Here is a 67,164-nt window from a genome sequence, read left to right on the forward strand (position 1 = left end):
GCCTCCCTCACGTGCCCCTGGCCCTAATTAAGGTATTTTCCTAAACAAGCCCAGATGTGTCTCTCAAATGAATTCTGGTGCCAGCTGGTAAAATTAATTTTTTTCTCATCCTCTACAATGCGAGAATGAATGACACACGGTTGCTCGTCCGCAGGAGGCCGGCGTCCTGCGGAAGGACAAGCGTGTAGACCAGTAATTACGTTCCAGTGTGAAAAGTGTCCCACATGAGTGCAGCGGAGCGAGGTAGCACTGAAACGAGGGGCATCCCCACGGCGCAGCTACTAGACACAGCTAAGGTTGATTTCACACTCACCCTTGCTGGACCATGTTGGATAGTGTCAGCCCAAAGTATTCATCTCCCCAGAACCTGAGAATGTGACCTTCCTTGGAAGTAGGGTCTCCACAGACATAATTAGTTAAGACGAGGCTGTGGCCGGGCTCAGTGGCTCACGCCTGTAATCCCAGCACTTTGGGAGGCGGAGGCAGGCGGATCACCTGAGATCAGGAGTTCGAGACCAGCCTGGCCAACATGGTGAAACCCCGTCTCTACTAAAAATACAAAAAAATTAGCCGGGCATGGTGCCACGTGCCTGTAGTTCCAGCTACTCAGGAGGCTGAGGCAGGAGAATCTCTTGAACCTGGGAGGTGAAGGTTGCAGTGAGCCGAGATCTCGCCACTGGACTCCGGCCTGGGCAAAAGAGAGAGACTGTCTCAAAAAAAATAAAATAAAATAAATAAATAAATAAATAAATAAATAAATAAATATAAAAGATGAGGTTGTATTGGAGAAGGGTGTGCTCCAATCTAACGAGGCGTCCTTATAAGAGGAAGAGGCATGGACCGTGCACTTTGGGAGGTCAAAGGTGGGGGATCACTTGAGGCCAGAAGTTCCAGACCAGCCTGGGCAACATAGCAAGACCATGTCTCTACAGAAAATTTCTTCGTTTCTAGGCCGGGCGCGGTGGCTCAAGCCTGTAATCCCAGCACTTTGGGAGGCCAAGACGGGCGGATCACGAGGTCAGGAGATCGAGACCATCCTGGCTAACCCGGTGAAACCCCGTCTCTACTAAAAAATACAAAAAACTAGCCGGGCGAGGTGGCGGGCGCCTGTAGTCCCAGCTACTCAGGAGGCTGAGGCAGGAGAATGGCGTAAACCCAGGAGGCGGAGCTTGCAGTGAGCTGAGATCCGGCCACTGCACTCCAGCCTGGGCGACAGAGCAAGACTCCATCTCAAAAAAAAAAAAAAAGGAAAATTTCTTTTTTTCTTTCTTTTTCTTTTATTTTTCTTTTTTTTGTGAGACGGAGTCTCGCTCTTGTCACTCAGGTTGGACTGCAGTGGCGCGATCTCACCTCACCACCACCTCTGCCTCCCGGATGCAAGCGATTCTCCTGCCTCAGCCTCCCAAGTAGCTGGGATTACAGGCACACAGCACCACCACGCCTGGCTAATTTTTTTGTGTTTTTAGTAGAAACAGGGGTTTTACCATGTTAGGCTGGTCTCAAACTCCTGACCTCAGGTGATCCACCACCTCAGCCTCCCAAAGTGCTGGGATTACAGATGTGAGCCACTGCACCTGGCCACTTTTCTTTACTTCTTTCTTTTTTGAGTTGGGGTCTCACTCTGCTGCCCAGGCTGGAGTACAGTGGTGCTATCCTAGGTCACTGTAGCCTTGATCTCCTGGGCTCAAGTGATCCTTCTGCCTCAGTCTCCCAAGTAGCTGGGACTGCTGGTGTGTGCCACCACACCCCAATCTTTTTTTTTTTTTTTTTTTTTGTAGAGACAGGGGTCTTGCTACATTGCCCAGGCTGGCCTCGAACTCCTGGTTCACTAAAGCAATCTCCTGCCTCAGCCTCCCAAAGTGTTGGGATTACAGTTATGAGCCACTGTGCCCGGGCTGGAATTTTCCAGTTAAGATTTCCTGACTGTAGGCCGGGCACAGTGGCTCACGCCTGTAATCCCAGCACTTTGGGAGGCCGAGGCAGGTGGATCATGAGGTCAGGAGATCGAGACCATCCTGGCTAACACGGTGTAACCCTGTCTCTACTAAAAATACAAAAATTGGCCGGGCGCGGTGGCTCACGCCTGTAATCCCAGCACTTTGGGAGGCCGAGGCGGGCGGATCACAAGGTCAGGAGATCGAGACCACGGTGAAACCCCGTCTCTATTAAAAATACAAAAAATTAGCCGGGCGTGGTGGCGGGCACCTGTAGTCCCATGTACTCAGGAGGCTGAGGCAGGAGAATGGTGTGAACCCGGGAGGCGGAGCTTGCAGTGAGCCGAGATTGCGCCACTGCACTCCAGCCTGGGGCACAGAGCCAGACTCTGTCTCAAAAAAAAAAAAAAAAATACAAAAAATTAGCTGGGCGTGGTGGCATGCACCTGTAGTCCCAGCTACTCGGGAGGCTGAGGCAGGAGAATCGCTGGAACCTGGGAGGCAGAGCTTGCAGTGAGCCGAGATCACGCCAATGCACTCCAGCCTGGGCAAGAGTGAGACTCCGTCTCAAAAAAAAAAAAAATTCCTGACTACAGCTAACTGGAACTGTATAAAGCGAACCCTCGCATAAGGGAGGACTGCGGTAACCCATTTGTCCTATAGCCCAGAGAGAGGGTACCTGTGTCAGCGCCTGAGACATGGCGGGCTTCGGGGCTGCATGACCTGGGCCTTCACGCAGGTCTCATGCTGTGGAAAGCGTCTGCTTGCCGTTTGGACAAGGAGTCTGTTTTCGTTTTAGTCTCTTCCAAATTCCGAGAACCTGTGAAGGAGTCTGTTGTTTTGTTTTTATTTTTATGTATGTATATAGGTATGTTATGTATGTATGTATGTATTTTGAGACACAGTCTGGCTCCGTTTCCCAGGCCGGAGTGCAGTGGCACCATCTCAGTTCACTGCAATCTCCACCTCCTGGATTCAAGCAATTCTCCTGCCTCAGCCTCCCACGTTCCTAGGATTACAGGCATCTGCCACCACGCCCGGCTAATTTTTGTATTTTTAGCAGAGATAGGTTTCACCATGTTGGCCAGGCTGGTCTTGAACTCCTGACCTTGGGATCCGCCCGCCTCGGCCTCCCAAAGTGCTGGGATTACAGGCGTGAGCCACTGTACCTGGCCGGCCTTGTTTTTTTTGGGTAGGAACAGGGTCTCCCGCTGTTCCTGGTTGCCCATGCCTGAGTGCAGTGGAGCGATGTCGGCTCACCACTGCAGCCTTGACCTTCTGGGCTCAAGCCATCCTGGTCTCCCCAAGATATTCCTGACTTCCGTGGAGCCCCTGGGTCTCCAGAAACACCAGTCACAGCCCTCTCTCTTGTGTTCTGAATTTCCTGTGTAAACCTCGCTTGTGTGAAGGGGGCTGGTAATTGGACATCTGTAAAGCTCCTTGGCGGTGGGGCCCCGTCGAAGCTGGCGGTCGTAGCTCCGTGTTAACAAGGTCAAGGTCTGGTCAAGGTTTCCAGTGTGGTCCCCTTATGGCCTAATTAGGGACTTGAATGGGTTGGAACACTGGTTGAGTTTCAGTTCAGAGGCTATTTTGATGTTACAGTTCAATCACTTTAGAAAATATAGATTCAGTTCTGGTTCAGGCTGGCACACTAGGTGTGTGTCTGTGTGTTTTAATCTTTGATTTAGTTCATGGTTCAGTAACAAACTTAATACATTTTTCACCCATCATCAAATTAACAAAGATGAGAGAAATCATCGCGCCCGGCCCTTGTGCAGGGTGTTAGATGGGCCGTGGTAACGCGGGGCGGCTGCTGACGTGAATTGGTACCTTTCTGAAAAGCAACTTGATGTTATCTGTCAAATGCCTTGAGGATGTCCAGACCCTCAGACCCAGCAATTTCTGCCTCCAGGGATTTATCATAAGGATATAATCAGATATGCACCAAGATTTACATACGCGAGTTGCTTTCTGTGGCCTTATTTTTTTTTTGAGGCGGAGTCTGGCTCAGTCGCCGAGGCTGGAGTGCAGTGGCCGGATCTCAGCTCACTGCAAGCTCCGCCTCCCGGGTTCACGCCATTCTCCTGCCTCAGCCTCCCGAGTAGCTGGGACTACAGGCGCCCGCCACCTCGCCCGGCTAGATTTCTGTATTTTTTTAGTAGAGATGGGGTTTCACCGTGTTAGCCAGGATGGTCTTGATCTCCTGACCTCGTGATCCGCCCGTCTCAGCCTCCCAAAGTGCTGGGATTACAGGCTTGAGCCACCGCGCCCGGCCTCTGTGGCCTTATTTAAATCATGAAAAAATCAAGAATCGCTGAGATGTCCCACAATAGCGGTCTGGTTAACACAAATACGATAGCCACCGTTTTTTTACAACGTCTTGAGTAACGAGAGGGAATTGTGTATGAGACATTTCCAGCAGAAGGGGAAACGTTTTAATTAAAGCCGTAACTGAGGTGCCAGCCGGAAGGAGCCTATGAAAGGACGTTCTTGCAGCGACCTGCCAGGCCTTTGTGCTGCCTTAGAAGCAGACCCTTTATTGCAACTGCGAATCTCTATGGTTTAGGATAGAAATTCATTCTTTAAACAAAATTTGAGTGAGTGCTCGGTGACAGGGACTGGGCATACAATGGTGAAGAAAATAGGACTCAGGGAACTCACAGACGAATGGCGAAGACATTCAATAAAATAAGACCTAACATTTCACCGCTGGCACAAGTACTTTAAAAGCATTAATTTATTTAATACCAGAGCCAGAGGCTGGGCACGGTGGCTCACGCCTGTAGTCCCAGCACTTTGGGAGGTCGAGGTGGGTGGATCACAAGGTCAGGAGTTCGAGACTACCCAGGTGGGAGTGGTGGTGTGTGCCTAGAATCCCAGCTACTCGGGAGGCTGAGGCAAGAGAATCACTTAACCTGGGAGGTAGAGGTTGCAGTGAGCCGGGATTGCGCCACTGCACTCCAGCCTGGGCTACTGAGAAAGACTGTCTCTAAAACAAACAAAACAGCTCATTTGAGCTCATAGCAGCTTTGAACTCCTGGGCTCAAGCGATCCTCCCACTGTGGCCTCCGAAAGTGCTTGGATTCCAGGCGTGAGCTGTTGCCACGCTCAGTGTTTTGTTTTTGAGATAGGGTCTTGCTTTCTCGCCTGGACTGGAGTGCAGTGGTGCAATCACGGTTCACTGCGGCCTCGATCTCCCAGACTCAAGCAATCCTCCTGCCTCAGCCTCCTGGGTAGCTGGGACTGCAGGTGTGCATCACCATGCCCGGCTAATTCTTTTTTGTTTTTGTACAGGCGGGGTCTCACCATGTTGCCCCAGCTGGTCTCGAACTCCTGGGCTCATGTGATCCTCCCGCCTCAGCCTCCCAAAGCACTGGGGTGACAGGTGGGAGCCACCACACTGGGCCCCGCTCCTCCTGAGGCAGAGGCTTGGATCTGGCACATCGTCCCTTCTGCTGTATTCCCCGGGCTGAAGCAGGTCACAGGCCAGCTCAGAATTTTTTTTTCTTCTTTTTGAGCCAGAGTCAGTCTTGCTCTGTCACCCGCACTGCAGTGCACTGGCGCGATCTTGGCTCACTGCCACCTCCACCTCCAGGGTTCAAGTGATCTTCCTGCCTCAGCCTCCCAAATAGCTGGGATTACAGGTGCACACCACCACCACGCCCAGCTAAGTTTTGTATTTTTAGTAGAGATGGGGTTTCTCCATACTGGCCAGGCTGGTCTCGAACACCTGACCTCAGGCGGTATGTCTGCCTCGACCTCCCAAAGTGCTGGGATTACAGGCGTCAGAAAACACCAGCTCAGATTTAAGGTAAGAGGATGGTATCAGAGACATGGTTTTTGCCAACCACCCACAGACCACCACCCCCATGTTATAGACAAACTGAGACTCGGCTGGGCAAGGTGGATCCTGCCTGTGATTCCAGCACTTTGGGGGGCCAAGGTGGGAGGATCACTTGAGCCCAAAGGGTCGAGACCTGCCTGGCCAGCATAGCAAGACCCTGTCTCTACAAAAAATAAAAATTTTAGCCAGGCATGGTGGTATGCACCTGTGGTCCCAGCTACTCTGGAGGCTAAGGTGGAAAGATCATTTGAGCCTGGGAGGTTGAGGCTGCAGTGAGCTATGATTGCGCCACTGCACTCCACCCTGGGCCACAGAGCCAGACTTCGACTCAAAAATGTAAATAAAAAACAAGTTAAAGGTGAAAATTCTCAACTTAATAAAGGAAAAAAAATCAGTTGCTGAGGTTCCTAGGATTGACGGAAGACATGAACCTTCTATTCCTACAAGCATGCGAAGGAAAAAGAAATTTGAGCCGGCTTTGCTGCTGCCCCTTCCCCTTGAAAAGTCGGGGCCAGTGCGTGGCGAATGCGGCTACGAGTCTTTTTTTTTTTTCCTTTTTTGAGACAAAGTCCCACTCTGTTACCCAGGCTGGAGTGCAACGGTGCGATCTCGGATCACCACAACCTCCGCCTCCCGGGTTCAAGCGATTCTTCTGCCTCAGCCTCCTGAGTAGCTGGGATTACAGGAGCGTGCCACCACGCCCGGCTAATTTGTGTATTTGTAGTAGAGACGAGGGTTTCACCATGTTGGCGAGGCTGGTCTCAATCTCCTGACCTCATGTGATCTGCCGGCCTCCACCTCCTGCTAGGATTACAGGTGTGCGCCTATACCTTTTTTATAGAGATGGGGTCTCGCTATGTTGCCCAGGCTGGTCTCGAATCTTTGGGCTTAAGGGATCCGCCAACTCGGCCTCCTTGTGCTTTTAAACACCTGTGGGAGCCGGCGAGGTGGCTCAGGCCTGTAACCCCAGCACTTTGGGAGGCCGAGGCAGGCGGATCACCTGAGAGCAGGAGCTCCAGACCAGCCTGATCAACATTTAGTATTCTCTACTAAAAATACAAAAATTAGGCCGGGCGCGGTGGCTCAAGCCTGTAATCCCAGCACTTTGGGAGGCCGAGACGGGCGGATCACGAGGTCAGGAGATCGAGACCATCCTGGCTGACACGGTGAAACCCCGTCTCTACTAAAAAAATACAAAAAACTAGCCGGGCGAAGTGGCTGGCGCCTGTGGTCCCAGCTACTCGGGAAGCTGAGGCAGGAGAATGGCGTGAACCCGGGAGGCGGAGCTTGTAGTGAGCTGAGATCCCGCCACTGCACTCCAGCCTGGGCGACAGAGCGAGACTCCGTCTCAAAAAAAAAAAAAACAAAAAACAAAAAAAAAAAACAAAAATTAGCCGGGCGGGGTGGCGCACACCTGTAATCCCAGCAGGAGGAGGCTGCAGTGAGCTGAGATCCCGCCACTGCAGTCCAGCCTGGGTGACAGAGCGAGACTCCTCAAAAAAAAACAAAAAAACAAAAACAAAAAAACAAAAACAGCTCAGGGAGAGGCCTGACACTGACGCAGCGACTGCTCCGGGGCTCCCGCCACCCGCGGCTGTTTCTGGCGCCCCCCCCCCCCCCCCGGGTCTTGGGACCCTCCGGAGGCAGGGCCTGCTCCAGTTCAGAAGCTTATGACGCCTTTGTTGGGACGCTGCGCCGCCCCGGCTTTGGCATCGGTGGACATCGGTAGGAATCGGGTCCGTAACGCGCAGCTCCCAGGCTGGGAGGTGCCTCAGGACCTGGAAGATTCTCGAAAGTTCTGGAAGGTTCTCTCAGGGGTCGTCGCGGGCGGGGTCGTCGCGGGCGGGGTAGCCTCTTTTCCCACCGAGACCCGCGAGGGCGGCGTCCGGGGTCTGACTGGAGGACAAAGGGCCGGGAGCGCGGGAGGGCGGCGCCCGGGAGCGGCCACACGTGCCCCCCCAACCGCTTTCCTCAGGCACAACTCGAGGGAAAACGGAGGCGACGCGCGGCGGAAGGGGCGGGGCAGCGCGCGGCCGTGACGCAGGAGAGGGCGGGGCCTGCGCTGCTTGGGAGTTCGCGCGTCCCATTGGGCGGCGGGCAGAAGAGGGCGGAGCTTGGCGCCGCCGCGAGGCAAACCCCGCCCCCGGCCCCGCGGGGAGCGGCGGCGGCGGCGGCGGAGGCGGTGAGCGCGGGCGGCGCGGACGGCGGCGGTTGGCGGGCGGGTCCTCCGCCGTTAGGGCCGCTGCGGCCTCCTTGCCCGGGCTCGGGGCTCCGCGCTGGGGAACGCCGGGGGCCCGGTGAGCCCGCGGGATGCGTTCCTCGCTTCCGTCGGGCGGGAGCTGAGGCGAGGAGGCCTGGCCTGGGGGGAGGGGCGGCCCCGGCCTAGAGACTCCTCTGGGACGCTCGGTCCCCGCCGCCATGGGCCCCCCACTCTGCCCGGGCCTTCTTTCCCGCCCCTGGCTCCACGGACCCACCACTCTGCCCGGACCCCCTTTCCTGTCCCTGCCTCCGTGGGCCCCTCCACTCCTGCCTGGACCCCCTCCCCCATCCTTGCTGCCTGGATCCCCATCTCCTTACTTGGATCCCCCTCACGTCTGCCGTGAACCCCATCTCTTGCTTGGACCCCTATCTCCTTCCTGGATTCCCCCCCAACCTTGAAATTCTCCATCCTTGCCACCTGGACCCTCCGCTCCACCTCCTCCGTGAGCCGTCATCCTTGCTCCCTGAGCCCTCCCACTTCTACTGTGACCCCCTCTTCTGTTGTCCGAATCCCCCGTTCCTGAAAGCCACAACCCTCCCTCCGCCGTGAAATCCCTGTCCCTGCTGCCTGGACCCCAACTTCTGCTGCTGTGATCCCCTCCTCTGTTGCTGGAAATGCCACCCCCACCTCTGCAGGGAACCCCCTCTTCCCTGCTGCGGGGACGCCCCCCTCCGTTGCTGCTGAATTCCACCCCCACCCCAAGCCTCCTTTTCATTTCTGTCAACAACCGAGCCAGCCCTTCCCATTGATGCTGTGAACGGTCTGCAGCTGTCCCTGTCCTTTCAGGGACATGGCAGCCAAAAGAGCAGTCGTTTTTCCGCTCTTAATTTTTTTTGTGCTGTCGTCAACTCTTAACTCCCCAAATTGGGGAGGCTTGTGAGCTTTGGTTGTGTGAAATGCCTTTCCTGCCGAGGTCGGAGGCCGGTCTTCTACACGGAGATGATTTATTCAGGAGCCTTTTAAAAATAATCTAGACAGAACCTTTGGGAGGGACTGTGCTGTATTTTATTTGTGAAAAAAATGCAGGCGCCTCCCTGGGTACCGAGCCCCGTCGTTTCTGTTTGTCAGTCTGCTTTTTGGCATTGAGCATCTCAATGCAAGATTGTGGAATTGAACCATCTACTTGAGGCTCAGCCGAGCTAACCTTTGCCCCCGAGGGCTGTGTCTGCGTTAACATCGCAAGCAAACAGTTGTATAAACCACCGTGCAAATTTTGTTGCAGGGCACATCGGCGTCAGACCTGGGAGTACTTTGTGCCAAATCATTGCCACTTGCTACATGAGTGTAAATGATGGCGGATGCCAAGTATGTCCTCTGCCGATGGGAAAAGCGGTTATGGCCTGCAAAGGTGACAGCCATTATTCTGTAATTTCAGGAATTAGAAATGACTTTCGGGTGACAAGTAAAATCTTTATCAGGAGATACCTAGGATTTGCTTCAGCAAAATAATTGAGCCAGAACGGTTGGCACTGATTCTCGTTCCCCATTTAATGGGGTTTTGGTCTAGTGCTTCCAAGGTTACTCTTCCAGAAATGTCTTTTTTTTTCACACTTAAAAAAAAAAAAAAGAATCAGCTATAAAAAGGCATGTAAGGCTGTAACTCAAGGAAAGATCTGGCAAGCAGCCCTGTGATAGTAAATTATCGTCGTGCCCAGGGATGCTTTCCAGCAATTCAGTAGACAATGCTCAGCTGCAGTGCAAAAGCCCGGGTTCTTGTCTTTGTCTGCCACTGGCTTCTCATGCCTCAGTTTCCCCATCTGTGAAACAATGGGGATTGGACGAAATATCTGAAATCCCGTGGTTATAGGCCTTCAGGATTACTTGTTAAATTTGTAGTAAATGTTGCCACTGTTTCTCACTATGTCAACTGTTTTAATAACAAGGATCTTTTTTTTTTTTAAAATAGGTTTTGTCCCGAACTGAGACTTCAACAAAAAATAAGAGAAAAAAGGAATATTTTCTAGATGTTCAAATCCTCTCCCTAGAGGAAAAGTTAAGTGTCATGTTTTTTTAATACTGTTTTTTCCTGTGTAGATTTCTGATACTTCAATCCGTTACCACCCTAAAACAGTTGAAGCTCATTCTTAATGGGCTTATTCATCATTTATGTAATTCATTAATGCTCATAAAAACCTCACGAGAAAGCAACTAGTTTGATTTAATGTCAGTTTGGAAGCTGAAGATCTAAACGAGGCATTCTGTGAGATCTACGGAGAGATTGGTACAAACATTGAATACATGTAAATTATACTCAGGGTAGACCCTATTTGTGGTTAAAATAGGGATATTTCCTTTTTTTTTTTTTTTTTTTTTGACTACCATGCCAGAAAAATAGGGATGTTTCCTTCCCAGAGATCTGTGTGTCTTTTTTCAGAAACCTCTGTGACAGGCCCATCAATTTGGAAATATTTGGTTTTTGAGCCTGTCACTCTAAATTAGTCTTTAACATTCAAAAGGCAAATAACTGATTACCAGGCGGCACATTGTTCTGCTCCGTGAGTGTCAGGCACTGGGAAGGTGTAGATTGTCTAAAATGACGGGGATTCCGACGCCCCAGTCCTATGTGATTGTGGCGAGGGCACGTCTGCCGTGAAAATTCCGCGTTCTGAAGAGAGCAAGGAGACTGACCCTGCGTAGTCCGAGCCACTGGCTCCGCTGTTGGTCTTGTGGAGCTCCCCCTGCCCCGCTCCTTCCTGCCTGCGTCTTCAGGACGCACGCTTGGTCCCCAGCTCACACTTTCCCTGCGGCTGGGAAGGTAATTGAATACTCGAGTTTAAAAGGAAAGCACATCCTTTTAAACTAAAACGCACCTGCTGGGCTGTAAACAGCTTTTAGTGACATTACCATCTACTCTGAAAATCTAACAAAGGAGTTATTTGTGCAGTTGAAAGTAGGATTTGCCTCATAAAAGTCACAATTTGAATTCATTTTTTCTTTTAAATCCAGCCAACCTTTTCTGTCTTAAAAGGGGGATCAAAAAAAAAAAAAAATACACCAAACCATTCGCCAGGGTTCTTGCTGCCTCTAACCTCAGGCAGATGAATTCCTAGTTGGCTGTGACTTTTGGTTTAAGTAGAAGGTTGAGGAGGAAAATGAAATTAATTCTTTTGTTATCTAAAGGAAAACATGTTTGAAAATATCTTGGCGGCGTTGGCTGGTGGTGTATAACGCCAGTTCTGTCTCTGCAGAATTAAGGTGAAAAGCACCGAAGTTGAGATCCTAGAGAAGTCTCAAATTGAAGCCATTGCCTCCTCGTTAGGTAAGAGCGGATTTCTAAGCGGCCATTAGGTTTTCATAAAATAAGAGGTCGTTTGGGAGAATGTGAAGGCTCAGGTTTCTGGGTAAAAATTCACCCTGTTCACCATGTTTTTCTTCATACAAGGGAACGCGAATCCCCTGAGCTGAAGGAGAAGGAAAAATGGATCTGCTTTCTTAAACCTTTCCAGAATTTGCCCCTAGAACCACTCCTATTCTTGACGCCCAGAATGGTCAGTGGTGAGCATCAAGGTCATCTCATTATCTCCGTGGCCTCCAGTACACAAGACGAGGAAGGACTTTGCTGCCTTGAGGGGGGAGGTTCTCCTTTTTCCTTTCCTCTTCCTCTAGTAAGACTTCCCGTGGTTCTGTCGCTGCCTGGCCAGTCTGGTCTCAGCCCAAGGTTTGAGAAGCAGTGGGTTGTGTGTTTAAAATTCCAGAGCGGAGCCCAGGGGAGAGAACCGGTGGCCTGGCACTGAGGTTGGTGGCACCCATTGTTTGAGGCACTGTCTTGGTGGGCACGAGGCAGGTCGGAAGTGGAGCTCTCGGCTTCCTGTCCATCCAGGTGTGCGTTCTCCCAGGTCAACACCCACCTCCTTTGCACGCTGTGGGTGAGAAAGGGTTTGCCTGAGCCCAGCCAGGGACTCATGCACACACGCAAGTGAGGAGCATTGGTGACTGCCTGCCCCCCAGCCACAGTTCCGCAAACCCAACGTGCCAGCCTGCCTTCTCCTCTTCTCAAAGTGGGACTGTTTATCCCATTTGCAAATAATTGTTTCTCTTGTGAAAAGATGGACCGGAATTCCTTCAATGATGTTTATAAAATCAACTCTGTTTTCCTGTGTTTTCCGAAAAACAGCTCTTGTTTAAACCAGGCTCCATCTCTGCATCACTTAGGCAGGGCTGACCGTCATCTCGGATGGCGTCGTCCTTGTTGGCGCAGATTGTGTTGGGGGGCTGGTTGTCTGTGGGTGCCTTTAATATTCAACGGGGAAAATACTGTTTTGATTGAGGCATTACGCCCGCTGAGTTGTGATATTACATCTATCATCTTGTTCAAATAAATAGCGCTGTATCTGTATGTCGGAATGAATAAATAAAAGTACTGCAGCAGGGAGGTTGGGTTGGAAACCAGAGGCCCACGATGCTCTTTGCTGGCTTTGAAATGCCCTTGCAAAGAAGTATTGAAAATTTACCAGCCCACAATGAGCCTTTTAAATCTCCTGTTCCTTGCTACCACCAACCCTCGCACCAACCAAGAATATGTTGCCAGCAGAGTTCTTTATTTAGTTGGCATTGGTTTTTATTGACCCTGATTGAATTTGAAATTGTAAGGCTGAGAGAGGATTTGCACAACGTTTGAATACATTTTGCTCACAGTATTGTTTTGTAACTTGGAGGAATTTATCTTTTTAGCCAATCAGGTTAAGGTCAGTAAATTTGGTTTTTAAAAAAATGAAGCCTCGAATCCTGGAATGAATAGCTGTTGTTCTGTAGCCTCATCCCCTTTTTGGGAAAATGTAGGTGAGAAATGTTAGTCCTCCCCTTCAGTGATTTAGGTATGAAACTAGCCGTCAGAATGAGACAAGCGGGCTTTTAAAGTGATGGCGTGACCGCAGTGCCTGCCCAGTGAACGTAACCAGCATTGTGTATGTTCGGTCCTTGCAGCCTCGCAGAGTGAGGTTCCTGCGGCACCCCTGGAAGAACTGGCCTACAGACGGTCACTTCGCGTGGCTCTGGATGTTCTGAGTGAGGGGCCCATTTGGAGTCAAGAAAGCTCCGCAGGGACAGGCAGAGCCGACCAGTCTCTGCGAGAGAAGCCCACGGAACACGTTTCCTCGCCCTGTGATTCCAACTTCTCATCTCTTCCCCGTGGAGATGTGTTGGGCAGTTCCGGACCTCACAGGAGGAGGCAATGCGTGCAACAAAGCCTGTCAGGTTCGTTCACTTGTGAAAAGGACCCCGAGTACAAAGCGGACCACAAGAAGGGGCTCAGGAAAAGTGAAAACCCAAGAGGCCTGTCGGTCCTCTCAGCTGGAGGTGGTGCTCAGGATGAGAGCGGGTCCAGAATCCACCGCAAAAATTGGACTCTTGCAAGTAAGAGGGGAAGAAACTCAGTGCAGAAGTCTAGCTTGTGCCGGAATGGATCTTCCCTTTCAGAGGGCGATGCGGAGAGAGACATGGGGAGCAAGGGAGGCAGCTGGGCAGCCCCGTCCTCGCCCTCCGGGGTCAGGGAGGACGATCCCTGTGCCAACGCTGAGGGACGCGACCCCGGTCTGCCTTTGGGCAGCCTCACTGTGCCCCCAGCCCCTGAGCCCTCTGCCTGCTCAGAGCCCAGAGAACGCCCTGCGAAGAAGAGGCTGCGCCTGGATGGCAGCCAGAGGCCGCCTGCCGCACAGCTGGAGCCCAGGGCAGCAGGAGACGCACCAGCCCCTGGGCCGGGGCCCAGAGAGTCTATGACCCTGCGCAGCACCACCAGGCTCGGCCCGCCTCCCTCCCACGCCTCTGTGGATGAAACCAGACGTCCTCCTTGCCCGGATTCCCAGAAGCTGGAGGAAGGTAAAAGTTTGTCGTGGAGGAGGAGAGTGTGGAGGGTGGAGTCCTGCCCCTCTGTAGCTAGACGGAGCCAGGCTCGTGGGTGTTTTTGACCAGATCTTAATGAGATCGTTTCCAAAATAGACTTAGAGCAGAGACTTCCTCATTCCTTTTTGTCTCCCCACTGGGCTATAATTGCTTCAACTTCTAAATATTTGTCTTCTTATTTTTGTTTAGAAGGGAAGCGAGTTGAGTGAGTGGGGAGCCCATGGAGGGGCGGTAGGCCACGATTGTCTGCGACAGGGCTGGGAGCATTGTGGCTGTGCTGAGTCTGCAGCTCCGGCTGCACCCCCGAGGATTAACTCTTTTACAGAAGCAATAATGTGTTCCCATTAAATTGGGCAGGAATCTCAAAAGTGATTCACTCACTCAAGACTCCTGACTTTTTAAGAATTCTTGTGCAGATATATTTTTGTGTGGTTGCAGGCAAGCACTGTGACTTTTTTCCCTTTAACATTGTAGCATCCCTTATTTTTAAAATGCTAGTTCAGAAATCTTAATTAGGGCATGATCAAATGTCTGGAAATCTACTCGCTACAAACTTACTGCGGAGATATTTCAGTCTTTACTCTGAACTTCTTTCCTGAGGCCGTCATCTCCTTAGCATGTTGAGGTTGCCACGCTCTGAAGACAAAGTGACCGCACCCCTGCCCTGCTCCATAGTCAGCTCGTGTCCTGGCCCCTTCCTGCGTCTCCGCAGCCCTACCCTGTTCCATAGTCAGCTCCTGTCCTGGCCCCCTCCCTGCGTATCCACTGAGCGCTTCAGATGTGAAGGGGCAGCGGCGCCGGGACAAAAGGGATTCCCACCCAGAGTGCTCACAGCTTCTGTGGCCGGGGAGGCTGCTGCTTAAGGCCCGCCTTCCCTTCACCGCAGGCCTCTCTCCCTCCCTCCCTCCCTCTTGCGTTTTTCTTTAAAATGTAGTTTAGTAGAAGCACACTGTATTTGAGTTTGGCAGTGTGGGGTTGTGTATAGCACAGAACCTTTTCTTTATGCATCAGTGGTCATGTGTCATGAAATGTTTTCTTGGGATGAGTCATCAAGATAATACAATGACAATGAAAGTCTAATATCACGTTATTGGCAGACTGCCAGTCTTCCGAAGCGTCCATGGGGCCTAATTCCGTGCGTTCTGTCCTGGAGGAAGACGAGGAAGACGAGGAGCCACCAAGAGTCCTTTTATACCATGGTAAGAAATGACCACGGGGTGCGCCTACAGTCCTCACGGTGCACTCAAAGGCAGTGGCGGCGGGGCTCTGAGATCGGACCCCACATCCTCCACGAAAGGTCCCCTGCGAGTTCATTTCTCTCCCACTGAACTGAGGCCTGGAAGGGACCTTCAGAAGTGCCACATTTTCAGTCCTCTATCTGAAGACTAACCTACACAAAGGGAAGAGGGACTCCTGGGAAGAGACGGCCCAGCCCTCCCTGTTAGAGCGTTACTCCTGTCACCTCAAGCCCTTGTCCTCCTGTCCCCTCGCTGAGAATGAGGGATGGCCCAGTGAGCTGAGGGGCTGTGTCGCCATCGCTTGGGTGTGGCCACGTACTGTCTGGCGGCTTCCATGATGGCCTTTTGGGGGCCGTCCTGGGAGGCAGGGTCTTCAGCCCAAGGGGGAACTGCTCCCGCACCCCTCCTGTAAGTAGCTGCTGCACGAAAGGAAAACCTGCCTTAGGTGCTGCTGAGCATCTGCGTGGAAGGGACTAGAAGCGAGAGACCCGAAGGTCTGAGCCAGCCGTGGACAGAAAGTCAGCCTTGCGAACCGAGTCATGAGAACCAGCCCCACTTCAGACTCGCCATGAACGTTCCTCTGAGCGGAGTCTTGTTTTTCTTTTCTTTAACCTTATAGTTTCAAAATAATTACAGATTCACAGGATGTTGCAAAAATAGTACAGGGAGGTGAGGGGGCTTCTTACCTGGGCTTCCCCACTGGCAGCATCCGTAAGATGCAGGATGCCCCCTGGCCAGGAAGCTGGTGCCTGTGCAGCCCTAGGAGCGCCATTCTGTGTACACTGGTGTGCCTGTGGCCTTGTTACGTTGTTTGTCCGCACTGTTTGAGTGCTTTTCCCTCATTGAAAGGGCTTCATTGCAGTTTCACATTTTCCCTTTTTTTGTCTAATGCTAATGGTCAGACTTTTTAACAGTTTTCCACATGCTCTTCTGACCCTTTTCCTCTGGAGTGAGCAGTCACCACTCACCAAACCCTGCCCATCCATTGGGTGCCTGTCTGAGTGGTCCCAGGACCGCAGGTGCCATGGGGCACCCGTTGGGACTTCCAGGAAATCATTTCTGCAGGATCAGTTCGCACACAGAAAGAACACAGTGCCCTTGGGAAGGGCCCCTTCCGACCACGCTGCCCCACTGGGGTCGGCTCACCGGGACGTCGTCGAGCCTGGTGCTGCCTGCCTTCTGCCTGCAGTGGGAACTGGGTGTTGCTCCCGTTTGGTTTTGTTTCCTACCTGTCAGGCTGGGCATCTTTCTGAGGGTTCCCTGACTGGCCTTTGAATTGGTTGCTTGTCCATGTGGGCCTGGAAGTTTCTCTTAAAGATGAAATGCCCCTCACCGGGGAAACGAGCTGTGCACGTTCACGGCAGGCACTCACCCCTGTGAGCCTCCCTTCTCCTCTGGTCATGTAACGGCTACTTTACAGGCCTTTGGATTTTGGTCTGTGTTCGTGTACCACGGCACTTCCTTCCACCCTCCACAGTGCGGTCAGACACAGGCTGTGTGTCTAACGACAGACTGTTTCCTGTAGTTTTTCTGATATTTTAGTTTTAAAATTTTAAATAATTCACCCTTTTTTGGCATTGAAAATAATTCATTCTTTTTTTTTTTTTTTTTTTTTTTTTGAGACGGAGTCTCGCTCTGCCGCACGGTCTGGAGTGCAGTGGCCGGATCTCAGCTCACTGCAAGCTCCGCCTCCCGGGTTTACGCCATTCTCCTGCCTCAGCCTCCCAAGTAACTGGGACTACAGGCGCCCACCATCTCGCCCGGCTAGTTTTTTGTATTTTTTAGTAGAGACGGGGTTTCACCGTGTTCGCCAGGATGGTCTCGATCTTCTGACCTCGTGATCCACCCGTCTCGGCCTCCCAAAGTGCTGGGATTACAGGCTTGAGCCACCGCGCCCGGCCAATTCATTCTTACATAGTTTTCTGGTTATGATTTAAATAATTTTCCCATTTTTGACCGTAGTTTCTCAGAATCCTCTTTAGAATCTCAGTCCTTGTGTTTGGGTCTTCTTCGCGTACCATTATCTCACTTCTGTTTTGTGCCACACTCTCTTTAAAAGTGCCTCCCTGTGGAGTTATTTTAGACTTATGGAAGTTGTGCACACGTAGGACAGAGCCCCTGCCGCCCGTCATGCGCCGCTCCCGTCCCGAGGGTGCGTTTGTCACAGCTGAGAACCTGGTGCAGCCCCACACTCAGCTGCTGTGGTTTTACTGTCTCATCGACGCTGGTTAGACTCCAGTAGTGTGGGGAATGTGAATCTGCCTTTCAGATTCTCCTCATCTTTTAAGCGAATGACATAAAGTCAGGTTTCAATAGTATTGCGCTAACTGTGTTTTCTCAGGCTGTTACATCCCGTGCTTGATATGGATTTGACTTGTCTATTCTTTTTTTTGTTTTTCTTTTTTCTTTAATTCTAGAACCACGTTCGTTTGAAGTAGGAATGCTAGTCTGGCTTAAATATAAAAAATACCCCTTCTGGCCAGCAGTGGTAAGAACAGCTTACTCCGTCTTCTAAGATGTAGTTATTTAAATTTCATGAATTTTTATTCCACCCATCTTCAGTTCTTGATAATTTGACCTGGATAAATGTTTTCATTATTTTGTTTTTCTTGGGAAAAGTTGGTGGGTTTATACAAAAGACTTCAGGAGATGCCTGTACCTAAATTAAGAAATGGTGTTAAGTTTATAGGGCAGATTTTCACCAAGCAGGCTTAGAAAGACCTGCTCGAAAAAAATATTTGTGGCCGGGTGCAGTGGTTCACGCCTGTCATCCCAGCACTTTGAGAGGCCAAGATGGGTGGATCACCTGAGGTCAGGAGTTTGAGACCAGCCTGGCCAACATGGTGAAACCCTGTCTCTGCTAAAAATACAAAAAAATTAGCCTGGCGTGGTGGTGTGCGCCTGTAATCCCAGCTACTTGGGAGGCTGAGGCAGGAAAATCGCTTGAACCCGGGAGTTGGAGGTTGCAGTGAGCCAAGATCGTGCCACTGCACTCCAGCCTGGGCGACAGAGCGAGACTCCATCTCAGGGGGGAAGAAAAAGGAAAAAAAAAATTGTGATTTGCTCGTTTTAATTGTGCATTTTACCCCGTTTTCCCCCATTAGAGCTCATTAATTTGGATTTTGTGGTGGGGTTGGTTGCATGCATACAAACAGGAGTTTGAAATCCTGTCCAAGTTCCCGGTGTGGGTGATGCGTTCAAGCCGGGGCAGATTCTCTGCTTCCGTCTCTGCAGGCCTGGAAGTTGCAGGTCATTAGTTGATTGTTGTCCTGGGCACAGGTGCTGTCCTGGTCTTCACCTCTTCTTCATATTTTATCCCTTTTTTCCCTTTATCCTCCTAAGAGACAATGATGTTTAAATCCAAAAGGTGCTTGCTTTGCAGTAATCCGGAGATGCTTTTGTTTCTGTAATGACTGACCTCACCCGAGTCACCCAGGCTCCTTGCATGTGACTGATTATGGTTCCGGGAAACCTGGGATTGACTCTGTGTGCTGTTTGCTGGGGAGGTTCAACACATTTATGGCCTAGTTGGGCTCCTCTTATCGCCTGCTGGTCTGCAGTGATGGAGGCCGGGCTTCTGGGCCCTCCGCCCTCCCTTGGCACCGGCTTCCCCTCCCGCACCTTGCTAGTCTTCTCTTGTTTTCATCAGTTTCTGGGGTCCCTGCTGGGTTAACAGGTCACTGATGTGACAGGTTCCTGGGGCATAAGAACAGGCAGCCTCCCTGAGAGTGCAGGGTGGAAGGGCCACCGGAGGCGCTGGTCGCTGGCGCTCGTCGCTGCCTTCTCACGGTGACCCCGGGAGGCCAGGACTGGGGAGGCTGGGGGGAGGTGGCAGCGCGGGCGCAGTCCCTGCCCCTCCCCATGTGGCCCGGGCTTGTTCCCGAGCCTTTCTGCACTTCCTCCACTCCCCCAGAGCGTGAGGAGGACAAACCTGCCCCCCGAGCCGCTGGAGAATCTCAGGACACTTATTTAAAGAGGCAGCTGGCAGCGGTAGCTGTGGCTCTTTTTATTCAAAAACCCAAACAAAACTGGCTGATTCTGCTCTGCTGGGAAAGCGTTGAAGTGACGCGTGTGGCAGAGCATGGGGCCGTTTCTTAACGCCTCCTTACGGGAGACTTTGCTGGGGTGCCCCAGAGCTGGGGCAACGCCTGTTAGATGTATCATGTGATGTCAGCCACAGTCTCTCTTTTGACGTTTTATTTTCTTGGATTTGCGAACAGGTCAAAAGCGTCAGGCAGAGAGATAAGAAAGCAAGTGTGGTCTACATCGAAGGACACATGAACCCGAAAAGGAAAGGGTAACCCGCTGTTCTTGGTTTCTGTGAGTGGGCCCGGGTGGCAGGCTGGCCGCTCTCATTGCAGGCGTGGGGACAGGGGCAGAGGGGAGACGCCAGCACGAGTCCAGGCCTGGGCAGGGCTGGCGGGGTCTCATTGGAGGCATGTCCTTCTCGTGACCTCTCCCTCGCTGGGAAGGGTGAGTCACACAAAGGCTGTGTGTGAAGGATCTGGTCAAACACTGCAGTTTTCACAACCTGATTTGCTGGCTTTGAAAGGCAGCCCAACCAGACACTCCCTGTGGCCCTGTTTCCCACAAACTAGCAAAATGTCCACGCAGGTGTGCAGACAGCGTCCTGCATCCACCTGAGATTGCCCCTGGGTTACGTGATTGTTCCTTAGTCATGGGACGAAAACACACGTGGATGGATCAGCCGACCGAAAGCAGCCTTTAAAACCGTCGCACTGCACATCCCCAAGTCAGACGTGCAGAACCGGTGTCATCTGGTGCTTCTGTGCTGCTCCTGAGAGGTGGGAGGTGTGGAGTGGAGACCCAGGCCCCAGAGTCGGCCTGGCCTGGCAGGGCCCAGTCAGTGCTGCTGAAGTCACTGGGCCCACCACGGTGCGTTGGGGGCTTCTTGGCAGCTGGGGAAACGGTCACCTTCCGTAAATAAGCTGGGGCTGGCGGGGCCTCCAGCGGCCTCCACTGATCTTAATCAGGCAGGGAAAGGTTTTTAGCTTATTAGAGGAAGTTCATTCTTGTTAACTTTTCCCTCTCTCTGCTTCAAGTTTCACAGTGTCTCTTAAAAGTTTAAAGCACTTTGATTGTAAAGAGAAACAGACACTTCTGGTAGGTGGATTATGCTTTGTGCTTGCTTTGAATGGTTTACTTTGTGATTAGTAAATGTGTCCTCTGTGTGTAGCTCTTGAAATCCTGGCTGCGGTGCATGCGTGTGAATGATTGTGGGAAGTAACAGAGCCAGGCTGCACTCTGGCCGTTAGAGTTAGATCACGGGCTCAGTCACTGCACTGAATTCTCACGACTGTCCTGGGAAGTTGTGGCCCCATTTACCCGCTTTACAGGTAAGGAAGCTGGGACTCTGGCGAGGACAGTTTGCCCAGGGCCACCAGGCAAGGCTGCAGCAGAGAGCCCCTGCGCAAGGCCACCGCCTTCCCCGGCCGACTGTCTCAGTCCACCCCACAGCACGGGGGCCTCGGTAGCCAGCCCCTTGCAGCCGGGGGCGTCCCTAGCTCAGCGTCGGGAGCCCTGTGGGCCCTCGAGTGCCACCTGTGAGCCTGGGTGATACCACGTGGCAGACAGCTTGCTGCGGAGCGGCTTCCCGCTCCCTGGATCTGCAGCCAGCTTTCATCACGTGCTGTCGATGAACTGCAAGGGGTTTGTCTAACTCAGAAATGTCTATTTTCCCTCTAGAAATACTCATTTTGTTGTAGCGACTTTCAGGACCAACACGTCAACTCAGTGCAGTTATTTTTACTCCTCTGGAAAAAAAGAAAATGTGGTGGGTCTTTTCCACTCTCAGGGATCTGAGTTACTTTCTTTTCTTTCTTTCTTTTTTTTTTTTTGAGACAGAGTCTCATTCTGTCGCCTAGGCTGGAGTGCAGTGGTGTGATCTTGGCTCACTGCAACCTCTGCCTCCTGGGTTCAAGCAATTCTGCTGCCTCAGCCTTACGAGTAGCTGGGACTACAGGCATGCACCACCACACCCCGCTAATTTTTGTATTTTTAGTAGAGACGGGGTTTCATCATACTGGCCAGGCTGGTCTTGAACTCCTGACCTCATGATCTGCCTGCCTCGGCCTCTCAAAGTGCTGGGATTACAGGCGTGAGCCACTGTGCTCGGCCGGATCTGAGTTCCTTTCTCAAAATGGATGAAGGTGTGGGGTGAGGAGGACAGCAGGAAGCTCCGTGCCTTAAATGTAGAAGGGCTGCTGTTTATATAAAACACCCTGGGTCCTGAGAGTGCACTTGCGTCTGCTCGTGAGTCAGGTGTGTGGGGCTCCCGAAGCCCACTGGATTCAGTGGCAGTCACTGTGGCCTCCGAGGGATGATGTTGGGGAGGCCGTGCTTTAGGAAAGTGCAGGGGCTGCTGGGCCGGCAGAGAGCGGCGTCCACCCGACCCTGGGGTGTTCTGATGGGTGTCCCCAGTGGCCCTCGGCTCCAGAGCCTTCCCTGGGTCGTTGTGTGATGGTCGTGGCTTTGTGGCATCTTTGGGGCTGCTGTGTCCTTTTCTGAGGACCCACCCTGCTGCCAGCCCAGGTGCTGTTAGCGCAGCCCAGGTGGTGGCCTAGCCTGGCTGCAGTCAACAGCTCCCAACAAAAACGGCTGTTAGAGCAGCTTATTTCCAGGACATCACGTCCTGTCATGTGGCACAGTGGCCACATGGGAGGTGTTTCCACCATTGATGCGTTCAGATTGGCCCAAGCCATCGGGTCCCCTGTGCCCACCATTTGAGCAGCTCAGGGCCCAGACCTGTGCCTGGTGGATTTCCCGTTTCCCAGGGGATCCCTGCCTGAGGTGTCTGCCCCTTTGTCAGGGAGGATCAGAGGTGTGGGCTGGAGGGTGGGGAGCCTGGACACCTGGCTGGTCCCTGGGCTCTGTGTGGCTTCTGAACCCGGGGTGCTTGGCACTGCTTCCCACTGATGCCTGTCGCCCGGGTCTCGTTGTAGAACCAAGCCAGGGTGGACTACGACCAGGCCATTGGTTGGTGCGTCTCCCTCATCACTGACTACAGGGTCCGGTTAGGTATGCAGGGTGCTGGGGAGGGGTGGAGCCGGGCGGCAGACATCCAGCCTCCTCTGAAGACTCCCTGGAGGGGTTGGGCTGGAGCTGCCTGGAGGCAGAGCGTATTTTCATGGCCCTGGGACATTCCCTGTGGGTGGGCTGGGGTTCTGGCCTGGCCTGATTATTTCCTAAACAGAGATACTGGGCCGGCTCCTGGCACACACTTCCCGGGACTCCTCTTAGGTCTACAGAGTGCTCTCTCCCCTCCACCCCCTGCAGGCTGCGGGTCTTTTGCTGGCTCTTTCCTGGAATATTACGCGGCTGATATAAGTAAGTCTACAGGCACATCTTGGAAAGTGTAGTCTGCCTTTTAGTCCTTTAGAAAAAGCAATCTTCTATGTCTAGAGCTGTGGAAGGGGACGTTGGGGTCAAGGCACTGTCCATAGCCACACAGCATTGTGCAACCCCTGTGAGGTTTTGACCCCTGAGGCTCCCTGGGACCTCCGGCTGCTGGTGTCCACTGGCACAGCTTCCCCAGCCTGCCCTGGGGCCCTCGTCCCATGGGCCACACCCACCCTGTCCCCGCTGTGGCTGGTGGCTGCACACATCAGCTATTGTTAGGAATGTAGGCCAGGTATGGAGGCTCACACCTGTAACCTCAGCACTTTGGGAGGCTGAAGCAAGAGGATTGCTTGAGGCCAGGAATTCAAGACTAGCCTGGGCAACAGAGCAAGACCCTGTCTCCACAAAAAAAATAGAAAAAAATGAGCTAGGCATGTGGCATGCGCACCTGCAGCCCCAGCTACTTTGGAGGCAGAGGCGGGAGAATGGCTTCAGCCTGAGAGTTCAAGGCGGTGGTGACCTGTGTGTCTGCCCTGCTGCACTCCTGCCTGAGTGACAGAGCAAGACCTTGTCTCAAAAAAGAACGTGTCGTCGGCCGGGTGCGGTGGCTCAAGCCTGTAATCCCAGCACTTTGGGAGGCCGAGACGGGCGGATCACGAGGTCAGGAGATCGAGACCATCCTGGCTAACCTGGTGAAACCCCGTCTCTACTAAAAAGAATACAGAAAAACTAGCCGGGCGAGGTGGCGGGCGCCTGTAGTCCCAGCTACTCGGGAGGCTGAGGCAGGAGAACGGCGTGAACCCGGGAGGCAGAGCTTGCAGTGAGCTGAGATCGGCCACTGCACTCCAGCCTGGGTGACAGAGCGAGACTCCGTATCAAAAAAAAAAAAAAAAACGTGTCACGGACACCAGGATGTTTGGCCACCACTTCATTGTCGATCCAGCATTTTCCGTTATCGACAGTAGTGGGGTTTTCCATGCCTCCCAGTTGGTAGAGGAGCGGACGTGGCTGAATTGATTCTTCTTGGGCAGTGCTACACGGGTAGCCACTTTGCTCTGCTCTAAGGGTTAAACCTGGTTGCAGGGCCCAGTGAGGGGAGAAAGGCCAGGGGTCCCAGCAGAGGAAGTGTCTTTAGGAGCATGAACACTCCACTCCTATGCTGACACGGAGCTCGAGCGCTAGGGTCTGCCCTCACCCCTGCCGTGTCCCAACCTTCATCGGCCCTGACCCATTTCGCCCGAGGAAGGCAGCCCACGCACTGGTCCCGTGACAGGCGCTTCCTTTGCAGGCTGTCCTGTCCGAAAATCCATCCAGCAGGACCTCCTGGGGACCAGGTTTCCTCAACTGAGCAGGGGGAGCCCTGAGGAGCCTGTGGTGGGGAGCCCCCTGGGGCAGAGGCAGCCCTGCCGGAAAGTGCTCCCCGACCGCTCGCGGGCCGCCCGGGACCGGGCCAACCAGAAGCTGGTGGAGTACATCGTGAAGGCCAAGGGCGCGGAGAGCCACCTGCGGGCCATCCTGAAGAGCAGGAAGCCGTCTCGCTGGCTGCAGACCTTCCTGAGCTCCAGCCAGTACGTGACCTGCGTGGAGACCTACCTGGAGGACGAGGGGCAGCTGGACCTGGTGGTGAAGTACTTGCAGGGCGTCTACCAGGAGGTGGGCGCCAAGGTGCTCCGGCGCACCAACGGTGACCGGATCCGGTTCATTCTGGACGTGCTTCTGCCCGAGGTGAGCCGCAGACTGGTGTGTCGTGTGGGCAGGGAGGAGCCTATGCTGGGATTTTCCAACACTCTGCACGAGGAGGCCGCGGAGGCCTCGTGTGTTTACATCCCATCAGTGCTGGGAAATGTGAGCGCGTGCACTTGACCCCTGTGCAGAGACAGAGCCGCTTGGAAGCTGTCCTAAGCTGTCAGCACCAGGGGGTGCGAACTCCCTCCCCACCGTGGGCACACAGATGCTCCCCGGCCTCGGTGGGTCAGTCCTAGGAAACCCACGGTGAGTTGGAAATTCCCAAGTCAGAATCGCATTTAGTACCCAGGTAAACCCATTGTAAGTTGAAAAATTGTGAGTCGGTTATGCATCTGATACTCTGATAAACCCATGGTAAGTTAAATAAAACAGAAATTAGACTGTCTGTGATTTTGAACTTCAGCTGCGGATTTGGTGCTTGGTGAGGAGCAAATACAGATTATTTTGAAGTTTGTATCTGAAATTTCAGAGAGGACATTGCTGGGCATATGTGTACATCTGTGGGAGAAAAACGTACTCAAAACTATTCATAACTATGGGAATTTTCAAATAGACCCCAAAAGAAAATAACATAATGAACTCTTTTTTTTTTTTTTTTTTTTTTTTTTTTTTTTGAGACTGAGTCTGGCTCTGTCGCCCAGGCTGGAGTGCGGTGGCCGGATCTCAGCTCACTGCAAGCTCCGCCTCCCGGGTTCACGCCATTCTCCTGCCTCAGCCTCCCAAGCAGCTGGGACCACAGGCGCCCGCCACTTCGCCCGGCTAGTTTTTTTGTATTTTTTCGTAGAGACGGGGTTTCACCGTGTTAGCCAGGATGGTCTCGATCTTCTGACCTCGTGATCCGCCCGTCTCGGCCTCCCAAAGTGCTGGGATTACAGGCTTGAGCCACCGCGCCCGGCCAACATAATGAACTCTTAATGTGCCCATAACCTGCCTGGAATTATTTTGGAGCATAAAAACCCTCAAGCATTTTTTTTTTTTTTTTTTTTTTTTTTAGAGAAGGAGTCTTGCTCTGTCACCCAGGCTGGAGTGCAGTGGGGCGATCTTGGCTCACTGCAAGCTCCACCTCCTGGGTTCACGCCATTCTCCTGCCTCAGCCTCCCGAGTAGCTGAGACTACAGTACAGGCGCCTACCACCACGCCTGGCTAATTTTTGTATTTTTTTTTTGAGGCGGAGTCTCGCTCTGTCACCCAGGCTGGAGTGCAGTGGCCGGATCTCAGCTCACTGCAAGCTCCGCCTCCCGGGTTCACGCCATTCTCCGGCCTCAGCCTCCCGAGTAGCTGGGACTACAGGCGCCCGCCACCTCGCCCGGCTAGTTTTTTTTTTGTATTTCTTAATAGAGACGGGGTTTCACCGTGTTAGCCAGGATGGTCTCGATCTCCTGACCTCGTGATCCGCCCGTCTCGGCCTCCCAAAGTGCTGGGATTACAGGCTTGAGCCACCGCGCCCGGCCAATTTTTGTATTTTTAGTAGAGACGGGGTTTCACCGTGTTAACCGGGATGGTCTCGATCTCCTGACCTCATGATTCACCCGCCTTGGCCTGCCAAAGTGCTGGGATTACAGGCATGAGCCACCGCGCCCGGCCACATTTTTTTTTTTTTAACCCATGAATACTTTAGTGTGTATCTCTAAAAGGAGGGTGATTCTGCCCCCTGGGGGACACTGGCAGTGTCTGGGGACATTTGTGCTTGTCACAGCTAGGAGTGCTTCTGGCATGGAGTGGGTTGGGGCAGGGCTGCTGCTCAGCACCCTGCAGTGCCCAGGACGGCCCCACCCCAGAGAACAGTCTGGCCCCAATGTCCACAGGGCCGAGTGGGAGAGACTCTGCTCTGAACCAAATGGACTCTGTTAAAAATGTGTTTACCATAATCATAATACTAAAACATAGGGATGATTCCTTAGTGTCAGGTATGTATTGTGTATTCAGGATATTCCTTTTTTTTTTTTTTTTTGACAATAAACTTAAGGCCGGGCGTGGTGGCTCATGTCTGTAATTCCAGCACTTTGGGAGGCCGAGGCAGGCGGATCATGAGGCCAGGAGCTTGAGACCAGCCTGGCCAATATGGTGAAACCCCGTTTCTACTAAAAGTACAAAAATTAGCCGGGTGTGGTGGCACGTGCCTATAATCCCAGCTACTCGGGAGGCTGAGGCAGGAGAATCACTTGAACCTGGGAGGCGGAGGTTGCAGTGAGCTGAGATTGTGCCACTGCACTCCAACCTGGGTGACAGGGCAAGACTGTCCCAGAAAAAACAACAACAACAACAAAAACTTAAAATTTTTCAGAAATGCACTTGTGAGTTTGGGTCTTGCCTTTTATTCTGTGCTTTTAGTGATCTCAGCTATTGTTTCTAGTCCAAAAAATAACACTGATTTAATTAAGAAACATCATTACAAGCAGGGGTTCATGGACTAGGTTCATACCTTCTCAACCATGAGCTAGACCTTGTCTGGAGGGCGGAACCTGGTGACTCGGGCTTCCTGAGGCCTTCTCAGCTGCGGGCCACATGGGGCCGGTTGGGCAGTGCCGGCTGCTGCTGAGCCTCGTGCCCTCTCACAGGCTATCATCTGTGCGATCTCTGCAGTGGACGAGGTGGACTACAAGACAGCCGAGGAGAAGTACATCAAGGGGCCTTCGCTGAGCTACCGGTAGGCTGCTCCCGGCCTTCTCTCCAGCCACTAGCATCTCTGCCTTGCAGGTTGTGTTTCTACAGGCAGTTTGACTCCAGGTGCCACAGCCCCTCCCCCTCACGAGGTGGTCCAGGTGCTGGGCGGTGAGCTGATTACACATGCTGAACCCGCCCTGCGGATCACGCCTGCCCTCCAGGAAGGCTGGGCCCGGGTCTCCCAGCTGGTCGCTGTGGGCAGCACGGTGCCACGGGCGCGTGCCTGGGCCATGTCTGTTCTTAATCTCTTTTTGCAAGGGTTGATGTTTGCTTTTTGAACTTTCCTCCCCTCTTTCCGCAGCCCCATGGCTGTGTGAGAAGTACAGCGAGATTAAGCAGCAGCAGGGCCCGGTGCTTTCCAGCAGCCAGAAGAATGCTGTGATCAAGATGTTTCTCTCACATCCGTGTGCTTAGCCGCCCTTGGATGTTTGGCCCCCAGAGCGCCTAATCCTGTCTCTGGGCATGCGGCCAGGCCTTGCTGGGAGCCAGGCGGGGCCCATGGGGCAGTGACAGGCTGAAGACTCAACTAGAGTCAAGGACAGGGTCTCTGGCCAGGGCGACTTGCGCAGCCACCGACGTCTCCTGGTCCCACAGTCACAGGAGACTCGTGGTGAAGGCGCTGAACTCCCTCACCAGCCCCATGTCCTCCCTGGGCAGGGCAGGAGGAGCTGCTGGAGAGGCCAGGGAGGAGGAGGTGTGGGGCCTCGGTGGCTTTGGCAGGCCAGCCCCGCAGAGCTGCCCAGAGGTGGAATTTGGCCTTGTTTAGGGAGTGTTGGTCCAGCTGGCTTACCAAAACAGGAAAGGTCTTTGGATGCAGACACTGGGTGTTTTCCTGCTGGATCTTCATGGTCCCCTCGTCATGCTTGCTGTAAGAATAAGTGAGGTCCGGGGAAGTAAGGTCAGAGCCAGCACACCTGGACTCAGCCTCCTGGTTTGTCCTCTCCCTCCGTCTCAGAAGCCTCTTCACCGCTCCACTCCCATCTGTGGAAATCTTCCATCCTCCTGATTTTTTTTTTCCGAGTCTGGGTTGCCGACATCAGTACCCATTAGGAGTTCATCACAGCTTCTAGTTACCATCAAAACCTCCAGCCAACTGTGAGAAATGGTGCAGGTGCTGTGATGGCGAAGTTGGTTGGGTTGAATACACAGGCCGTGATTTTATCATGCCGGGGACGTGGTCAAAGTAAGGCCAGTGAGCAGCATCGCATATGACCTTTGGCCTCAGTGGAGGCTTGGGTCACACACTGGGTGTCCTGGGACCCAGTCCCTGCCCCCTGCACGGCGTTTCCCAGGCCCTCTTGTCCTTTTAGAGTTGCACCATGAGCCGCTCTGCACTCTTCCCAAGGCTGTCCTTCTCACGCCTGCCTTTCTCGGCACTGCCGCTGGCGTGCTCTCCCGTTTCCAGGTCTGCTGGGGCGCACATCACAGCCAGCAGCCCTTGTTGATCTCTTTTGATCCGAGGCAGCCCTGTTCCTGGGAGGGGTTGCTCGCTAAGCAATTGTTATAATTTTCCTTTACAGGGAGGTCATTTAGTAAGGACAATTTGACATCTCATACTCTTTCGTAAAAAATTATTTTTAGCCAGTCACAGTGGCTCATGTCTGTAGTCCCAGCACTTTGAGAGGCTAAGGTGGGAGGATCCCTTGAGCCCAGGAGTTTGAGGCTGCAGCGAGCCGTCATGCCACTGCATCCTAGCCTGGGTGACAGCAACACCCTGTCTCTAAAAATAAATATTATTTTAAAACATTGTTAAGGCCAGGTGTGGTTGCTCATGCCCATAATCCCAGCACTCTGGGAGGCTGAGGCGGGTGGATCATGAGGTCAGGAGTCCGAGACCATACTGGCCAACATGGTGAATCCCTGTCTCTACTGAAAAAAAAAAAAAAAGCCAGGCATGGTGGTGCGGCACATGTAGTCAGTCCCAGCTACTCGGGATGCTGAGGCAGGGGAATCGCTTGAACCAGGGAGGTGGAGGTTGCAGTGAGCCAAGATTGTGCTGCCGCATTCCAGCCTGGCAATAGAGCGAGACTCCGTCTCAAAAAAATTACACATAGCATAAAAGTTACTGTCCTTCCCTTTTTCAGTGTCCGGTTCGATGGCGGTGAGCACATTCATACTGCTGTGTAGCCGGCAGCACTGCTCATCTCAGAACTTCATTCTTCCAAACTGCAGCTCTGTCCCCATCAAACAACTGCCGTCTCGTGTGTATATACATACAGACACCCACACACACACACATATATATTTCTTTTTTTTTTTTTGAGACGAAGTCTTGCTTTGTCACCCAGGCTGGAGTGCAGTGGCGTGATCTCAGCTCACTGCAACCTCTGCAATCCCCAACCCCTGGGTTCAAGTGGTTATCCTGACACAGCCTCCGGAGTGGCTGGGATTACAGGTGCCTGCCACCACGACCGGCTAATTTTTGTATTTTATTTTATTTATTTATTTTTTTGAGACGGAGTCTCGCTCTGTCGCCCAGGCTGGAGTGCAGTGGCGCAATCTCGGCTCCCTGCAAGCTCCGCCTCCCGGGTTCACGCCATTCTCCTGCCTCAGCCTCCCGAGTAGCTGGGACTACAGGCGCCCGCCACTGCGCCCGGCTAATTTTTTCTATTTTTAGTAGAGACGGGGTTTCACCATGGTCTCGATCTCCTGACCTTGTGATCTGCCCGCCTCGGCCTCCCAAAGTGCTGGGATTACAGGCGTGAGCCACCGCGCCCGGCCAATTTTTGTATTTTTAGTAGAGGCAGCATTTCACCATCTAGGCCAGGCTGGTCTTGAACTCCTGACCTTGTGATCCACCCGCCTTGGCCTCCCAAAGTGCTGGGATTACAGGCATGAGCCACTGCGCCCGGCCTCTCTGTCATGTTCTTTTTTTTTTTTCTCTTTTTTTGAGACGGAGTCTTGCTCTGTCACCCAGGCTGGAGTACAATGGTGTGATCTTGGCTCACTGCAACCTCCGCCTCCCGGGTTCAAGCGACTCTCCTGCCTCAGCCTCCTAAGTAGCTGGGATTACAGACATGCGCCACCACGCCCGGTTTTTTGTTTTGTTTTGTTTTGTTTTTGGTATTTTTAGTAGAGACGGGGTTTCACAGTGTTAGCCAGAATGGTCTCGAACTCCTGACCTCGTGATCCACCCGCCTCGGCCTCCCAAAGTGCTGAAATAACAGGAGAGTGACCACACCCAGCCCTCTCATATTCTTTAACACACAATGATGAATTACTAAAATGAAGACTCTTGTTTTCTGAAGGGAAAAAGAAATATTTGACAACCAGCTCCTTGAAGAGCGGAAACGGCGCCGTTGGTGATGGAGCAGCCAGCTGTGCTGTCAGCGGGGCCTGGAGGTGGGAGCGCCTCCAGTATGCATGAGCGTGTCTGAAGATGGGGGGCTCAGGGGCACATTTGCGTTTGGGCCTGTCTGTGCATTCTGCATGGCTGTCCTGATTTCCATACTTCTGGAGAACCCATTTTGTTAACATTGAAAGCCAGTTCTCTTTCCCTGGCAATTTTTTTTTCATTTTATTTTTGGCATTTTTTTCAAGACACCGTTCCGGAAAGGCTTTTGAAAGGACAGAAGCGTGTTCGCTGTGCGTCAGTACTCGTGGCTGTGCTATGGTTTCTCCCGACGTACACATTGATCTTGTCTGTGGCATCTGATATTAAACGGGAGGTTTTAAGCATCTGCCGTGATGATGGAGCTTCGGAAGCGGGAATAGTTCTTCCGGGTTTGTCGTTTTGTCTGTTTCCCCCTCGTGTGGTTTCTGCCTGCGACGGTTCCAGAATTTGCTCTGCCACTCAGTGTGCTCTGCAGCTGTGAGGAAACAGCCTTCGTTAGAGGCAGGAGCTGAGACGAGCCGCTGCTCTGTGTCGTGTTTGCTGTGGCTGCAGGGAGAGGAGCGGGACACGCACTTTTCCAGGGGCCTCTGTGCTCCGCACTGTGGGTGAGTGGACCACAGCGCACAGCCGCATGCCCTGGCTGCTGTGGGCTGGACCACCTCCACCTCCCCCGCCCGTCCGCCTGGCCTGAGTGAGTTTTCCTGCGTTGTGTCGTCACTGCATGACCAGTCACCGTGGTCATCGGCCTGGATGGCTGTGCTGGCCGCAGCAGTCAGGGTCACTGCGGGAGCCCTGGGGTCGAGTGAGAAGAAGGCCTTGTCCTGTGGCCCACCATCGCGGAAGTGCAGCCTTTGTATGGAAGCCCAACTGCGCTCCCGTCTGGAGAAACGGCTTCCAGGCTGTGGCTGCTAGGTTGGCTCTGGTCCACAGCATGGTGCCGGGCGGTGCCGGGTCTGCAGGTTGTTGAAGGCTGTGACTCGGTGGGGCTCAGCCAGGCTCCAGCAGGGTCACATGTGCTGTTAAGAGCAAAGCCACAGACGATGAAGTATCCATTCTCAGCCGATGCTCTCCAGGCTGCGCCTGGACAGCAGTGCTGGTGAACTTCCCAGGGTTCCAGGGCCGGGTGGCCTGGGAGCTGCTTTCTCCCCACTAGGTGGGCTGCATCTGGCCCTGGCTGGAGGCCTTACTTTGAGGGGCCATGACCCTCTTCCCACAGGCCCTCCCCAGCTGACCACAGCCACCGGAGAGGAGATCAGAACACGATTGTCTCGGGGTGCAGGGCGCTGAGCAGGACGAAGCCTCAAGGACACTCGTATTGGGTCCTTGGGACTCGGGAAGTGCCAGAGGGGGCGGCTGCTCTGGGACTTTGTGTTCACTGGCTTTTGTTTCACCTGATTCTGCTCAAATCCGAGAGCAGGAAATCCGGCCCTGGCCTAGCAGCTCTGCCTCCTATGCCCGCACGCTGGGGTCTGTCTTGTCGGGAGCAGACCCCTGACGAGGCGGGGGTCAGGGGCGTCAGCCCTGGCCCCCTGCTGGTTGCTCTTTCAGGGACAAGAAGCAGCCAGTACCACCGCCTGAGGAGGGGCTCAGCAGCATTGCGTGTATGGGCCTCGTGCTGCCTCGTGGAAAATCCCCCCAGCCGCCCTCCATGGTGGGTTCCTGAGGGTAGGACATGTCACCACGGTTTTGTGGGAACCACGCCTCCCCTGCTGGAATTTTTCTGCTGTTGTGAAGTAGTTTTATCCATTTGTTTCTCTGCTGACCTTGCCAAGTTGTTTGAGGTGGAATTAAACACCTCCCAGACCTCTGGCTTGTCTTTTCTGAACCCCCAAACACGTCCCACTGTGTGGGTTGTCCAAGCTTGGAAATGGGGGAGTGACTCTGCCATCCTCAGGGACACGGCCTGGCCCCAGGGTGGATTCCCACCTCACTGGTGGGCCTAGAGTGCTGTTTAAACAGCAGCCAGAGGCCAGGCGCAGTGGCTCACGCCTGCAATCCCAGCACTTTGGGATGCCGAGGCAGGCGGATTGCCTGAGGTCAGAAGTTCGAGACCAGCCTAGCCAACATGGTAAAACCTCATCTCTACTAAAAATACAAAAATTAGTCGGGCATGGTGGCGGGCGCCTGTAGTCCTAGTTACTCGGGAGGCTGAGGCAGGAGAATTGTTTGAACCCGGGAGGCAGAGGTTGTAGTGATCCAAGATTGTGCCACTGCACTCCAGCCTGGCAACAGAGTGAGACTCCGTCTCAAAAAAATCAGCAGCAGCAGCAGCAGCCAGGGGCCTCACTGGGGTTCGTGCCAGTGGCCCCAGCTGCTGGGGAGGCTTAGGTGGGAAGATCACTTGTTTGGAGGTCAAGGCTTCAGTGAGCCGAGATCACACCACTGCACTCCAGCCTGAATGACAGTGAGCACTTGTCTTGGCAGCGAAGCCCTGCCCAGCAGGTGGAACCAGAACATGCCAGCGGCCCCCGAGTGCATCCCACCCCGCCAGCACCCTCTGCCCTTACTGTCCTGTGGGCTCTGGGGCTGTCAAGGCCGCTGGGGCAGGCTCTGCCTGGGCGCTTCCCTCGGTAATGGGGGGTCGTGGGTGCTCTGGGTTGTCAGCTGGGCAGTTGGGTGGGAGTCGGGGGTGCTGACCTGACAAGCACGGCCAGGGAGGAGCATTCCAGGGCTCCGAGGATGCCAGCATGGGTGGTCCTGGGCTCGCCCTCCCCGCAGCATGGCTGGCGCGCCTCTACTTCCTCCAGAGCCCCAGGAAGACAGGCTTGACCACATGCCCACACGCAGGGAGACTCCAGGAGCTCTGCCCTCAGGAGCACGCTCTGCTCCTCTCCTGGCAGCTAGCCGACACTGCGACCCCACCTGGGCCTGTCCCTGGCACTGAGGACATTGGACCTGGGTCCCTGGGGTGGGGCGTCCTGGGTCCTGCTAGGTGCTCAGCGGTTCCATGCCAGGGGCTCCCGCCTCTACCATCGTGCTGACCACAGATGTCCCCAGACATGGCCAGGTGCCCCATGGAAAACTGCTGGCCACAAACCACGGCGTCCTTCCCCTGACCCCTGACCCCTGCCCCTTCCCTCTGACTTGGCCCAGCTGGTGTCTCAGAGCCTGGGTGCGTGCTTCTGCCAGCCCCCCAGCCGCCTGGCCCACACTCCCCAACCCCCTTCACTGAGCTGCAGAGACCCCCATGTCCCTGCCAATGCTTTTTCCAAAGCTGGTCTCAGTGGTTCCCAGCAGTGCAAGGGGAATTGGGGTCCCCCTCACTGGGGCAGCCGCACCTGTCTGATCACCTCCAACAAGGAGACCTTGGTGGCCGCACAGCGCACTTTGTCCATCTTAAAAGGGGCAACACAGGCACGCAGCAAGAATTCCAAACCACAGAAACCTCACTCTCATGGACCCCACTGCCTGAGGCATTTTCTGTTTTGCTTTTTGTTTGTTTGAGACGGTCTGGCTCTGTTGCCCAGGCTGGAGTGCAGTGGTGTGAACGTGGCTCACTGCAGCCTTGACCTCCCCGGCTCAAGCGATCTTCCCACTTAAGCCTCCCAAGAAGCTGGCACCACAGGCGTGTACCACCACGCCTGGCTAATTTTTGTGCTTTTTGTAGAAATGGGGCTTGCTGTGTTTCCCAGGCTAAGTAATCCTCCCTCATCGGCCTCCAAGGTGCTGGGATTATAGACGAGAGCCACCGCAGCTGGCCTGCCTGGGTTCTCGTGCCTCTCTGCCTCCCTCCCTGTGCCAGCCTCATGCCCCCTTCTCACCTTCCCCAGTTGCCACTCTGACCCCGCCCTGGGTCCTTCCCCTCTCGCTGGCCCAAGCTGTTCCTGGAACTGCTGTCTGCCCTCTGCTCACATCCTGCCTCAGCCCCATGAAGCCAGCTCGTCCATGTTCCCTGTCTCAGGGGTGTCCTCCAGGGCCCGGAGTTCCTGGACCAGATTCCTCTCTTCCCCACCTACCTCGCCCTTCCATCCAGTCAGCCTATCAATCAGCCCACTTTGCAGCAGAATGCCCCCCCAAAACCCAGCGGCTGGAACGTTCTCCACACGGTTTCCGTGGGACAAGCATCTAAGAGCAGCCTGGCCAGGGGTTGTTGGGGTGGCTTGTGGGGCTGCAGTCTAGATGCTGGCTGGGGCCACATCAACTGAAGGCTCCAACGGGGCTGGGGGTCCAAGGAGCCTCGCGCGGGGCAAGGCATGGGAAGGAGGCTGCGGTTTTCCTCCACGTGGGTCAAGCTTCCTGAGCGCCCGCCCTCTGTAATGGCCAGCTCGCCTCTGAGTCAGCGGCCCAGGGTCCCCAGCAGCTGCACACGAGTATCGTCGCCATTCTGTTGGTCACACGGAGCAGCCCCGGCTGAACATGAAGACCCTGTAGGGGCTGGGCTTGGTGGCTCACGCCTGTAATCCCAGCACTCTGGGAGGCCGGGGTGGGCGGATCACCTGAGGTCAGGAGTTTGAGACCAGCCTGGCCAACATGGTGAAAACCCATCTCTACGAAAAATACAAAAATTAGCTGGGTGTGGTGGTGGATGCCTGTAATCTCAGCTACTCAGGAGGCTGAAGCAGGAAAATCGCTTGAACCCAGGAGGCAGAGGTTGCAGTGAGCTGAGATTGTGCCACTGCCCTCCAGCCTGGGGGACAGAGCGAGACTCAGTCTCAAAAAAAAAGACCCTGTAGGAAGGCAAGAGTCTGAACAGCACACACAAGCCCAGGGGCCCTGTCATCCCAGCGGCCCGAGGACCATCCCCCGGGCCCCCACTAGGCTCAGCTGTAGGCTCCACCCCATCCCCCACCACCAGCACTAGGACTAAGAGCCGCCAGAAACCCTTGAGCTGGCTTCACTGTTCCTCCCGGGAGGAGTCCAGGGCAGCGGACACATGACCCCGACATGGCACGCCGGGGACAGGGGAGGCACTCTGCTGTCCCTGACCCTGTAAAAAAGGCCCACAAGCAAAATCTCTAATGAGCAATGTTCCGCAGTATTAAGTCCTGCCTCAGACCTGCAGGGCGTCAGAAACGGGAACGCCTGAGAAACGGCCACGGTCCCAGGAGCTGAGGAAACACCACACCTGATGCCACGTGGGGTCCTGGAGGGAGCCCTGGGCCAGTAAAGGGCATTAGAGGAAACCCAGGAAACTTGGATGGAGTGTAGATTTTGGTCAGTAATAATGTATCATGTGACAGATGTGTCACACTCATGAACTGGGCATGGGGTACTCAGAACTCTAAATTATTCTAAAAATATGTATATAAATTTAAAACCAAAACCATGGCTGGGCGCGGTGCCTCACTCCTGTAATCCCAGCACTCTGGGAGGTCGAGATGGGCGGATCACCTGGGGTCAGGAGATCCAGACCAGCCTGGCCAACATGGTGAAAACCTATCTCTATTAACAATACAGAAATTGGCCGGGCGCGGTGGCTCAAGCCTGTAATCCCAGCACTTTGGGAGGCCGAGACGGGCAGATCACGAGGTCAGGAGATCGAGACCATCCTGGCTAACACGGTGAAACCCCGTCTCTACTAAAAATACAAAAAAAAAAAAAAATTAGCCAGGCACGGTGGCGGGCACCTGTAGTCCCAGCTGCACAGGAGGCTGAGGCAGGAGAATGGTGTGAACCCGGGAGGCAGAGCTTGCAGTGAGTGGAGATCGCGCCACTGCACCCCAGCCTGGGCGACAGAGCAAGACTCCGTCTCAAAAAAACAAAACAAAACAGAAATTAGCCGGGCGTGGTGGTGTGTGTGTGTGTAATCCCAGCTACTCAGGAGGCTGAGGCAGGAGAATCACTTGAACCGGGGAGGCGGAGGCTGCAGTGAGCTGAGATGTTGTCACTGCACTCCAGCCTGGGTGACAGAGCAAGACTCCATCTCAAAAAAGTAAATAAAAATAAAACCAAAACCCTACAGCATGGGCAGCTATGAGAACTATAGAAGGAAGACAGTTTTGTGCAACTGCCAACCTCTTAGATTCCTGTCAGCTTTTCTCCAAGTCTTTATTATTTGTAGAGATGGGGTCTTGCTATGTTGCCCAGGCTGGTCTTAAGCTCCTGGCTTCAAGTGATCCTCCTGCCTTGGCCTCCTAAAGCACTGGGATTACAAGTGTGAGCCACTATGCTGGACCCCTCCAATCCTTTTGAGCTGCTCAAGAAGAGAGACCAGGTCTGGCTTTGTTCAGCAGTGCACCCCCAGCCCATGGCATGAATTCAGTAAACACCTGCCGTGGTCCTCGAGGGTCCCTCAGCTTTGCTTCTCAGCCGTGTTCACCTAATTTGCGCCTCTGTTTTCTTTTCTTTTTCCTTTTTTTTTTTTTTTTTTTTTTGAGACGGAGTCTCGCTCTGTTGCGGCCCAGGCTGGAGTGCAGTGGCCGGATCTCAGCTCACTGCAAGCTCCGCCTCCCGGGTTCACGCCATTCTCCTGCCTCAGCCTCCCGAGTAGCTGGGACTACAGGCACCCGCCACCTCGCCCGGCTAGTTTTTTGTTTTTTTTTTAGTAGAGACGGGGTTTCACTGTGTTAGCCAGGATGGTCTCGATCTCTTGACCTCGTGATCCGCCCGTCTCGGCCTCCCAAAGTGCTGAGATTACAGGCTTGAGCCACCATGCCCGGTCTTCGTTTTTTTTGTTTTGTTTTTTTTTTTTTTGAGATGGAGTCTCGCTCTGTCGCCTAGGCTGGAGTATGGTGGCATGATCTCAGTTTACTGCAACCTCCGCCTCCCGAGTAGCTGGGATTTAGATATGGGGTTTCACCATATGGGCCAGGTTGGTCTCGAACTCCTGACCTCAGGTGATTTGCCTGCCTCGGCCTTCTAAAGTGCTGGGATTACAGGGGTGAACCACCGCGCTGGCCTTCGCCTCTGTTTTCGTAATCAGAAAACCGGCAGAAAAAAACCTCCAGTGGAATTATGAAAATTTGATGATATGCATGCAGAAAGCGTTCTGCAAACTCTGTTTTGCTAGTTTGGGCATTTAGTGTTAGTTTTTATGTAATTAGTACGGGCTGTAAACTTAGCAATTTAAGCAAGATGGAAAAATCGAGGGTTTGTCAGGGAAGGGGGAAGTTTGGGCTGAAATCATGACCTCTTGGGGGTGGGAAGAGGTGGCTTTGGGGTTGTTAGGTCTGAGCCCTTCTACCTTGGGATGAGTCCACGTCCTGACTCCTCCTCTGCAGAATAGGATGATGTTCTGAGGAGGGGTCCGGGATAGCTGCGAGGCAGCCGGACCAATCCTCTCAGGGGCCCTAAAATTTTTGCCGAAACCCGGGATCGAACCAGGGACCTTTAGATCTTCAGTCTAACGCTCTCCCAACTGAGCTATTTCGGCTGAGCGGCAGGGGTCGCTCTCGCCGCGACTCCGGCCCGCGCAGCGCCTTCCCAGCGCAGGCGTAGCTCGTTTCGCGTCAGCAGGCCGCACATCCTTTATAAGGTCTCCCCGGGCGCGGGGCGGCATCGGTGTCTCTGTGGCGCAATCGGTTAGCGCGTTCGGCTGTTAACCGAAAGGTTGGTGGTTCGAGCCCACCCAGGGACGCGCGGGGACTTTTGCCCTCCTGTAATAACTAGAGTGTCACATCTGTTTTTGTCGGGCTGCCGCAGACCCGCGGCCACCACGCGCGCACTCCAATGACCTTTCCGTCTCGGGTGATCCGGGGCTGCACGGCGCAGGCACGACTACGGAGGCCAAAAGCGCAGCGGAACCTCCTGGCTCTGGGTTCCGGTTTCCGCACGCGCTCCGAGCCTCTTTGGGCGACGGCCCCGGGGACCCGGAGCGCTAAGGAGGACGGACCTCAGAGGTTGTCTGAAGGCCGAGGCCAAGATGGCGGCGCTGTCAGGTGAGCCCGGCGCCGGCGGCGGCTGTGGGGCCGCGCGGGTCTGGGGCCGTGGGAGCCTCGGGTGCTGTGGTGGCGTCGTGGGTCGGTGCCAGCATCGTGGCCGCCGTCCTCTCCGGGCTTCTCCGAGCCGGCCGCTCCTTGGGCTCCCGCCCGGCTTGCGATGAACGGTCTCCGTTATTGCGTCCAGGGTACAGTCGGGGAAACCGAGACCCGGCAGGTCATGACGCAAGCCCCCAGCCTCAGGAGGGCGCTCGGGGCGGAGGCTGGAGGGGTCCCGCTCACGTCCCCGAGACCAGGGCACGGCCCGCGAGGCTGCCCTTGAGATGCCCCGGAGAGAGCGTGGCCTCCCTGACGTGCTGGGAAACTGAGGCCCATTGAGGGTCCGAGACTCCTCGAAGTTACAGGGCCGGGCCTGGAAAGAAACAGGACCCAGGGCATCCACACCACCCTGTTGGACCCTCCACCTCCCTCCCCAACCCTGTGGGGTAAGGGCCTCTCGCAGAGCGGATCTCAGCCTGTCCCGCTCCAGGGACTTTTTTGGGATCAGCTGAAGCCTGCGGACCCCTGCTCAGATAAAGTTATTATAATGCATGGAATAAAATCCATAGAATTGCAAGGAAATCAGTTACACGGAGAGGCAGTTATTAAAAGATTGTCTTGAAACCTTATTGGCTACTTAGTAATCTAAGCGCTTTCCTTATGAACGCGATTTAGCGGCGGGTCTAACTACGACTGGTTTGGAAGGAGTGAGAATTGCAAATCAGGCTTTGACCATACGGAAAGGTCTGCAACCCCTGTACCATGGCTAGGAACCCTCTGTGATTCTTCTTGGTGAAAAGTTACAGGTCCTGCTAATACTGCCATATTTTGTTGTTTGTGCTAAGAATTTTTTATTTTTTTTAATTTATTGAGACAGAGTCTGCCTCTGTCATTCACACTGGAGTGCAGTGGTACCATCTTGGCTCATCACTGCAACCTCTGCCTCCCGGCTTCTGGCACTTCCTGTGTAGCTGTGTGCGCCACCATGCCTGGCTAATTTTTGTATTTTTAGTATAGATGGGGGTCTTGCCATGTTGCCCAGGCTGGTCTCAAACTTCTGAGCTCAAGGAATCCTCCCACCTCAGCCTCCCAAAGTGCTGGGATTACAGGCCTGAGCGTGAGCCACAGCACCCGGCCTACACTAAGAATTGAACAAAGGGCTAATTTTCCATAAGATGGAAGACATTTTTTTCCATAAGACAACAAAGACATTTTGTTTTTTTATTCCAAGCAAGTTCACAGTTCCTCACCAGGCCCCTTGTTAAGAATGCCTGGCCCACGATGCGGTGGCTCACGTCTGTAATCCCAGCACTTTGGAAGGCCAAGGTGGGCAGATCACCTGAGGTCCGGAGTTCAAGACCAGTGTGACCAACATGGAGAAACCCCGTCTTTACAAAAAATACAAAATTCAGAGTGTGGTGGTGCATGCCTGTAATCCCAGCTACTGGGGGAGCTGAGGTAGGACAGTCGCTTGAACCCAGGAGGCGGAGGTTGCAGTGAGTCGAGATCGCACCATTGCACTCCAGCCTGGGCAACGAGAGTGAAACTCCGTTCTCAAAAAAAAAAAAAAAAAAAAAAGCCGGACCCAGAGGCACAGAATCCCATCACCTCAGAAATTCTCAGAAGAGCATTTCCTCTGCTAGGAGCTTATCCAAAGTCCAGAATTTTCAGCTTGGGAAACTGACGCCTGGAGTGGGGCAGCTCCCACCAGAGCCTGGAGCTGGGCAGTTAGCCTGTCTGCTGTGCCCAGCCTCAGGCATGCCAAGAAGTAGGTCACAGGCCTGTGTCCTTCAGAGAGTTGTGGCCTGGACAGGGCCATGGGAAATAGCAACCCGGGATGAGGCTAAGGCTGGGGTGAGGGAGGGGCTCAGAGGCAGGAGAAGGCCCCATGAACGGCTGCATTCGGGGGCATCAAACCCTGGTCCTGGTCCCTGGAAGCTGCCTACAGCCTCTCCGTTGGGCCTCACCCCGCATCTGCTGGGGCCACAGCAACAGAGTACCATCACCTGGGCAGCTTAAACAACAGAAGCTGATGTTCGCATAGTTCTGGCAGCTGGAAGGCCAAGACTGGGGGTCAACAGGGTTGGTTCCTGCTGAGGCCTCTGTCCTTGGCTTGCCCATGGCCATCTGCTCCCTGCATCTTCCCTCTGTACGTGTTTGTATCCTGAAAGCCTTTTCGTTTTTTTTGGTTTTTTTGTTTTGTTTTGTTTTTTGAGACGGAGTCTCGCTCTGTCGCCCAGCCTGGAGTGCAGTGGCCGGATCTCGGCTCACTGCAAGCTCCGCCTCCCGGGTTTACGCCATTCTCCTGCCTCAGCCTCCCGAGTAGCTGGGACTACAGATGCTCGCCACCTCGCCCGGCTATTTTTTTGTATTTTTTTACTAGAGACGGGGTTTCACCGGGTTAGCCTGGATGGTCTCGATCTCCTGACCTCATGATCCGCCCGTCTCGGCCTCCCAAAGTGCTGGGATTACAGGCTTGAGCCACCGCGCCCGGCCGAAAGCCTTTTCTTACAAGGACATAAGTCATATCAGATGAGGGCCCACCCTCATGACCTCACTGCACGTTATAATGACCCTTATTTTATTTTTTGAGATGGAGTCTCCCTCTGTCACCCAGGCTGGAGTGTCGTGAAACGATCTCAGCTCACTGCAACCTCCACCTCCCTGCCTCAGTCTCTCAAGTAGCTGGGATTACTGGTGCCCGCCACTACACCCAGCTAATTTTTGTATTTTTAGTGGAGACGGGGTTTCACCACGTTGCCCAGGCTGGTCTCAAACTCCTGACCTCAAGTGATCCACCTGCCTCGGCCTCCCAAAGTGCTGGAAATACAGGTGTGAGCCACTGCGCCCCGCCATTAATGATCCCTTTAAAGACCCCTTCTCCAAAAGCAGTCACATTCTGAGGTCCTGGGGTTAGGGCTTCAGATACAGGTCAAGTGGAGGGACACAGTTTAGCCGTCACCAGCACCAAGCCTGCCTTTCTGGCTTCTTCCTTGTGAGCCAGGATTCCTGGCACCTCCAGGCGTTTCCCCCTGCAGAGTGCCCCTGGTTGTGGCAAGGCCCTGCTCTGGCCTCAGCCTTCGCCTCGGGAAGGCTCTCCCAGGAGCCTTCGTGCAGGCGCGTTCCCTCCTCTGTGCTTCCTTTGAGGCTGGCTCCTCTAGGGGCGCGTTGCTGTGTAGGTTGACGTGGGCAGCGCCCTGCCTGCTCAGCCGACTAGATTCCTGGAGGATGGGGCCTGTGCTCAGCTGCGTGGGAAATCCCCGAGCACCAGCCAGGGCCTGGAGCACCCAGCACACGCTTATCAGGCACAGCTGAGGCCAGAACGAGCACTGGGCACCCAGGGAGGCCCTGGCATTGCCAGGGTGGCAGGCACCCCACAAGCACGCATAGATGGAGATAGAACCGGGTGCCGGCAACAGGAGGACCTGGGGTGCTGGTGTAGGCGGGACGCCCCGGGCATCTGAGCTGAAACCTGCCTCATGAGAAGGGGCCAGTGGTGTGCAATTGTGAGGCGGGGTGTCCCCCGCAGGGGAGCAGCCGGCGCGGAGGCCCTGGGGCAGGAAAGCAGCAGGTACTGGTGAATATCGCCAGGGCGGGGAGACGGGGCAGCGTTTGGGTTTCTTCTGGGGCCATGGGGTCTCAAGGAGGGGACTAAGAGTCGCTCATATTCTGAAAACCCCCTTGTTACCTAATGTTTGTTAAGTGGTACTTGAGGTGGGGCCAGAGCTAGGCCGTGCGGGCGGGCAGGAGCCTGACGGGGAAGTGCCTGGAGGCTGGCCCTGTGGCCCATCCAGGGGTCCTGAATCGGTGGCCCCTGGTGCTGCCCACGGCTCACTGTCCCCACGGCTCACTGTCCCCACCCCTGTGGTCCTTCCTCTCTGCAGCTCCTGGCCTGCGCGGCTTCCGGATCCTTGGTCTGCGGTGAGTGCCTGAGTCTCCAGCCCTGAGCTGGGAGGGGCCTTCAGCAGCGCCAGACGAAAGGGGGCGGGCCCTTATGAAGGTCACGTGTGTGTACGTTAAGGAAAGGATGCAGGTGACAGTCTGCACGCTGCACGTGATGTGCTGGGACCCTCCCTGGAACAGTCCATGCAGTGGCAAAGGCTGGACAGTCAGGAGGAAAACCCTGTGGGCCTGGCTCAGCACCGTCAGAGCTCACCGCCACTTGTGATGGGAAGGCATTCTGTGAGCTCTGTGCAGATGGCAGCCACAGGCAGGCCTCCTGGAGACCCAGGCGACTGACAGGGCGGTGAGGACGCATGCCCAGGGATCTGACCTTGGTCACATGTGGAAGGCCTGGTCCCAGTTTCCTTCTGTGGATGATCCTGGGACCGTCCTTGCTTGGACACCGTTGACCTGCTGGGTACATCACAAAAGAAACTCCATTCAAGTCTGGGCCATCATTCGGAGTCAGGGCAGTGGCCAGATGGCCCCAGGGGCTCTGACCAGTGGCCCAAGTGCTGATGGGCAGAGGCGAGAGCAGTCCCGCATCAGGGAGGGGAGAAGCAGGACAACAGTGAGTGTGGCTGGGGGAGTCGGAGGGGCCTGGGACGGCCACTGACCCGCGCTCCATCTCCCAGTAGCTCCAGCGTGGGCGCGGCTGTGCAGGCACGAGATGTCCATCAGAGCGTGGCCACCGATGGCCCAAGCAGGTGAAGCTGGCCTTCTAGGGGAGGCCGTACCCCCTGCCCCCCCCCCCGCCCCTCCTTCATTTTCTGCATCAGCGCCGCAGCCACAGGGGTGCCTGGATGGGGCGGGGAAGGGGTCGCACAGCCTAGTGCCTGACCTCATGTGGGTCCAGGCCTCTGGCAGTGGCCGTGGGGGCCGGCATCCGCCTCTGGGAAGTACCTGCGTGGCTGACGCCTCCTGTGCCCATGTGTCTCTGTGACAGCGCCCAGCCTGCCCTGCCGAAGGCTGGAGCCATGGTTCCCAAACCCAGCAGCCGGGGCGAGTATGTGGTGGCCAAGCTGGATGACCTCGTCAACTGGGCCCGCCGGGTGAGTCTACTGTGAGCTGCAGGCCCTCCTGGAGCGCCAGGGCCTCTCTGCACACTCACAGGCACACACATACACAAATGTACAGACACGTACACACACAACACATGCATGCACACGAGTACATGTGCACGCAAGCTCACATGTATGGACAGACGTGTGTACATGTACCACACACGCACAGTCATGCACACATACACATGCACACGCACACGTGCACACACGTACGCACACATGCACATATATGCACACACGTGCACACACGCACACTCGCACTCATGTGCACACATGCACACACTCGCACACACACATGCACACACATCCGCACACTCGCACACGCGCACACAAAAACATACACACACATGCACACGCGCACACACGTACTTATGTGGACACACGCATGTGCGCATATTCGCATGCATGCACACAGGCACACACACCCCTGCGGCCTGGAGCAGGCTGGACCCTCCCGGAGGCCCCTGTGCTGGCCTGGTGGCCTGTGGTTCCATCTGAGTATTCAGACCCTGCTTGAAATGACCCCCCCCTTTCCGTCATTGTCTTTCTGGCTTCTGCGCGTTCCTCTTGTTTCTCTTTTAAGGTGAAAGTGGTGTTTTAAGTTAAAAGGAGTGCATGTGAAGGCAATAGATCCTTCTCAGTACCCGTCTAAAGCCTCCCCTGCCTGTGGCAGCAGCCCCCACGCAGCCCCTGCCATCCCCCTGCAGCGTGGGCACGGGCAGCTCCCTCCAGCTCCTGCGGCACTCGCCGCGACAGCCCGGGTTCAACAATGCCCCACTGATGGACGTTCACTGTTTCCTTTTGTTTTCTGTTTCTTAAACAATGCCACGGTGAACGTCCTGCCAGGGCCGCAGTGGTCGAGACAGGGATGCCCACTGCAGGATAGTTTCTAATGGAGGGAACCCGAGAATGGCCACGGGCCATCCCAACACAGGCTCCTGGCGGGCAGGTGAGCCTGGCCATTTCTGCCCGGGCAGCCCTGCCTCGCTCTGTAGCTTGGCCCTGTCACCCATCAACACATGCAGCAGAGGCCCCTGCCAGGTCTCAGAGCTGCGTGCAGGGACAGCAGGAACCGTGGGGGAAATGAGAAGCCACGTGGATGAAGGAGAGGGGAGGGAGTGGCCAAGGAGATCTGAGAGGGCTTCCCAGAGGCATCGCACCTGGTCTGCAGACCCAGATCTAGTTAAGGCAGAGAGTTCCCGGTTAGACCTGTGCTGCTACTCGCCTGTAGCCCACACGCTCAGAGAGTGGCTGGAGCCCCCTGTTCAGATGGTGGGACTTAGGATACACTGGGTTTGGGGAACTGTGTGATGAGGACAGATCTCACCCGTTTCTATTTTATTTTGAACGTGGCTGGTGGGGCGCGCTTTACAACCCTCTTGGGGCCGGGAGGCCACCTGCAGGAGCCGCTGTGCCTCTCACCTCTGCCGGCTGCCGCCCCGGGACATGAGCCGGGGGTTCTAGGTGCTCCACGTGGAATCTCACGCCGGGCCACGCGGGGCTCCGGGGGTGGCGTCTGACCCGAGCCTGGCCTCCGCAGAGTTCTCTGTGGCCCATGACCTTCGGTCTGGCCTGCTGCGCCGTGGAGATGATGCACATGGCCGCACCCCGCTACGACATGGACCGTTTTGGCGTGGTCTTCCGCGCCAGCCCGCGCCAGTCCGACGTCATGATCGTGGCCGGCACGCTCACTAACAAGATGGCCCCAGCGCTCCGCAAGGTAGGCCTCTTCCCCGCCGCCCAGCTGCCCCCAGAGTGAGCTGCGCATGGACCCTGCCTCTCTTCCAGGTCTACGACCAGATGCCGGAGCCGCGCTACGTGATCTCCATGGGGAGGTGAGTGCAGGGCGGGGCGTCTCCAGGGACAGAAGTGGCGCGAGTGCTGGTCTGGCTGTGCCCTAATGGCGCTTATCAAAAGTGTCATTTACATTCAGTGGAATCCCACGTAGTCCCAGCTCTGCCCTTCAGCCGTCTTGGTGCCCCCACCCCAGGCAGACTGGGGGTCCTCTCCCCAGAACCATTGCTCCAGTCCACCCCGACGCCGCAGACCCCACATTCTGCCCAGTTCTCTGCTTTACCCACACACAAGTGATGACGAGTGCTGTAGATGGTTTTATAATCTCAGCCTTCTAACTTGCCATAAGTTTTTTTCTTTTGTTTTTTTTTTTTGAGACAGAGTCTTGCTCTGTCACCCAGGCTGGAGTCCGGTGAAACAATCTTGGCTCACTGCAACCTCCGCCTCCCAGGTTCAAGCAATTCTCCTGCCTCAGCCTCCCAAGTAGCTGGGATTACAGGCATGTGCCACCACGCCCAGCTAATTTTTGTGTTTTTAGTAGAAACGGGGTTTCACCGTGTTGGCCAGGCTGGTCTTATACTCCTGACCTCAGGTGATCTGCCCGCCTCGGCCTCCCACAGTTCTGGGATGACAGGCGTGAGCCACCGCACCTGGCCTTGCCATCAGTTTTAGTCATTTCCCCATAACATTGAAAGATATTTAGTCTCTTAACATTTTAAAATATTTATTTATTTATGTATTTGAAGACGGAGTCTAGCTCTGTCGCCCAGGCTGGAGTACAGTGGCACGATCTCGGCTAAGTACAGTCTCCACCTCCCAGGTTCAAGCGATTCTCCTGCCTCAGCCTCCAGAGTAGCTAGGATTACAGGCGCCCGCCACCACGCCTGGCTAATTTTTATATTTTTTTTTTTTTTTTTTTTTTTTTTTTTTTTTTGAGACGGAGTCTCGCGCTGTGTCACCCAGGCTGGAGTGCAGTGGCGCGATCTCGGCTCACTGCAAGCTCCGCCTCCCAGGTTCAGGCCATTCTCCTGCCTCAGCCTCCGAGTAGCTGGGACTACAGGCGCCCGCCACCACGCCCGGCTAGTTTTTTGTATTTTTAGTAGAGACGGGGTTTCACCATGTTAGCCAGGATGGTCTCGATCTCCTGACCTCGTGATCCGCCCGCCTCGGCCTCCCAAAGTGCTGGGATTACAGGCTTGAGCCACCGCGCCCGGCCTCAATTTTTATATTTTTAGTAAAGACGAGGTTTCACCATGTTGGCCAGGATGGTCTCGATCTCCTGACCTCATGATCCACCCACCTCAACCTCCCAAAGTGCTGGGATTACAGTCATGAGCCACCGTGCCCAGTCAGTATTTATTATTTTTATTTTTTAGAGACAGAGTCTCACTGCGTTGCCCAGGCTGGAGTGCAGTGGTGCAGTCGTAGCTCACTGCAGCCTTGAACTCCTGGGCTCTAGCGATCCCCCAACCTTAGCCTCCCAAAGTGCTGGGATTACAGATGTGCTCCACTGTGCCTAATTTTTTAAATTTTTGTAGAGATTGGGTCTTGCTAAGTTTACCCTTTTTTTTTTTTTTTTTTTTGAAACGGAGTCTTGCTCTGTCGCCCAGGCTGGAGTGCAGTGGCCGGATCTTGGCTCACTGCAAGCTCCGCCTCCCGGGTTTATGCCATTCTCCTGCCTCAGCCTCCCGAGTAGCTGGGACTACAGACGCCCGCCACCTCGCCCGGCTATTTTTTTGTATTTTTTTTTACTAGAGACGGGGTTTCACCGGGTTAGCCAGGATGGTCTTGATCTCCTGACCTCGTGATCCGCCCGTCTCGGCCTCCCAAAGTGCTGGGATTACAGGCTTGAGCCACCGCGCCCGGCCTAAGTTTACCCTTTTAAAGCGAGCAGTTCAGTGGTTTTTAAGCCACCACCTCTAATTCCAGAACATTCTCATCACCCCCAAATGAAACGCTGTCCCCATCAGCAGTCATTCTGCATCCCCTTCTGAGCCCCAGTGCCCACACCTCCCCTCCCTGTCTCTGTGGATGGGCCCTTCCTGGACATTTCACAGAAACAGGATCACACACTGCATGGCCTTCTGTGTCTGGCATCTCTCACTGAGCATGACGTCCTCAAGGCGCATCCATGCGGTGGCCTGTGTCCGAGCCTCGCTCCTTTTCTTGGCTGAATAATATCCCACTGTGTGGATATATTACTGATCTAACTCTAAACAGAGAATTAGAATATTCCAGAGTTTTCATAACCATCTCCCACTGCTGGGCATTCAGGTTATGTCCATTTTTACGGCTGTGGGAAGCAGTGCTGGGAGTGGAGTCTGTGTGGTCGCCTGGGGTTTCCAGCTCCCTTCCCCGGGTGGACCCCAGCACCTCACTGACAGAGCCGGAATCGGGCGAGGGCCTGGCGTGAGGCTCAGCCGCCCCATAGACAGGGGCTGGGTGTTGGCACTGTGGCTGCTTGAAGTGGCTTTTTGTTGACACATGTGATCCGACACTTCCCAGCCCCAGGAATCGATGGTCAGGAGCCCCCTCGGGAGGGGAGCGCTTTTCCCCGAGTTGGCAACCACACGCGTGCTTGCGCCCCACTGGTCCCACGGAGGCTCAGGGAGCCTGTACGTGTTTGCTCATTGCTTCTCCGTGACAAGTTCCAGCCTCGTTGGTGCCTGGCCTGCAGTTGAAGGCGGGTGGGGATGGGGCGAGGCCTCATGGAGGGAGGGTGGACAGGGCAGGTCCCCGGCAGGTGCTCCTCATGGCACCTCCCCCACAGCTGTGAGGAGGGAGGGTGGGCAGGCAGGTCCTCAGCACGCTTCCCTCACGTCCCCTCCCCCACAGCTGCGCCAACGGAGGAGGCTACTACCACTACTCCTACTCGGTGGTGAGGGGCTGCGACCGCATCGTGCCCGTGGACATCTACATCCCAGGTAGGGCTGGGACCACACCACCCACGAGAGAGCTGGGGGCAGGGCCAGCGCCACACGGAGCCCGGTGGCCCATGTCACACCCCCATCAGACGGCGGGTTCCCCCATCCTATGGATGAGCCAGCTCCGGGCTCTCCGTCTTAGTGGAGCGTGTGCCCTGTGAGAAGTCAGCGATGTATTCAGGCATCAGAGGGATCAGAGGGAGCAGGGGAGGCTGAGTGCAATCCCTGACACTCGCCTGCTTTAAAGCAGTTTCATACGGTCCTGCCTGACAGAAACCAAAGACCTGCAGTTAGAAATACCAAGAGAGAAGGCTCCTGGAGGCCAAGGACACCGTCCCACGCCCTCACCCTTATAGAAGGGCACGCAGGACTTCCTTTGGCCAATGAAAATGTGGGAGACTCAGTTTGACTGTGAGGTTAGGGTGAGTTTGACCATCAGGAAAACAATTAGGAGTAATTGTTTAGTACCAGTATATCCCAACAGTATTTGGGCTATAGTGACACTAAAAAGGAGCATTGGCTGCATACCTGAAATTCACATCGCACGGGGAATGTTCTTTATATCTGGTGATCCTGTGGGAGACTTGCGCCTCATGTGGTCCCACGAGGGCCACCCGGGGCGTTCACCTGGACACCATGGACAATGGTCCATGGTAGGCAGGCTTAGAGGTGGCGCTCATGTGGGACAGGGGACAGAGGTCCTGTTCTTGGCCATCCTGTGCTGTGGCATTAGCGCACGCGCAGAGAGCCCAGCCCTGAGTCCCGAGTCTGGAGGGTTGAGCAAGCGGGAGGCACGTCCTGGCACCTCTCAAAAGTGGAGGAACAGGCTCTGACTCTGGATTCTGCTTCCCTGGAAAGAGCGTTGATTTGTTCAGCATTCTGCACTGTTCAGGTCACCTAGGGGCAGTGGACAGGGCAGCTTGGGCCTCCCCGTGACCCTCGTCAGCACAGAGAGGTCCATCCCGGGGTCAGGAGCTCAGCCCATGCCCCTGGCATCTTCCTCTGCAGTGCAGACCAAAGGGGCAGGGTGCGAGCGTGGACTATGCTCCTCCCTCCTTGGGGACTGTGCTCCTCCCTCCCTCCCTGCGGAGTGTGCCCCTCCCTCCCTCCCTGCGGACTGTGCTCCTCCCTCCCTGCGGACTGTGCTCCTCCCTCCCTCCCTGCGGACTGTGCTCCTCCCTCCCTGCGGACTGTGCTCCTCCCTCCCTGCGGACTGTGCTCCTCCCTCCCTCCCTGCGGACTGTGCTTCTCCCTCCCTGCGGACTGTGCTCCTCCCTCCCTCCGGACTGTGCTCCTCCCTCCCTGCGGACTGTGCTTCTCCCTTCCTTGGAGCAATCTGGACTTGCCAGAACTCTGCCAGGTGGAGCCTGGCCACCCTTTCCCAGGCCCTGTGGTGGCCTTGTCCTTTCCCACCTGTTTCTACTCCTGCTGTCCCTGTTGGGCCCTGGACTGTGTCCTCTTGCTCAAGCCCTTTGCTCTGAGCCTGCCCGGCAGCTGGGCTGGAGGATCCCCAGCAAAGAGCTCTGGCTTGGGGCTCAGAAACGGGGTCATCGGGTCCTGTGGGATGCCCGGGCTCTGGGCCGCCTCCCCTCCCTCCGCCCAGCCCCCCTGCCTCCATCTCCGTCCAGAGCAGCCCCAGGCCCTGGTCCCCATTGCTAAGTGTGTCTGGTGAGCGCTGGCCCCACGGAGTCCTGAGGGCTGGAGCCGAGGGCCGGGTTAGTGAGGTCAGCATCTTGTCCGGGAGGTTCCTGTGGCAGCCCGGGATGAGCCACGGGAGGAAGGCAGTGGGGCCTTGCCCAGGGGAGGACCCCAGTCTTCCTGCAGGGACGTCCCCCACGCCGGCTGCCAGCCCCTGGCCCCTGCGCCCGCCCTGGGCTGCCACCCTCCACCTCAGGCCGGCACGGGAGGCCCCTCAAAAGTCGAGCCGGCTGCGCTGTGCACATGGTCATGCAGGCTCTGGCTGCGGGAAGGGAGACTGAGGCAAGGTCCCTGCAGGCTGCCCACCCACGGCCGAGGCCCTGCTCTATGGCATCCTGCAGCTGCAGAGGAAGATCAAGCGGGAGCGGAAGGTGCAGATCTGGTACCGCAGGTAGTGCCGCCACTGCCACCGGAGCCTGTCGCCGTCCTGTCCCCAGCCTGCTTTTGTCCCGTGAGGTTGTCAATAAATTTGCCCTCAGGCTGCTGTCTCCCAGTGTGGTGTGTGGGTGAAAGGAGCTGGGGACCTGGGGGGACCACAGACCCCCAGCAGTGTGCCGCCCTTGGGTTGAGGGTGGTTGGAGCAGAGCCAGGGGCAGGGACGGGCACTGTGCCTGCCAGCAGGTCCTTTCCTGCTGCTCTGTGAAGACCCTGGTGTGGATGTTGCGGCCCAAAGTCCCGAGCATGGAAGGCCCCACGCCCTTCCCTCCTGGGAGGGCCCTGACTCAGTCTCCCACTGTGCCTTAAGGCAGGCTGAGCAGAGCCCGTCTGAGCCTGCCCCGGGGTTCAGAGTGTGGCCTGTGGCCTGTGTGTGAACTTGGGCAGGTCGCCACTGCCCTCTGGCCCATTTCCAGGCAGTGGGATGGGCTGGTTAGCTGCGAGCTGAGGCCAGGGAGATGGGGAGATGGCACCTGGTCCACACCAAAGGGCTGCAGGGCAGGGCTGTGAGCCTCACTGGCTGTCTGACCCCACTTTGGGGACCCTCTCCACCCAGGGCTTTCGGGGGACCCTGGCTTCACCCCACCAGCCTCTTCATCCGTCGAAGTCCAGTCCTCACCAGGGACGTGCATTCATTCAGCAAACGTCCCGTCTTCCTGTGTTCAGCGCCAGACGCCACCGGTGCTGGAGACCCCGCTCTGCAGGCCCACCCTGCATGCCTGCTGCACAGCAGGATAGTGCTGGGAACCGGCAGTTGTGACAGGCCAGGCTGGCATGGGTCCCAGGAGACGGGGGCGGGGGTGGGGAGCAGGCGCCCCGCCTGGAGGCAGGACATGCGGGGGTGGGGACGGGGCATCTGCCAGCGGAACGGCAGTCCCGGGCCGGAGTGCAGAGCACAGGAGCCGGCCTTCTCTCAGGGCACGGAGGTCAGTGGAGAGGGCGGGCAGGATGGCCCCAGGAAGATGGGCGGGCTGCATGCGCATGGACGCAGGGGGCAAAGCGGGAGGCATGGGGTGACCAGCTGGGCACAGGGCACGGACAGGCAGGACCCAGGATGTTCCTGGGGTTGGGCAGGTGGGGCTACCCCTGCACTGGGCCCAGCGGGGTTGATGCCTCCGAGAGGAAACAACATCTGGAAATGGGAGGCTCGGGGCACGGGGCTGTCAGCAGCTGCTCCTGAGGCAGGAGGAGGGAGCTCAGGGCGTGCCAGGGCGGGCAGAGAAGCGGGCTCCTGCCTGGGGTGGGCAAGGGTCCTTGTCTCACTCGGCCATGACGCTGCCACCCTCTGAGACCCTGACCCCACTGTAAAGGGTCAAGTGGCTTTCGTCTGAGGAAGGGACATCTGGCATCGGCTGGAGATGTCTGCCATGGGCAAGACAGTGCGGGGTGGGGGAATCCTGGGGCCGCTCAGAAACCTGGAGGGGAGTCACCCGCTTTTCCTGTGTCCGTGGGATGGGCGGGAGGTGAGGGAGCAGCCGCTGGAAGTAACAGTCACAACACTCACTGTGGACAGACCAGCCAAGCCAGCGCCGGTGTTTACTTCACCTCAGAGACCCGGCAGCGGGCAGTGTGACCCCTCACAGAGAAGCTGGGAAAGCTGCTGGTGACACAGCTGGGATCAGCCCGGGGCTGGCGGGAGAGCCTAGACTCCCGGCCAGGAAGGCACGGAGGAGGGCACGGGTGTGCCTGGGCCGGGGTGGGGGCTCATCCTTTGGTGACCAGGGGCGTGATCATCTGCGGGAAGGCGTAGTAGCGGCAGTCGGCCGGTGGGACCAGCGCCATCACCTCGGTACGGATGTTCTCCCTCCGGAAGCCGGCCTCCAGCAGCGCAGGCACCTGTGTCTCCTGGTCGGGGATGGTGCCAGGTCACCTCTGAGGGCCATGGGGGTCACGTGCACCCTCCCCTCATTGAAGAGCGTTTACAAATGGCAAGGCCCGGCTGGGCGGCTGCAGCTGCCGTGAGGCATGTGGTAGGGCAGCCCTGGAAGCCCAGGTGCGAATGGGAATCTCCAGCTCCCCAGTGCCGGCAGCAGCTGCCGGGCTGTCCTGGAACCCCAGCCCCACACCAGCATCACCGGGCTCAAGCCATCCCCGGGGCACCTACTCCACAGTTTTCCAGACCTTGCCAGTATGGCGGGTGGAGCCAAAGAATCACGACAGAAAAAGAAGACAGGCCATTAGTTCCCATTTTCGAAGAAAAACTGCCCCAAGGGCCACAGGCACCCAGCCGGCTCTCACAACAGCGGCCCAGGGCAACCACATAGAGCCCTGCTCAGACAGGCCGCCTCCACCAGGCAGAGGGAACAGCCAGACAAACACTACTGAACCAGCGAAGACAGCCAGGTGGAGGCGGCCAGAGAGAGGGGAACACGAGGGGCTTGGGCCGAACCACAGGGCACTGGGGAGCCATGGGAGGTTGTTGAGCTGGCGAGGGACTCTGATTTCCATTTTGTTTTTGTTTTTGTTTTTTTTCTTTTTTTTTTGAGGCGGAGTCTCGCTCTGTCACCCAGGCTGGAGTGCAGTGGCCAGATCTCAGCTCACTGCAAGCTCCGCCTCCCGGGTTCATGCCATTCTCCTGCCTCAGCCTCCCGAGTAGCTGGGACTACAGGCGCCCGCCACCTCGCCCGGCTAGTTTTTTGTATTTCTTAATAGAGACGGGGTTTCACCGTGTTAGCCAGGATGGTCTCGATCTCCTGACCTCGTGATCCGCCCGTCTCGGCCTCCCGAAGTGCTGGGATTACAGGCTTGAACCACCGCGCCCGGCCATTGTTTTTGTTTTTTTGAGATGGAGTCTGGGTCTGTCGCCCAGGCTGTAGTGCAATGGTGCGATCTCGGCTCACAGCAGCCTCTGCCTCCTAGGTTCAAGTGATTCTCATGCCTCAGCCTCCCGAGTAGCTGGGATTACAGGCGCCCGCTACCACGCCTGGCTAACTTGTATTTTTGGTAGAGACGGGATTCTGCCATGTTGGCTAGGCTAGGCTCAAACTCCTGAGCTCAAGTGATCCACCTGCCTTGGCCTCCTGAAGTGCTGGGATCACAGGTGTGAGCCACCATGCCCAGCCTGATTTCTTTTTTTTTTTTTTATTTTTTCTTTTTTTTTTTTTTTTTTTCTTGAGACAGGGTCTGGCTCTGTTGCCCATGCTGGTGTGCAGTGGTTCAATCTTGGCTCACTGCAACCTCTGCCTCCTGGGCTCAAGCAACCCTCCTACCTCAGCCTCCCAAGTAGCTGGGAGTACAGGTGCACACCAGCCCACCCAGCTAGTTTTTTGTATTTTTTTAGTAAAGATGAGGTCTTGCTCTGTTGCCCAGGCTGGTCTTGAACTCCTAGGCTCAAGCAATCCGCCCACCTCAGCCTCCCACAGTGCTGAGATTACAGGCCTGAGCCACCACTCCTGGCAGCCGCCGCGCCAGGCAAAGGACTTTGGTATCTAAATGAACCAGCACAGTCCAGCCCACCCAGGGGTCAGGAAGGGACCCTCCCCAGGTAGCAAGGTGGCTCCAGCAGTCCCTTCCCACCCCCACCCAAGGTCACTGCCTGAAGACCCACAGGGAACTCCAGGTGGGCGTACCTCAAACATGGTGGTGATGTCTGAGTACTTGGACTTCATCAGCTCCCCCCAGGAGGTGAGGTTGCAGTAGGTGAGGACACCCCCCGGCTTTAGCAGACGAAAGGCGTGGTTCTGTGGAAGGGGAGTGGCCAGTGGTCAGAACGGAGGTGGGGGTGTGGGCAGAGGGGCTTCCCCGAGGGCCTCCAGCATCCCAGCAAGTCAGAACCACCTTGATGAAGTTGAACTGGTGTGTGTGCCAGGTTTCCTCCGAGAGTGGGTACGTGTCGTACAGGATCCCTGCATGGAGGACAGAAGCCCACGCAGTCATGGCCGGGTTCATTACCTCGCCCAGCCTCACCCTGCTCATCCCCGAGCAGGTGGAGGTGCAGTGAGACGGGGCCGTGGGCAGAGGTGGGGCTCCCACGTGGGCTTGAGAACTCCAAGATTGCCTCCAGGGCTCCTCCGTGAGCGTGCCCATCCCCGGTGCCCTGCCAGCCCTCACAGCCAGGCCCACACCCACCTGGGCTCTGTCCCCCCAGTGCACATCAGAGGGCCCCCCACAAGCAAAGGAAGGGCTGCAGTGGAGCTGGGAGGCCCACCCTGTGATACGTCCCCTCACCCCTCACCATCAAAGTGACCGTCAGGCAGGGTGGGCGCCACATCCTCCCACAGGCCTTTCAAGGGGATGACCTTGAAGAGGGGAAAAGAAAAAGTGGACAGGGTAGAGAGGTCCCCAGGATCTCCCCACCTGCAGAAAGGGAGCGGCCGGGGGACTCCCGAGAGAGAAGACCATCTCCTCCATCTCTGGCAGCCCCAGGCCCCCAACCCCCAGGAAGCAGTGCCCTCACCCCAAGGAGTGGGGATCCTGGAGGGCCTGCGGGCAGAGGGGCACCTTGTGTGTCTGCCGCGGGGCCCAGTCCTGGAGCCGCTGGAAGACGCCGTCATTACACTCGATGATCCAGTGCTCATCAATGGGCGCCTCCTGCACCTTCGACGCTGCGATGGCCATGCCAAAGCCCACCTCCAGGACCCGGCCCCCTGGGCAGACACAGGGCGCCCGACATCACTAGGTGGGCTCGGCTTAGGAGGCTGCCTGGAGGAGGGGGCGCAGGGCTGGGCTGGGGGTCTGCTTAGAGGAGGGGACACAGGGCTGAGCTGGGGGTCTGCTTGGAGGAGGGGACACAAGGCTGGACTGGGCTGTGAGTCACATTTGCCACAGGACGGGAGGGCACCCTGGGCCAGCATGGACAGAGGCAGGCGGAACACAGTAGTCCTAAGCGGGAACAGCGTGGGCCCTGGCCAGTGGCCAGAGAGAGGATGACCAGCCAGGGAGGCCGAAGATGGCCGCTTTTGGGGCCAGGCCTGTGGGGAGGCAAGAGCCTTGGACTTTGAGCCCAGCCCACGCTGTTTGTCCCCGGTCCCTTATCTCTCAGGTTGGTTACTTTTCTCTCCCCCTCCCTCCATCCGAAAGTTGGATTTGCAAGAGTGGCCAGGCAAGACCTGGACTTGAGACTATCTGGGAGGGGAAGGGCTGGTCCCCAGTAGGTCACACATGCCCCTCCAATCCTAATTGGCACTGGACACTGGACGTGCCCATTTTCAGGGTGCGAACACTGGGGCCCAGCCCCGGGATGGCACCTGTGTGGGGGCCAGGGAGTCCTTTCTCAGCAGCCCTCCGCCTCTGACGCCAGGCAAGCCAGGGCCACCCCGGGGACAGCTGTCTCCCTGAGCTCAGCTTTCTGGGTGCTATTCTTAGCTACGGGAGTTGGGGCTGCTCTCCCCGGCAGACAGAACGGCAGCCTCTCCCTGGCAGGACCCCTTCGTCCCGATCTCAGACAGGGAGCTGGGGACCCGGTTCCACCCAGGTCTCGCGTTTGAGGTCCCCATCCGGAGAGCGGGGGTCTCACTCCCCCTGGAGAGGAAGTTCCCGGTACTTAGGAGGCGCCTAATGTGTGCGGGGCCCCAATCCTGCGGCACTCCCCGTGAACGCCTCCGTGTGCCCCCACCTGCAGCCCCACTTCCCAAGCCAGGAGACAGAGGCGCCCCAGCGGGAGGGTGGACTGCAGAGTCCCCGGATCGGGGCGGCCCCGGCCTCAGTTTCCCCTGCGGCCCCGGGGACGGTGCAGGCCGGGTGGGGGCTACCTCTGGAGGCGGCGGCAGCGGCCAGCGAGTGCATATAGGGGGTCTCCCAGCGCTCCATCACCGGCTTGCCCAGGATGCGCAGGTGCGTGTCCGCCGGGTCGTAGGCCGCGGGCGCTGCCCCCCACGCGGGGCTGCAGTTCTCGCCGGGCGCGAAGATGGGGGTCGCGTTGGGGGCGCTCATGCTGCAGGCTGGACGGCGACCCGACTTGGATCGCGCAGCGCCCGGGCCAGCTCCCTGCAGGGCCTTGTGGGCCGGGGGCGGGTCCAACAGGCCCGGGGGGCGGACCCGCGAGAGGACGCGCGCGGCTCCGGGAGCGGCCTCTAGCGGCGGCCACGCGAGAGGTGGCGGGAGTGGGGTTGGGGCCCCGGCTGCCGCCTCCCCAAGGAGCCTCGGTGCCCCCTCTGCGGAGCGGACACCGCAGCCCCGCGCCGGGGGAAGCGAACCTGCAGGCCAAGGACCGGAATCCCTGCCTTGCTGCTTACGTGCCTCAGTTTCCTCATCTGTCAGCACGCAGAATCCTCACTGGGGCGTCAGAATCTGAGGATCTTTCAGGCGCTGTTGAAAGTGCTTTAAGTGTTTAAAATCATTTAATCTTCAGAAGATGCTACAGTGAGCTCTATCTTTTTAAAATAGAGACGGGGTCTTGCTGTGTTACCCAGGCTGGTCTCAAACTCCTGGGCTCAAGCGATCCTCCCGCTTCAGCCTTCCAAAGTGCTGGGATTACAGGCGTGAGCCACCCTGCCGGCCAGGTTCTGTACTGTCGTTTTTTCTTTTCTTTTTCTGTTTTTTTTTTTTTTTTTTTTTTTAAGTGAAAGCAAGTTTATTAAGGAATAAAAAACGGCTACTCCATAGAGCAGCTGATTGTCGTTATACAGATGAGGAAACTGAGGCTTTGAGAAGCAAAGCCGGGGGTCTGGTGGCCACGAGGGGACCCAGGATTAGAGCTCTGATGCCCCCCTTTCTTTCTTTTTTTTTTTTAAGACGGAGTCTCGCGCTATCGCCCAGGCTGGAGTGCAGTGGCACAATATCGGCTCACTGCAACCTCCACCTTCCGGGTTCACACCGTTCTCCTGCCTCAGCCTCCTAAGTAGCTGGGACTACAGGCGCCCGCCACCTCACCCGGCTAATTTTTTGTATTTTTAGTAGAGATGGGGTTTCACCGTGTTAGCCAGGATGGTCTCCATCTCCTGACCTCATAATCCACCCGTCTCGGCCTCCCAAAGTGCTGGGATTACAGGCGTGAGCCACCGCGCCTGGCCGACGCCCCCCTTTCATGAGCCCACGTCACACTCCCATAGGCTGGGTGTTACCTGAGAGCCCCGGACCCTGATGGGGGCCTCTGCCCAAAGACACCTCCAGGTCTGGAGACCAGGACTCAATCCCAGCAGTGCTCTTTCCTCGGGCGGCCCTGCAGCTGAGGGGTGCAGGGGTGGAATTAGGCCTCTGCAGTCCAGGGTAGCCCCTTAGGGTCAACCACACCCCTGTCTGTTTCCTGGGGGCCCCCAAGCCCGCTGCGGTGGCGTCCTGGCTCTGATACCCGGTTTCCTTCCCCCTCTGAATGTGGGGCCACGGTCATGAGCCCTGAGCACTGCCTGCCTGCCTGCCATGCCTTCTGCACAGGTTAACAGGTGGGGCAGTTATTACACCCATTTAACACATGAGGAAACCGAGGCCCAGAGAGGTTGAGGTCACAGGTTGCAGCAGAGCCAGGGTGTGAACGCAGGCAGCCTCCGAAACAGCTCTCGCACGCAGCCTTCCCTGCACCACCTTGTGTGGGTAGCTGCCTGCCCTGTCACTCCACACACCCCTGCCACCTCTTGCACAGCTCCTGTGACCCTCAGCCCCAGGCCTTGGCACACGCTCTTCCCCCTGCCTGGACAGCCTCTCTCCTGGCCAGGCCACTTTCTCTTTCTGTCTCAAGCTGAGCCCACGTGTCCTCTAGGAGACACCCCGATTCTGCCCCAGGACAGGCATGTCCTGATCAGAAGCTGTTTTGTTTGTTTGTTTTTGTTTTTCTGAGACAGAGTCTCACCCTGTTGCTCAGGCTGGAGTGCAGTGGCATGATTTCAGCCCACTGCAACCTCCGCCTCCCGGGTTCAAGCGATTCTCCTGCCTCAGCCTCCTGGGTAGCTGGGATGACAGGTGTGCACCACCATGCCCGGCTAATTGTTGGTAGGGACAGGATTTCACCACGTTGGCCAGGCTGGTCTCGAACTTCTGACCTCAAGTGATCCACCCGCCTCGGCCTCTCAAAGTGCTGGGATGACAGGCGTGAGCCACCGCACCCGGCCAGAAGCTGTTTCATTTATTTATTTATTTTTATTGAGACGGAGTCTCACTCTGTCGCCCAGCCTGGAATGCAGTGGCATGATCTCCTGCCTCAGCCTCCCGAGTAGCTGGGACTACAGGAGCCGGCCAACACACCCAGCTAATTTTTTTTTTTTGGTACTTTTAGTAGAGACGTGGTTTCAGCGTGTTAGCCAGGATGGTCTCGATCTCCTGGCCTCGTGATCAGCTCGCCTCAGCCTCCCAAAGTGTTGGGATTACAGCCCTGAGCCACTGCACCTGGCCAGAAGCTGTTTTCTCTCTCTTCGATAGTTCACTAATGGAAGGTATTTCTTCATAGTTCTCGCCTCCTTCTCACAGGGCTGTCAGTGATCCTGGCACACAGAACATGCTTGATAGGCCGGGTGTAGCTGCTCCCGCCTGGGATCCCAATGCCTGGGGAGGTGCAGGGGCTCAGGCCTGTGATCCCACCACTTTGGGAGGCTGAGGTAGGAGGATTGCTTCAGTGCAAGAGTTTAAGGCCAGCTTAGACCCCACACAGAGACCTCTTTTTTCCAAAAAAAAATGTTTTAAAAATTAGCCAGGGCCAGTCGCGGTAGCTCATGCCTGTAATCCCAGCACTTTGGGAGGCCGAGGCAGGCAGATCACCTGAGACCAGCCTGGCAACATGGTGAAACCCCATGTCTACCCAAACTACAAAAATTAGCTGGGTGTGGTGGTGCATGCCTGTAATCCGAGCTACTCAGCAGGCTGAGGCAGGAGAATCCCTTGAACCTGGGAGACAGAGGCTGCAGTGAGCATCACGCTCAGTGAAATAATCCAGTCACAATAGGACAAATCCTGTGTGGATCCACTCCTAGGAGGTCCCTGGAGTCCTCAGATTCACAGAGACAGAAAGTAGGATGGGCCGGGGGGTGCCAGGGGCTGGGGAGGAGACAAGGAGTGAGTATTTCACAGGGCAGAGTTTCATTTTGGGAAGATGAGAAGGTTCTGGAGAGGACAGTGGTGATGGTTGCACAGCAGTGGGAATGTGCTTAATGCCACTGAGCTCTGCACCTAAAAATAATTAACATTGGGCCAGGCGCGGTGGCTCACACCTGTAATCCCAGCACTTTGGGAGGCCAAGATGGTCGAATCACAAATTTAGGAGATTGAGTAGCTGGGATTACAGGCATGCGCCACCGCGCCTGGCTAATTTTTTGTGTTTTTAATAGACACAAGGTCTCACCATGTTTCCCAGACTAGTCTCCAACTCCTGAGCTCAAACGATCCACTTGCCTCGGCCTTCGAAAATGCTGTGATTATAGGTGTGAGCCACCTGGCCTGGACTTATTTATTAAGTCAGGGTCTCGGGCCGGGCGCGGTGGCTCACGCCTGTCGTCCCAGCATTTTGGGAGGCCGAGGTGGGCAGATCACGAGGTCAGGAGATCAAGACTGTCCTGGCTAACACGGTGAAACCCTGTCTCTACTAAAAATACAAAAAATTAGCCGGGCGTGGTGTCAGGCGCCTGTAGTCCCAGCTACTCGGGAGGCTGAGGCAGGAGAATGGCGTGAACCCGGCAGGCGGAGCTGGCAGTGAACCGCGATCGCGCCACTGCACTCCAGCCTGGGTGACAGAGTGAGACGCTGCCTCAAAAAATAAAATAAGGCCGGGCGCTGTGGCTCATGCCTGTAATCCCAGCACTTTGGGAGGCCGAGGTGGGCGGATCACAAGGTCAGGAGATCGAGACCATCCTGGCTAACATGGTGAAACCCCGTCTCTACTAAAAGTACAAAATATTACCTGGGCGTGGCGGCGGGCACCTGTAGTCCCAGCTGCTCGGGAGGCTGAGGCAGGAGAATGGCATGGACCTGGGAGGTGGAGCTTGCAGTGAGCTGAGATCCGGCCACCGCACTCCAGCCTGGGTGACTGAGCGAAGCTCCGTCTCAAAAAAATAAATAAATAAATAAATAAAAATAAAAATAATTAAAATGGAAAATTTTATGTCATGTATATTTTACCACAAAAAAAAGGGGACCAAAACGATATAATGTGTGTTGGATCTGTTTATAGTCACACTGGGAGTAAATTCAGATCAGTGTCTGCACAGTGTTTTTCTCGCTGCCTTTGCCCTGGGGTGGAAGGAAGGAAATGAATGGGGAAGAGGGAGAGGCAGGCTCTTCTAGTTCTTTCTTTCTTTTTTTTTTTTTATTTTTAAAGGTGGAGTCTCGCACTGTAGGCCAGGCTGGAGTGTAGTGGCATGATTTTGGCTCACTGCAACCTCCACCTCTCACAATCAAGCAATTCTCCTGCCCCAGCCTCCTGAATAACTGGGATTACAGGATTACAGGCATCCGCCACTACACCCGGCTAATTTTTTTTTTTTTTTTGAGATGGAGTTTTGCACTGTCATCTGGGCTGGAGTGCAATGGCGCAATCTCGGCTCACTGCAACCTCTGCCTCCCGGGTTCAAGCAATTCTCCTACCTCAGCCCCCTGAGTAGCTGGGATTATAGACACGTACCATCACACCCGCCTAATTTTTGTATTTTTAGTAGTGACGGGGTTTCGCCATGTTGGCCAGGCTGGTCTCGAACTCCTGACCTCAGGTGACCCTCCGACCTTGGCCTCCCAAAGTGCTGGGATTACAGGCATGAGCCACTGCATCTGGCCAGTTTTATTTAAAATAGGGTTTTAGTCTCAGCTACTCGGGAGGCTGAGGAGGGAGGATAGCTGGAGCTCAGGAGTTCAAGGCTGCAGTGAGCTATGATTGCATCACTGCACTCCAGCTTGGGCAACAGAGTAAGACCCCATCCCAAAATAAAAGAAAAAAAAGGTGTTTTTGTTCTGTTTGCCTGTGATCTTGTTCCTTGCTTGTGTGTGTGTGTGTGTGTTTCTTTGAGACAGAGTCTTGCTCTGTCGCCCAGGCTAGAGTGCAGTGGCGCGATCTTGGCTCACTGCAAGCTCTGCCTCCCAGGTTCAAGCAATTCTACTGCCTCAGCCTCCCAAGTAGTTGGGACTACAGGCACCCGCCACCACGCCCAGCTAATTTTTCGTATTTTTAGTAGAGACGGGGTTTCACGGTGTTAGCCAGGATGGTCTCCATCTCCTGACCTCGTGATCCACCCGCCTCGGCCTCCCAAAGTGCTGGGATTCCAGGCGTGAGCCACCGCTCCCGGCCCTTTTTTTCTTTTTTAAGAGGGAGTCTCGCTCTGTTGCCCAGGCTGGAGTGCAGCGGCATGATCTCAGCTCACTGCAACCTCTGCTTCCTATGCTCAAGCATTTCTCCTGCCTTAGCTTCCCGAGTAGCTGGGATTACAGGCGCCCGCCACCACACCTGGCTAATTTTCTTTTGTATTTTTAGTACAGACGGGGTTTCACTATATATGTTGGCCAGGCTGGTCTCGAACTCCTCACCTGAATTGATCCACGTACCTCGGCCTCCCAAAGTGTTGGGATTATAGGTGTGAGCCACCTCACCCAGCCTTGTTTCTTGTATTTATTTAATCTTGTGATGATGAATAAATCAAACGATCAGGTTATCAATGTGCTGTGAGATTAAGGAGAAAAGCAGTAGGCATCACCTACCCGGTTTGACAAAACCCTGCGTGTCACCTGTTTACCACGGTCAGTCTAGACGGGTTTCTCCACCTCCTTACTGCTGACATTGGAGGACTGGCATCATTCTTTTTGGGGGGCCGTCCTGTGCACTGCAGGGGTGCTGAGCGGCATCTCTGGTCTGGACCCACTACATGCCAGCAGCACCCCCCACTCAAGATGTGACAACCAAAACCGTGTTTTCAGACATTGCCAAGTTATCCCCTAGGCGGCAAAGTCACCCAGGAGAAGAACCACTGATGTATGCAATTAACAGATGCAACTAAAACAGTATTTGGCTATTAATAGGAATAGCACTTGGGGGGGTCAATAATACCCTTTCATAGTAATGGAATTTAGTTAATTGTTTTGATTTGATTCCAGTCCAGTCCCGAACTGAGTGACCTTGACCAAGTGACTCAGCCTCTCGGACCCTCGGGATCCTCTTCTGTGAAATGGGGACACGGGAAAGAGCCTCGCGCGGGACGGCCACGTGCCGCTCCCGCTCCGTCCGCCCGACTGGGGTGCGGGCGGGGACACTCCCACTCCCCCCAGCGCCCCACACGGCTCCACCGCTTCCCAGTGGAGAGTTAAGGAGGAAGCAGCAGCCGCGCCTGCGCTTAGCCTGGATCGCCAGGCGCTCCCGCGCGCACACGCACGCAAGCTCGCACGCGCGCGCACGCACGCACGTGGCTCGGCCCGCGCGCATCCTTCCCTCTCAGGGGCGGGGCCGGCGTAGGGACTCCATTTACCAGAGTGCCCCGCGGCAACGCCGGGAGCCTCCGAGGAGGAAGGGAAACGCGCCACGGCGCCGACTGCGGCGGCGCGAAATCGGCCGCAGGGACGCACGCACACACGGAGTACCCCTGGCCCCGCCCCCGGAGGCCCCGTGCGGGAGCGCGCCCGGGCGTGCGCAGGGGCGGCGGCGCGGCGGCGCGGGGACGCGCGGTGACCGTTGGCGCCGAGGGGAGGAGGCAGCCGCCGCCGCCGCCGCCGCCGCCGCCGTTGCGCAGATCCGGGCCGCGGCTGTGGGGAGGGCGACGGAGCGGGTGACCTTCCGGAGGCGGGAGCGAGCGAGGAGACCCGGGAGCGCCGAGCGTCGCCGCCGCCGCCGCCATGAACAACTCGGGCGCCGACGAGATCGGGTGAGGACGAGCGGCGCGGGCCTGCGTCTCCGCCCCGGGCCCGGCCCGCCGCTCCCCGCCACCCGGCCTCAGACGCCGCCCCCCGGGGCCGCCCCGTCAAGGTCACGCCGGCCGGGGGCGGACTTGGGACCCGGACTCGTCGCGGCTTCTCGCCGGGGGCCCTGGACGGGTGCCCGGGGTCTGGGGGGTCCTGGCGCCTCTGCCGCCGCTTCCCGGCTTCCCGTCCTGGGGGACCCTGAAGGGGAGCCTGAGGGGTCCGGAGGACCCCGCCGCCGCCTCCAGACTTCCTGGTCGGGGGAACCCCGAACGCCAACCTGGGGGGGGGTCCTGGGGCGCCCCTGCCGCCGCTTCCCGACTGCGCGTCTTGAGGGACCCCCGAATGGGAGCCTGAGGGGTTCGGGGGCCCCGGCCGCCGCTTCCCGGCTTCCTGGCTGTGGCGGCCCCGAACGGGAACCTGGGGGGGTCTGGGGCGTCCCCGCTGCTGCCTGTAGACTTCCTGGCCTGGGGGACCTCGAATGAGAACCTGAGGGAGCCTGCGGGAAGTCCAGGGCGCCCTCGCCGCCGCTTCCCGGCTTCCTGGCCCGGGGGACCCCGAATCGTGGCTTGGGGGGTGGGTGGTCCGGGGCGCCCCCAGCGCGCGCCCAAACTTGGCGGGCGGCGCACGTGGCGAGTCGAGCCTAGGGTTCCGGTTCTGCCACCGCCCAACTTACCCCACTCTGGGCTCCAGGCTCCCCGCTCCCATCCCGCCCCCCCAGAGTGGTAAGGAGGGGAGGGGTTCGCAAATCCAGAGCCCGGGGTGCTCGGGTCAGCCGGGGCCTGCTGTGTTTACGTTGCCTCGGCGCCTCCCCGCCGGGGGTGGGCTTGAGCTGCGGAAGGGAGAGCCAGCGCTTCCGAGGCAGCGATGGGCCCGCGGATCTTCGCGGAGCCGAGGCGTCCCCTCCCATAGGAGCCAGACCTGCTCCGGACCCCGCGGGGCCGAGAAACCTCATTCCGCGGTGCCCCGGGGCTCGGCTCCATTCTTTGGCAGGAGCGGCTTGCGCAGCAGCACCGTTGTTTTAGAGTTGCATTCTTCCGGCGAAACAGTCTGGGTTGGGTTTCCTCGTGGTCTGGTGTAAATTTTCTCGGTGCCCTTAGCTTTGAGCTGCGCCCCGTGTTCTCAGCGCTGGGCTTGGCTAGTGCAGGAGCGGTTGCTGCTTAGAGGGTTGCCTTGGCAAGCCCGTCTCGCACCAGCCACAGGTCACAGTTGTGGACGGGAAATGCCTTTTGTGGGTTCTCCCCTTCCCCGGACAAAACAAAGAGCACTTTCCGTTGGAGAACCGGGATGAAAGCACTTAGCCCCTGCCTCGCCCGTGCTGTGAGTCCTCTCCAGGCGCTTTGATTTGGCAGAGTCGGAGTGCCTATGTGGGAGACATTGCCCGGGTGGGCCTGAGCAGGGAGTCCACCAGCCACGGGGGATGGAGCCGCCGACTTTGGGGTGAGGCGAGGAAGGGACTCCCAGATGGGGTACCTGGGTTAGGTCCATTCAAGCCGTGGGTGAACGTGAGTCTGCTCCACCCAAGCCGTGGCTGTGAGGAGGCTGGAGAGAGGTGAGGGCTCCTGTCCCTTCCCTCCCTGCATGGACACCCTTGGGAAATGGAGCAGCTGGGGTCCCACCCTGGGTCTGGAGGGGTCCCACCCACAGCACAGATAGGCTCGCAGGCTACCTGGACGCCATGGGCTGTGTGGAGGAGGACTGGAGTTCATGGACCCTGCTCTCCCCAGTTGCCAGGAGCGTCCACTGCTTTCTAAGTCAGACTCATTGGCCAAGAAGTGTTGACACAGCTACACCTCCCATGAGAGACCGGCTTTCATTCTGTGTGTAGTCCAGGGTCTACTCTGACCTCCTTGCTGTGTGGAATTGTCGTTTGGGTGAAGTGCTTGTGACCCTGTGAAGCGCCCTCCTGGCAGGTTCCCTGCAGTTTCCTGTGAGGCCACAGGACCAGCCCTGCGGCAGGTGCCACCCAGGAGGGTGCTGAGCGTGGATGGAAGCAGGCCCTCTCTGCGGCAGATGGCAGCTCTCAGGATGCCATGGGTCTGCGGTGTCGCTTACCCACCGGAGGGCTCGGCAGCCTGAGGAGCGGCCTCTCTTCCTGACGCAGAGCCCTCACTGCTCTCTGCCTCGGAGGGGAAAGGAGATCCTGCGGGACCCTGCCTGGAGGGCTGGGCCTGGAGCACGATGGGTGTGGGGTCAACACTTCAGGAGGCTTGGAGCTCAGCAGCCCCCTGTTCTAAGACACTTGTGGCTGTCCAGCTGCTGCCCTGGGAAGGTGGGTTAGGGAGCCACCCTTGGGGGAAGCTCTGGTTTTGAGTCTGAGAAGTCTTCCCAAGTTCTGAGGGTACCTGTGCTGGCTTAGAAGTCCACGTGAAGCCCGATGGGGGATGAAAGTCAACTGAGGCCTGCTGGTGATAATGGATGCCTTACACACCCCGACTTCTAGTCAGCCTAAGGAGGGGGCTGCATGCAGAAGGAAGCGCATGTCCGGACCATGGTGGGTTTGTCACGCAGACCCCACATGGTGGATGTGATGGACAGTGTCCTCATTTGGGAGCGGGGTCTGTCCTGTGGTCTTCTTGTGAAGGGTGGGGGATAGGCACTGACCTGTCTGGGAGGTTAAGGGGTTGGCACAAGCTGGTGGTCTGGAGCACTCAGGGCACAGGCGGTCAGGAAGGCCTGAGTCTCCAGTCTGCCCTCCCTGGCCTTGTGAAGTCATCTTAAAGTCTGGGTTGAGCACCTCTGACTTGGATTCTGGGAAGCTGACACAGTGTGGCCGGGGTTGCTGCATCCTGTCGAGTAGCTGCTGGGTGCCGGGCGCCTGGGTGATAGGCCAGGTGTCAGGGATAGGGCCCATGCCCAGCTTACTGGGGAGGGGACAGAGGCTCAGAGGGGTCACCTCGAGCGCCCAGGCTGTTGTGTTCTGCTGGCCTCCAAGGCGGCACGCGATCATGGAACTGGAGAGGGAGGTTTATGGAAGATTTTATCTGGTAGGCTGGGGAATGGTAAGACGAGGACACCTGGAAGTATTGTAGGGAAGTCACAGAGCGAGGAAGGACTCAGTGGAGAGAGGAGAAAGCCGCCTCTAGGCAGCTTCAAGGGGACCCAAGCCTGTGGCGGGGCCCGTGCCGCTCAGAGCCAGGCCCGTGGCAGGTCCCTGGGTTTATTGGGTGGCTGTGGAAGGAGACATCCTGAGTGTGGCTCCTGGCTGGGCAGCTAGAGGGTGTGACCACTTGTGTCTGTGTGGAGTGAGCATGAGGCACCTGGGAGGGATTGTTGGTCAGGCCAGAGAGGGCCGTGATCTGGGGGAGGGCTGTTGCAGTGTGGGGAGTGACGGGGAACCTCATGGGGCTGTGCCAGCCTTTCTGGGGCTCTCTTGGTGCATTTGGGGTTATTCTGAGGCAGATCTCCTGGGCTTTGTCAGCACTCTGGCCTGGATCACTCTGGGGCACCATGGGCACTGCAGGGTGCTGGGCAGCATCTTCGGCCTTCACTCACTCCGGGCCAGGAGTACCCCCAGTCGTGACAACCACAAATGTCCCCAGACATCACTCAGTGTCCTGCTCTGGGGAGAACCACTGTCTGGGAGCATCTGTGCTTTTGGCCTGGTTCCCACTGTGCTGGGGGCAGCTGCTCCTTGTGGTTTACGGCTTGTCGTGTGTTGGCTCCTTTGATTCCTGTGAATGGGCCGTGAGGTTAGATGTGCTCCTGACTGGCTTGCCTTGGCTCCAATGGTCTGGAGCAGGCCGGTGTCTAGAAAGGCAGCGGCATGGGCCCTGGTGCTTACCCTTTACACAGCGGCTCCCCCGTAGCCCAGAGCTAGCAGCAGCATGTAGTGTGCCCAGCTGGTGCTTGCAGCCTTGGCTCTAACCCTTGACTTTGCCAGAGAGACTGAGGCACAGAGGAGTTGAGAGATGCGCCTGGGGTCACCCCAGAGAGTGGAAGAGCTGGAGCTGGGAGTCCACACTCCTCCACTGGCCGCCCCGCACAGAGGGCGCTCCTGGTGGGCGGCTGTGTGCATGGTGCGATCTGTCAACCTGAGGTTGTGCTGTCTTCTGTGGACTGAGGCCTTTTCCGATCCAGGCCTGGTCGCCGTGACACCACGTCATGATGTCACATTCTCTGAGAGCTATGACAGGGCTTTTGGCAGAGGCCACTCATTCGACAGATGCTTATGGGCTGAGGTTCCAGCTTGGCTCCAGGCGTTGCCAAGGAGGACACTGGTCTGCCTGGAAGGGCGGGGCTGTCAGGGAGAGGATGAGGGTGGCCACAGTAAGCACCCGGGATGTGGGCATTCAGGGACTCCTTCAGCACACAGCAGCGTGTTCTGGTTCACGGACTGCTCCTGTGTTCTGTGGATCCCACACCCTGCAGGCATTGGCTGGGGCAGGGCATCTTACCCTGCTGGTGAGAGGGAGGCCAGGCTTGTGGAGGGTGGGGCTGGGCTCACTGGCCTGAGGCAGACAGTGGGTGAAGTGGTCCCAGTCCCCACCTGGTCTTAGAGG

General features: G+C 56.3%; 4 protein-coding genes, 2 non-coding genes and 1 pseudogene across 17 annotated transcripts in view; 5 read left to right on the forward strand and 2 right to left on the reverse strand.

Annotated features, from left to right (window-relative positions):
• The first annotated feature begins 7,928 nt into the window (after positions 1 to 7,928).
• Positions 7,929 to 32,023, forward strand: LOC112613533 (PWWP domain-containing protein MUM1). 2 transcript variants are annotated; one of them, XM_025369130.1, is made up of 15 exons: positions 7,938 to 7,960; positions 9,261 to 9,386; positions 9,945 to 10,030; positions 11,227 to 11,297; positions 11,421 to 11,533; positions 12,962 to 13,852; positions 14,974 to 15,075; positions 17,532 to 17,602; positions 19,335 to 19,411; positions 20,178 to 20,238; positions 22,077 to 22,152; positions 22,411 to 22,461; positions 23,762 to 24,198; positions 26,778 to 26,866; positions 30,132 to 32,023. In XM_025369130.1, the coding sequence occupies exons 5-15, from the start codon at positions 11,524 to 11,526 to the stop codon at positions 30,187 to 30,189; spliced, it is 1,923 nt and encodes a 640-aa protein (XP_025224915.1). In that variant the 5' UTR covers positions 7,938 to 7,960; positions 9,261 to 9,386; positions 9,945 to 10,030; positions 11,227 to 11,297; positions 11,421 to 11,523; the 3' UTR covers positions 30,190 to 32,023. The 2 variants fall into 2 exon arrangements, with proteins under 2 accessions (XP_025224914.1, XP_025224915.1); XM_025369129.1 differs by lacking the exon at positions 11,421 to 11,533 and having other exon boundaries at positions 7,929 to 7,973.
• On the forward strand, positions 31,268 to 32,022 carry LOC112613539 (annotated as a pseudogene).
• Positions 32,024 to 37,456: 5,433 nt separating the features above from the next.
• TRNAF-GAA lies at positions 37,457 to 37,529 on the reverse strand. The gene has a single exon. It is a non-coding gene; the product is annotated as a tRNA-Phe (tRNA).
• A 94-nt stretch (positions 37,530 to 37,623) lies between these two features.
• On the forward strand, positions 37,624 to 49,985 carry NDUFS7 (NADH:ubiquinone oxidoreductase core subunit S7). 6 transcript variants are annotated; one of them, XM_025369145.1, is made up of 8 exons: positions 37,624 to 37,705; positions 37,799 to 38,034; positions 41,958 to 41,994; positions 42,654 to 42,722; positions 42,962 to 43,067; positions 44,620 to 44,799; positions 44,868 to 44,914; positions 47,709 to 48,331. In XM_025369145.1, exons 2-8 carry the CDS (start codon positions 38,019 to 38,021, stop codon positions 47,956 to 47,958), a joined length of 705 nt encoding a protein of 234 aa, XP_025224930.1. In that variant the 5' UTR covers positions 37,624 to 37,705; positions 37,799 to 38,018; the 3' UTR covers positions 47,959 to 48,331. The 6 variants fall into 6 exon arrangements, with proteins under 6 accessions (XP_025224930.1, XP_025224932.1, XP_025224931.1 ...); XM_025369147.1 differs by lacking the exon at positions 37,624 to 37,705 and adding an exon at positions 49,793 to 49,985 and having other exon boundaries at positions 37,728 to 38,034; positions 47,709 to 47,797; XM_025369146.1 differs by lacking the exon at positions 37,624 to 37,705 and adding an exon at positions 49,793 to 49,985 and having other exon boundaries at positions 37,973 to 38,034; positions 42,651 to 42,722; positions 47,709 to 47,797.
• Positions 37,660 to 37,733, forward strand: TRNAN-GUU. Its single transcript has one exon. It is a non-coding gene; the product is annotated as a tRNA-Asn (tRNA).
• A 1,387-nt stretch (positions 49,986 to 51,372) lies between the features above and the next one.
• Positions 51,373 to 55,889, reverse strand: GAMT (guanidinoacetate N-methyltransferase). The gene is made up of 6 exons (XM_025369142.1): positions 55,621 to 55,889; positions 54,371 to 54,516; positions 54,105 to 54,168; positions 53,708 to 53,775; positions 53,500 to 53,610; positions 51,373 to 51,775 (listed from the first exon to the last, which is right to left on the reverse strand). Exons 1-6 carry the CDS (start codon positions 55,799 to 55,801, stop codon positions 51,635 to 51,637), a joined length of 711 nt encoding a protein of 236 aa, XP_025224927.1. The 5' UTR covers positions 55,802 to 55,889; the 3' UTR covers positions 51,373 to 51,634.
• A 6,520-nt stretch (positions 55,890 to 62,409) lies between these two features.
• Positions 62,410 to 67,164, forward strand: part of DAZAP1 (DAZ associated protein 1) — a 28,164-nt gene continuing 23,409 nt past the window's right edge. For 4 of the 6 annotated variants that reach the window (XM_025369135.1, XM_025369131.1, XM_025369136.1 and 1 more), the window contains exon 1: positions 62,411 to 62,628. In XM_025369135.1, coding sequence (XP_025224920.1) covers positions 62,600 to 62,628 — 29 coding nt within the window. In that variant the 5' untranslated portion in view covers positions 62,411 to 62,599. Of the gene's footprint in view, positions 62,629 to 67,164 lie in introns of all 6 variants that reach the window. The other 2 variants (XM_025369132.1, XM_025369133.1) reach the window with 1 other exon arrangement.

The sequence above is a fragment of the Theropithecus gelada genome, chromosome 19, assembly GCF_003255815.1.
Source record: "Theropithecus gelada isolate Dixy chromosome 19, Tgel_1.0, whole genome shotgun sequence".
Lineage (NCBI taxonomy): Eukaryota > Metazoa > Chordata > Mammalia > Primates > Cercopithecidae > Theropithecus > Theropithecus gelada.

Coding starts and splice junctions, on each gene's coding strand:
- LOC112613533 (XM_025369129.1), top strand. CDS start 9,327: ATGATGGCGGATGCCAAGTATGTCCTCTGCCGATGGGAAAAGCGGTTA. Junction 17,603..19,334: donor ACCCCTTCTGGCCAGCAGTG/GTAAGAACAGCT, acceptor ATTTGCGAACAG/GTCAAAAGCGTCAGGCAGAG. Junction 22,462..23,761: donor ATATTACGCGGCTGATATAA/GTAAGTCTACAG, acceptor CTTCCTTTGCAG/GCTGTCCTGTCCGAAAATCC.
- GAMT (XM_025369142.1), bottom strand. CDS start 55,801: ATGAGCGCCCCCAACGCGACCCCCATCTTCGCGCCCGGCGAGAACTGC. Junction 53,776..54,104: donor GCCTGACGGTCACTTTGATG/GTGAGGGGTGAG, acceptor TCCTCCATGCAG/GGATCCTGTACGACACGTAC. Junction 51,776..53,499: donor ACATCACCACCATGTTTGAG/GTACGCCCACCT, acceptor ATCCCCGACCAG/GAGACACAGGTGCCTGCGCT.
- NDUFS7 (XM_025369144.1), top strand. Junction 41,995..42,650: donor TTCCGGATCCTTGGTCTGCG/GTGAGTGCCTGA, acceptor TCCATCTCCCAG/TAGCTCCAGCGTGGGCGCGG. Junction 44,800..44,867: donor TGGCCCCAGCGCTCCGCAAG/GTAGGCCTCTTC, acceptor CCTCTCTTCCAG/GTCTACGACCAGATGCCGGA.